The sequence below is a fragment of the Nuphar pumila genome, chromosome 1, assembly GCF_984573655.1.
Source record: "Nuphar pumila chromosome 1, dmNupPumi1.hap1.1, whole genome shotgun sequence".
Classification (NCBI taxonomy): domain Eukaryota; kingdom Viridiplantae; phylum Streptophyta; class Magnoliopsida; order Nymphaeales; family Nymphaeaceae; genus Nuphar; species Nuphar pumila.
In genome coordinates this window covers 59898599-59970687 of record NC_143249.1, presented here as the reverse complement: position 1 = coordinate 59970687, position 72089 = coordinate 59898599, and the positions used below count along the sequence as shown (strand labels likewise).

At 36.6% G+C, this 72089-nt stretch overlaps 2 protein-coding genes across 2 annotated transcripts; both read right to left on the bottom strand.

Moving 5' to 3' along the window:
• Window positions 1-50817: 50817 nt before the first annotated feature.
• On the bottom strand, window positions 50818-51312 carry LOC149848960 (uncharacterized). The gene has a single exon (XM_090006183.1). It carries the CDS (start codon window positions 51310-51312, stop codon window positions 50818-50820), a length of 495 nt encoding a protein of 164 aa, XP_089862309.1.
• Window positions 51313-53027: 1715 nt separating this feature from the next.
• Window positions 53028-53896, bottom strand: LOC149848959 (uncharacterized). Its single transcript, XM_090006161.1, has 2 exons — window positions 53605-53896; window positions 53028-53389 (listed from the first exon to the last, which is right to left on the bottom strand). Exons 1-2 carry the CDS (start codon window positions 53894-53896, stop codon window positions 53028-53030), a joined length of 654 nt encoding a protein of 217 aa, XP_089862287.1.
• Window positions 53897-72089: the final 18193 nt, after the last annotated feature.

Below are 72089 nucleotides of genomic sequence, written 5' to 3'. Positions count from 1 at the left end.
TCGTGTCTTTACCAGCCACAGTCATGGCTGCTGCAATATCCACAGTAATGTCTACAGCCGCCAGCATCCTACCTGTTGCACCTGCCCATAGCATTTGGGCACTCTTCAATGTAGAGTCTTTAGCATAATATTTACCCGTTGCTACAGCACCACATCTTCTCCACATCCCCTTATTGTCCCCTACATACCCAACACACTGTGTATTTTGCTGCATTCATAGTATATTTGTTGTATTCATATTTCAGTCTCTCTGTAGCATATACTCTTGTTTATTGATAATATGTATATCTGTGCTTTTATTATATATACAATACATGGCATACACTTCAACATTATATATATATATATATATATATATATATATATATATATATATATATATATATATATATATATATATATATATATATATATATATATATATATATATCAAAGTCTCAATACAAGCCAGAAAAATATTTCAATTTCTGCATAACTTCATTCAATACCATATCAATCTCAACCATACACACATCCATTTTTACTTTATCACTTACACCCACATCACAATTACTCTACCACATTATACTTTCCCAACATCCAGCATCAGCCCCTTACATCTCGTGCACAGCTGAAACACATTATCTACACTTACCACATGTCAACAATCTTCAACCACCTGTCATACTTCATACCTTCCAGTTGTACCACCCTCTTTTCCTTAACATCATACCTAGATAGTTGAGCATATCACCACTCACTACAACACTCACTAAGTGTGCATGCATTTTATATAGTCACTCCTCATTAGCTTGATACATTAATTCCAACATGTGTTTTGTCATTTATGCCACATTTTCATTAGTATAAAATATATACATAAACATTTCACTGGTCATATTCTAGGTTCAATGTGATATCTTGCAATATGCAGTTATTATCTTTTGCTAACCCTGTTTTACAGGAAGTATGTAGAAAATGTCATCTTCTTTCTCAGCTTAGAAATTGTAACCTCAATTTCAATCTCATAATTATAATAGTTAGATAATAAGGAGAAACTTTACCTTCCCAATACTAGATTAGAATGTATGAGCATATATATCTTCTGAAAATGCTTGTTTCATACTATTTTCTCTTTTATTTGCAAAATTTCACAAATGGAAACACGAATGGTATGTGCACCATTCTAATGAGAGGTAATTAATCCTAAGCAAATGACTCACATTAATGACCATAGTCAAAATGTGGGCAATGCTTAGAACTCTTATCTTTTATGGAATAACACTGGATCCACACTGGATCTCTTTCAAAAATCATCATATTTTCTGAATTTTTCTTCCTTTATTAGAGTTGAACTTAAAACTAACTCAAAGTATATATCAATGGCCATAGTCAGGATATATTGAGAGTTAATTTTATTCTAAACTCTATAAAGGCACCAAAATGTATTTTATTCTTCACTTGAATAGAAATATGATTACTATATAATACATTCAATGACCATAGTCAAGGATGCATTATATCTTTAATCTTATTTCAATTCATTTAAAGAATGAAATATACTTTTCAAAAATCCAAATTCAAATTCTTTTAATTCATTCATCATTCAGGATAGAACCACATCATATTTTCAAATTATTTCAAATTTTTCTTCAAAAATCAAGTGATTTTGAGACAATCCTCCAAATATCTTCTTCATTTCTCAAATTAATCTTCAATTCTTATTCATAAATTCAAATTCATCTTTCTATTCTCCATTCTATCTCATTTTAAAAACTCAGACTTTAATTTCAAAGTCCAATTTGACTTTGAAATTCTGAATTCACCTCTAAAATTCAATTTCCAAATTCAAATCAAATTTCGGAGTTCATTTCAACTTTGGAATTTCTAAAGATTCATCTCTTGACTTCAAAATTTAAAGTTTGAAAATCAAGTTTCATTCTCTATCCTTCTTTTCTAATTTCAAAAATCGACCTAGGGTCTCTCAGATCCAATTGCAGGTTTCATTTGGGTTTCCAAAATCCAATTCTATCTTCAAAATTCATTTGGATTTCTCAAATCTAATTCCAAGTTCCATGGGGATTTCCAAAATCCAATTCTATTTTCAAAATCTATTTGGATTTCTCAAATCCAATTCCATTTTCAAAAATCCATTCCAAAATCCAGCTTTCCAATCCAAATCCTATCTTGAGTTCCATTTCTTGACCAAATTCCATTCTTAAACCCAAATTCTAGTTCCAAATCTCATTTGAATTTCTTGAACCCATTCTTTTTCCAAAATTTCATTCTGATTTTAAACTTTAAAACCACGATTCGATTCCTATTTTCCAATTTCATCTTGATTTTCAATCTAAATCCGAACCCTACCTTTTCAGAGATCTCAAACTCCTTTTTTGAAATTCAAATTCAATTTCAGATTTCAAAGTCTAAATCCAATTTCAAAATTCATATTCAAATCTCAATTTCAAGTCTCATTCTTATTTTCAAGTTCTATTTAAATTCTTATCTTCAATCTTGAATCTTCCTTCTTCAAAAACAAGCCTAAAGTCATTTTCAAGTCTTTTGATCTCAGATATGATTCCAACTTTAGGATTTTGGGTTATCTTTCTCAAAGCTCAAGTTTATTCTAAACTTTGAGTTTATATTAAAAAATCCAACTTTTTTTAAATCAATTTTAACCCTCTGAATCATTTCTTCACTATATTATCAAGTTCATCTCCAAATCACTTGGAAAATCCCTGAATTTTAAACTATTTTCTCAAAAACATACATCTCTGCATTTGCATTGCACAAGTGTGATTCTTTGTGCATTTAGGACTTAGAATAAATTCTTAGACAATATTAAGGCAAAGCAAAAAAGTATAAATTTGATCCTTGGTTCGATTACCCCTGGTAAAGATGTCAGGAACGGTCAAACCTCGTACCGACGAGCGAGCCCCGTCTCTCCCTTTTTCCCGCAAATATTTCAAACAGAGGCGAGTAATCTTTTACAATCTTTTTAAATTAAGGTCAGATGAGACCTTCGCAAAAGAATTCCTCCTCTCTTCTTTTCTTTTCTCTTCTCTCATCTTTTCTGTCTTTTATTTTCCCCTTCAAAAAGGAGGAAATAGAGGTTGGAAAGAAAAAAGAGGAGGAAAAGAGAGAAGGAACATAAAAGGAACAATTTTGCTATGATCACAGAAGTTGGCTACCGAGATGGGACTTGTCTCCATCCGATCGAATTTATGCTTTTTTGCTTTGCTTTGACATTATCTAAGTCTTTATTCTACAAATGTCAGCTTCATTTCCATGCGAACCTTAGGAGCCTAGACTCTGTCCTAGTTGACATAATGCATATAGGATCTAAGTATGGTTTGGTAGGACCATATTGAGGAGATTATTCCATGTTCACATTAGACTTTGGTCTGAAATACAACTCTCATCAATTCTAGGGATTGAATGCAAACAGTGTATGCGAGTGTATGCTTCTATTCATTTAAATTCTATCTCTTTAGGACTTACATTAGAGACATCTGATTTCTTGCATGTTGAACATGTTTTGAAAACATCTCTACCTATATTGTCCTGGTCTTCACGTTGTTGGGCTGTCTCACTGAACCATAGTTTGGGAGAGAGCCTCACAACTGGACCACTTATTTGGGTTAGCTCCCCCCTACCACGTACCTAAGGGCCATAGTCCGAGGTATATCTGTAGGTGCTCAAGGATGTTGGGAAGCCATTACCTTAGAACCAGAGAAATATTTTATATGCCACGTACTTCGGGCTTTGGCTTGAGTATATCCGCATACCTTGATTGGAATCAGATGATCTGAACCATAGAGTTAGGATTAAGCTCCTACGAGCCATTTCAAAATATTGCATTTAGAGTCAGCTTCTAGGGAGTGCTATTTTGTGCATCATTGCTTATATAATTTGATTCTTTTGTAGATATTATCTTGAAAATTCTTATTTTTTTTAAAACCCTGGATGTTTATTTCATAAAAATCCTTTTATTTTCTCAAATTCAAGACTGTATATTTCCCATTTCTTTATTCTTTCATAAATTTCTTAAACCGTGGACATTCTTTTAAGTTTTTCTTCTATCTTTCAAAAAGTTCAGGCGTATTTTCTTCTTTTCTAAAAATTTTTTTTGATCTTGCCTGCAATTTTTCAAAATATTCAGGTCTTGTCATCCATCGTCAAATATGTCTTCAAAATTCTATTTTTTCATCCAAGATCTCTTTTATCAAGAGATCTCTTCTCAAATCTTTTAAAATCTCCTTCATCGTCTCCCTTTTTCCCAAAAATTTCCCCAAGGTCTGAACCCTTCCTTTATTCTACAGAAAACATCAGGCTTTCCATCATGGTTCAAACGAGAGCAGGAAAGAGAGCAACTCAGCAAGGCAATGACAGTGAAGTGGAGGATGTGAACTCGCCCAGATTATCTCGAAAACATGATTCAGATGAGGATGATGTTGATCCAGCAATGTACAAGATATTCCAAAACATGATGGCAAAAATGATGTCCAAACAAGCTGGGGCAGGTTCAAAGAAAACATCCTCTAAAAATAAGATCAAGAGAATACCAATGAAGAAACATGTCAGGATCAGTAAGAAGAAAGTTCAGCAGGACAACACTTCTGAGGATACAGAATCGGCAGAGGAGGACTCCGAAGAAGAGCAGTTTGTGTTCATCCCAAGACATCTGCAACAACCCAAGAAGATGGCAGAAGAGCCTGAATCAGTGAACAAGCCTAGAGATGGGGTCCCAGCAGAAGATTCAATTCAAGCACTGACTAAGATGGTCAAAGATCTGCAAATTCAAGATAAGAGAAAGAAAGTGTATGCCAGACAAGACTTCTACCTCGGTCTTGATGGGGACAGCAGCTTGGAAGACCTTCCCAAAAAATTCATTAAATTTGATGGATATGGCAACCCAAAGGCCCATCTTGCAATGTTTTTTGTAGAATGTGCCAGATTCAATGAAGACAACAGTGCTCTTTTCTTGTGCTTCCTGCGCAGTCTCGAGGGCGTAGCGGTTAAGTGGTACCCAGAACACGTCAACCCCGTTGAGCTGTGAGATTTTGACAAGGTTGTTAATTTGTTTGTGGAGCGATTCATGTTCAACACTGAGGCACTGCCAACCCTCAATCACTTATACAATCTGAAGCAAGAGAACAAAGAAAAGGCCATAGATTTCATTCGTAGATGGAGAGACACATGCAATAAAATGAGAACCCCCATCTCAGAGGAGCACGCGCTCTAGGTTATCTTGAACAACTTTTCTCAACCTCTTAGGAGCCTTATTTCCACCTTCCCATCAAAATCGTTCATCGAACTCATTGAACGGGATGAATGGCTCGAGATGGGAATGGATAACGGAGTCGATGATGGTATCACCCTGACAAGGGGCAGCCAAGATGCAAAGAAGAAAGCCCATTTCACTATTTTTGCTAGTTCCTCATCCGACAACAAGGGTAACATGAATGATCATGGCAACAATTTAGAAGGATTCAGAGGTCAAAAGGGAAAAATTTTCAATAATAATAAGCCTTCGCAATCCAATCCTCAGCAGCGGGAGAAAGATCAGGAAAAACCAAAATGCAAGGACTAGAGTCCTGACCGCGAGTTCACCCCTTTGGAACAGACACTCGAGGAGGTTCTGGAATATATGCTCACAAAGAATATGATTTGTCTGCCAAAAGTTGCCGATTCTCCAGTAATCTTGGGCAAATTCAAGGAACAGTTCTGCAAGTTTCATCGAGCAGTGGGACATGATACAGAGCACTGCTTCGTCCTCAAAAATATCATCCAGGACTGCATCGATAAAAAACTTTTGATACAGGACGAAGATGAAGAGCAGCCCGTCGTCCTGACCAAGCCTTTCCCAGATCATTCAAAAAACTGATGATGCTAGAGTCTTTCTGCTTTCCTCCATTTTCTTTATCAACCATCTTGTAAGGGCAAGTCAGCTCGAGTCTTTTGTGACCTTTTGGTCAAGATACTTGTAAATATTTCAATATTTGTTATCGACTTTGCTTATGAATGAAATGTCAATCTCCTTCATATCTTTGATGTTTAATTCTTATTTCTTTCGCCATATTGGGGCATCTTTTATTATTAAAATTACATTTATACTTCAAAATATTCTTTTGCCATCAAATTCCCATTCTTTTCAGGATGAAGGGCAATCCCGACATCATCCATGAGAGAAATGAAATTACTTATGAGGGTCTTTCAAAATCATGAAAACTTTCTGCAAAGTTTCTATCATAATCACCAAAAGTCCAATATTTTGGTTCAATCTCTTTCAAAATCAACCATCGTGTTGATCTTCCTTTTCAAAAAATGATTTCGAACCATTGTTTTCAAAAATTAACCCTCATGTTGATCTCTCTTCAAAATCAACCCTCGTGTTGATCCTTCTTCAAAGAACAGTTCTCGCGTTGATCAACCTCGCAGTTGATCCTCTTTCTAAAAATGATTTTCTCATAAACATTCTCATCTCACTTTAAAAGATCCCATATGCAGGCAGGATCAAACAAACTTTTTTCCTCTAGTTTTATCAATTTTTACTTCGTTAATCTTTATCAGTCTTATTAATTTTTATTCATTTTATTGATTTTTCATCGATTTTATTAAATTTTTTTGACAATTCTTATTTCAAACTACCCTTTCAGGTTAAGGGATAAACCTGATGCCTCTTTCCCATGAGATATTCCTTTTTTTCAATTTCCCACTCAGGTTAAGGGATAAACCTGAATTTTCCCTTTCAGGTTAAGGGATAAACCTGAACCTTGTCCTGCGAGCTCCTTCTTTCTTCAGGATAAGGGATAATCCTGAAGTATTCCATTGTCTTCCAAGTATCCTCAGTTTTCTCACTAATTTTTACCAAATCTTTGTCAATTCTTTATTAATTCTTATTCTTTATCAATTTCTATCAATTTTATTGATTCTTTATCAATTCTTTCGATTCTTTACCAACCTCTTATCAATTTTTGACAATTTTATTCCATTTCCCATTCAGGATAAGGGATAATCCTGAGACCCCTCATAGGAGCAATAATGATACCTATGAGAATTCTTTTGTAAAATAATTTTTTTCATCAATTTTCCTCGATTTTATAAATTTCTGTCAACTTTTATTCCTTTTAAAATTTTCTCAAAATTCTTATTCATTTCCCCATTCAGGATAAGGGGTTAATCCTGAAAATTGGACCACATACAACTAATTATGATGGTTCATTCAGCACACGAGTTGAACCCTCCCTTCTTAAATTGTGATCTTTATGTTGAACCCCTATAGAATCGATAGTTCGTAGGTTGAACCCCTGTCAAACCAATATGACTCATCGGTTGAATATCTTTGTGAACCAGAATTCCTTCTTAACTCAGTGGCTCTTTAGGTTGAACTCCTACTGATCCGCAGTCCTTAGGTTGAACCCCTTTAGGACCCTTTCCTTCTGCCGATCTTTAAGTTGAACCCCTACTGATCCACGATCTTTAGGTTGAACTCTTACTGATCCGCAATCCTTAGGTTGAACCCCTTTAGGACCATTCCTTCCATAGATCTTTAGGTTGAACCCCTATTGATCCGCGATCTTTAGGTTGAACTCATGCAGATCCGCAGTCCTTAGGTTGAACCCCTTTAGGACCATTCCTTCAGTCGATCTTTAGGTTGAACCCCTACTGATCCGCGATCTTTAGGTTGAACTCCTACTGATCCGCAGTCCTTAGGTTGAACCCCTTTAGGACCCTTCCTTCAGTCGATCTTTAGGTTGAAGCCCTATTGATCCGCGATCTTTAGGTTGAACTCCTACTGATCCACAGTCCTTAGGTTGAACCCCTTTAGAACCATTCCTTCCATCGATCTTTTGGTTGAACCCCTACTGATTCGCAATCTTTAGGTTGAACTCTCACGGATCCGCAGTCCTTAGGTTGAACCCCTTTAGGACCCTTTCCTTCAGTCGATCTTTAGGTTGAACCCCTACTGATCAGCGATCTTTAGGTTGAACCCCTCCGGATCCGCAATCCTTAGGTTGAATCCCTTTAGGACCCTTTCCTTCAGTTGATCTTTAGGTTGAACCCCTACTGATCAGCGATCTTTAGGTTGAACCCCTCCGGATCCTCAATCCTTAGGTTGAACCCCTTTAGGACCTTTTCCTTTAGTTGATCTTTAGGTTGAACCCCTACGGATCCGCAATCCTTAGGTTGAACCCCTTTAGGACCATTCCTTCAGTCGATCTTTAGGTTGAACTCCTATTGATTCGCAGTCCTCATTTTGAACCCCTTTCGGACCATTCAAATTCGATCTATAGGTTGAATTCTTACTAATCAAAGCCCTTAGGTTTAATTCCTTGTTGGACCAATTTTCCTTCAAAAAATCCATCTGTAGGTTGAATTCCTACTGATCTATATTCTTTTGAGGTTCTTAGGTTAAATTCCTATTGAAGCAATTCATTCTTCAAAAATCCAATCCATAGGTTGAATACCTACTGATCAATATTTTTTTGCCGTTCTCAGGTTGAATCCCTATTGAACCAAATTCATTCTTCAAAAATCCAATCTGTAGGTTGAATTCCTACTGATCCACATTCTTTTACAGTTCTTAGGTTGAATTCCTATTGAACCAAAATTCATTTCTTTTAAAAAAAAAATCAGTTTGTAGGTTGAATTCCTACCAATCAAATATTCTTTTGCAGTTCTCAGGTTGAATTCCTATTGAACCAAAATTCATTTTTCAAAATTCCAGTCAATAGGTTGAATTCCTACCAATCAAATATTCTTTTGCGGTTCTCAGGTTGAATCCCTATTGAACCAAAATTCAATTTTCAAAATTCTAGTCTGTAGGTTGAATTCCTACCAATCAAATATTCTTTTGCGGTTCTCAGGTTGAATTTCTATTTGAACCAACTTCATTTTTCAAAAATTCCCTCTGTAGGTTGAATTCCTACCGATCCATCTGTCTTCTGTGGTTCTTAGGTTGAATTCCTATTAAACCAAATTCATTCTTCAAAAATTCAGTCTGCAGGATAAATTCTTACTGGTCAAAAATTCTTTTGAAATTCTTAGATCAAATTCTTATTAAATTAACTTCATTTTTAGTTTGTAGGATGAATCCCTACGGATCCAATATTTTTTGCGGCTCTTAGGTTGAGTCCCTATTGAGCCAATGTTGTTTGATAAAACCAATGTTTTCATGATTATCTCTTCCAAAATTCAACTTAAGGTCTCATCAAAATTTATATTGAGTAGTTATTTCACAAAAGATTCTCAAAAACTTTGCCAATCTGCTAAAAATGTGTTGATTTCAATATTTTACTGCACAAAAGAATCACCTCAGATTACCTCTAGTATTCTTTCCAAAAAAGGTGAAGCTTTTTGCGAAAAAAAGTAAAATTCAAATCTTCTCCTTGTTGGTCAACCAAGAGAATGTAAGAGATATCCTTGGTATGATTAGCGAAAGAAATATTCAATGATGTTGAAAAGCCAGAAGCGAATCGATATTGATCATAGCTATGGCGCATGCTTAAAGATGGCTTTCTGGCAATCAGGTAGTGGAAATATCCTGAGCGATAAAAAGAATCCACTCAATCCATATCTCCTCATTCATTTAAAGTTGCAATCAAATATCTGCAAAAGCGATCTCTTAATTGTTGTCAAGTTGAAGACAAATATGCAAGCTAGACCCCCGGGGCCAAAGAAGATTCAGATTATCTTCTTGATGAAGGAGTTTGTGACGGATCCTTCGAGGGAACGTTCAGATCACCGTCAAGATGAAGGCGACTGCGCTGAACCTCCCGACAAACTCTAAAAGATATTTGATTACTGCTATCATCAAGAGACCTTTTGACCAAAGAGTCAATATCACCAGTATAATTCCTGAGACAAAGAAGGATCGAGGTATCTCCAAGATGAAAGAGCTTGTGACGTACCCTTCCCCGAAGAAAAAAAGAAAAGTCAGGACATCTCCAAAATGAAGGATGATGTAATAAACTTCCCCTGAAACCCAAGAAAACTCAATGTCTCAAAAAGAGTGCCAGAAAGATTATTATGGGAAAAGCCCCAGGATATCAAACTGCCGAAATTGTCAGAAATCGTCTTTTCTTATGTGAAATCCTTTTATCAATGTCTTTTTGTTACTTGCTTTTATGAAATTAAGAATATCTCTTCTCTATTCATAGCAAGGAGATGGATAACTTCCTTGAAGAAACTCGACAGCATAAAAATTTGAATCTGACTCTGGAATCCGGGAAGTTAACCTCATTTTGGAGGAAATACTCTAGGTAAAAAGAGGGAATATCTTTTGCACATATGTGCACACTTTCAAGCATTTGAATCAATTACAGTTTCATCTTATTGGCAAAATTTTCTGGTTATCCAATAATGAAATAAATGCTCAATATCTATTTTGATACAACCTAGCGTTGTTTATAGAGAATTGCTTCATTCTGGTGAGGTGTTTCTCTCAGTCCCATCATGGTTTTTCCCATCAAGGAATTCATGCTTTGTATATCTATTTAAATAAAAATTATACCTGAACCTCGTCTCACGAGGTCTTTTTCAAAAAATGTCCCATCGCGGTTTTTCAAATATCTTTGTCCCATTCAGGTTAAGGGCTAAACCTGTGTCTTTTCAAAAATTCTTATCTTTGTCTCAGCCATGAGACTCCTTCAAAATATCTTCTTTTTACCATTTTGGGATATTCATCCCAGAGTCCCATCACGATTTCCTCATTTTCTTCTGTCCAAATTATTTTCTTCTTGCGGATTTCGTTTTTCTTCTCAAAACCTTTTAGGATAAGGTGCCAAACCTGAGAATAATATTTCACAAAAAAACAAATTCTTCCACACCCAGTTCAAACTTTCTGACTGAGGCATTTTTTAGAAGAAAATTTGGCGTGTATTCTTTGCCACTAAGCTCGGCTTACAACCGGTTTAGCAGCAAAGAGGGGCATCTTTGAACACCCCAAATTTTCCCAAAAATCCAAGATTTTCCTTGTTGCCCTGGGTCCCTTCCTTTGAATAATCGAGTCAATTTTAAATCAAAATTTTCATTCATTTCTTGGATTCACTGGAATCTAGACTCAATTTTTATTTTTGACCCAGTTTCTGATCCAAATCGGATATCCGGATCCGATTCTGATCCCAGAATTTCTATTCTTCAAAAAATAAAAAAAATCAATTTGTGGTATTTTATCGGATGTTTTATCTGGATCCAATCTCAATTCAAGATCCAAACCCAAAATTTTCTAAAAATCTTGGATCCAGATCCATTTCAGGGGTCATTTTCTGAAATAAATCATGTAATTTTCAGAAAATTAATGTATTATAGATTGCTTTTAATCATGTCGTACATCTTACTTACGCGATTTAGGGTCTCGTATATATATAATGCATAACTATATGCGAAAACCTCATAATTAACACAAGCCATTTACCATCACTGAATCACATCATACATTGCATTTTCTCAAAAAAATCTCAGATCTTACATTCTACCCTCCTTAAAAAGGATTTCATCTGCGAAATCACAAAACACCAAACAACGACAAAATGGTCAGATCTCCTCTGACGGTGCATAATCGGCAACAACTAAGTCTCTAGTGGACTTTTTCAGACAAAATTTGGCAATATGCCTCAGTTGTCCACACTTGAAACATTTGCCATCATAGAGAGGGCAAACTCAAAAAGAATGATCTTCACTACATCGTTGACACACTTGTTGGGCATTCGGTCGCTGGGATTGCCTTTGTTGGCGATTCTGATGTCCTTTTTGACGCTTTTGCTTTCTAGTAGGTGGCGAGGACTCCTTCCTACTAGGATTCTTCTCACTTGCAATCGCAAAAACCTTGGTCTGTTGCTCGGCTTGGTCTTCTTCCAATAGAGTAGCTACCTCAATAGCCTCCTCGAGCAACTTTGGGCCGCTAGTGAACACCTTGGTTCTTAGAGTAGGCCTCAAACCACGAGTGAACCTCATTGCTCTATCCTTCTCTGCGACGTAAACATTTGAACAATATCGCTCCAAACAACGAAACTTAGTAATATAGGCAAACAGGGTCATCGTCCCCTGTTGCAGGTTCAGAAATTCTTGCATCTTCTTACTTCGTTCATGCTTAGGAAAATACGTCGAGTTAAAAACTTCGACAAATTCATCCCACGTAACATTCTTGTCTTTGAATTTAACCAAAGAGATCGTGTCCCACCACTTCTCAGCGTGGTCTTTCAAATGATAGGTATCAAAGTTCACCTTCAGTTCCTCTGGGATATTCAGAACACGAAAAATACGTTCTATCTCACATATCCACGATTCTGCAGCTTTAAGGTTTGTCTTGCCCACAAAAGCAAAAGGATCCAATTCCATGAAACGCTTATAAGTAACCATACTTATGTTTTGCCCACCTTGGGATACATGTTGAAGGTTCACACCCATCTGTTGCATTACAACCACTTGTTGTTGCACAACCTCTGCAAGGTTGCTCACAGTGCCCATAATATCGTCGCACCTGGTCTTCCAAGTCATCTATCATGACACAAAGACGTAATTATTAATCGATAGGTCTGGCAACTAAGCTCGATAAATAATGATCACAAGAATCATTCAAAAATCATCGGGCGTACTACACACAATTCAAGCAAAATACATCACAACTTAATCGTGCAGCAACACGACATATAAACATGTTCCTCGAACAACCTCAAGCGACACACACAAGGTCGCTATCACTAGAAAGTCACCATTCTAGATGAACAACGTTAGAGAATCACCACTCTAACAAAACAAAGAGCATTGTTACTCATATGACATCATTAGAGAATCACCATCCTAGCGGCATTGTTAGAGAATCACCACTCTAACGGCATTGTTGAAGAGTCACCACTTCAACAACGTCATTAGGGAATCACCACCCTAATGGCATCGTCAGAGAATCACCATCCTGATGGCATTACTGAAGAATCACCACCCCAGCAGCATCATTAGAGCATCACCACCCTAATGGCATCGTCAGAGAGTCACCACCCTGACGGCATTGTTAGAGAATCACCACTCTAACGGCATTACTGGAGAGTCATCACTCCAACTGCATTACTGAAGAATCACCACTTCAGTAGCATCATTAGGGAATCACCACCCTAATGGCATCGTTAGAGAGTCACCACTCTAACAGCATTACTGAAGAATCACTACCCTAGCAACTTCATTAGAGCATCACCACTCTAATGGCATCGTCAGAGAGTCACCACCCTGACGGCATCGTTAGAGAATCACCACTCTAATGGCATTGCTGGAGAGTCACCACTCCAACAACATTACTGAAGAATCACCACTTCTGTAGCATCATTAAGAAATCACCACCCTAATGGCATCGTTAGAGAGTCACCACTCTAACGGCATTACTGGAGAATCACCACCCTAGCAGCATCATTAGAGTATCACCACCCTAATGGCATCGTTAGAGAGTCACCACCATGATAGCATCATTAGAGAATCACCACTCCAACGGTGTCATTGGAGAATCACTAATCCAATAACCTTCATTAGAGAATCACCACTCTAATGGCATTGCTAGAGAATCACCACCCTAGTAGCATTATTGAAGAATCACCACTTCAGTAGCATCATTAGAGAATCACCACTCTAATGGCATTACTAAAGAATCACCACTTTAGTAGCATCATTAGGGAATCACCACCCTAATGGAAACGCTGGCACTACCAAGAATCACCACCTGAGCCAACACAACACTACAATCCTTCCGATTGTGGTTGGGAAACAAGAATTGCCATAGTGCTCTCTCAAAAGCGACAACAACCAGAAACCCGGTGTTATGCTATCCCCACTACGACCCTCTCAGGAGTTGAGTGCCATCATCGGCAACACAAAATCCACTTGTGTTATCGTCGCAAAATTTTTCCCGTCTTCCCTTCCCTGCGGAAGAGAGAGGAAAATGCTTTCGCGATTCAAACTTGACCGGATTTTGGAAATTGTTTTGAAATACTCGCCTCCATTTTGAAAATTGTGAAAAAATCCATATTATGGGGCTCGACCTGTCGGTACGAGGTTCGACCGTTCCTGCTGCCTTTAACAGGGGTAATCGAACCAATGACCAAAATTATGCTTGACTTAGTTAAATCATCAAAATCGTGTTCTATCCTAAATGCACAGAGAATTCAGGCATGTTCTATGAGATTTTGGAAAATGTAAGTTGGAAAAACATGATGTATGCTCAGAAAACATTTGGAGTTGGAAAATATTTCTCAGGAAAAGGATGGAAGTCAATTTCTCAAAAAATTCAGATGAAAGGGTTTTGAAATCACGAGAAAGTTCATGAAGGTGTGGGAAAATCATGAATAGATGAAAATCCTGAGAAAATGGGAAGAATTCTTGAGAAAAGGGTAAACATTTGAAGGGAAAATGCTTGTCAGGAAAAGCTTCAAGTTTTGAAAGCTTTCTTTGGAAAATGATTGAAATTCATTGTAAAATTCTTTGGAGATGGAAAGTCGAAACTCGGGAAACTGAAATCCTAAGGATCTTATCCCTGAAATACTGGAAAATCAATTTTGATCTTTGAGAAAGGTGAAAGACTTTTTTTGAAAATCTTGAGAAAATAACCCTTTTCATCGAAAACTGTGGAAAAACTTGACTTGGGAAAACCGATTTTGAAAAATTCTCAGAGTTTCTTGAGAATGAAATTTTCTTAAGAAAATCATGGGAAAACCAATGATTTCATGATGCAAATGATATGAGTGAATGAATGCACTTTGAAAGATTTTCTAAGAAATTTGTTGGAAAAATGTGTATTAAGTCAAAATAAATCCTTCACATATTCTGACTGTGGCCATGAACATGTTCAGAGTTTAATTGATTTAATGCACAATATTTTGCAAAATTGGAAATATGATGTGCATTTTAAGATAGCCTAAGAGTGTAGGCTCAATGTGACTGGTAGAAAGATGATGGATCTGGGTCTCGTCCATATTCCGACTAGGGCCGTAAATATGGACTCCACCGAGTTCAACAACTCCCTAAGAGTTGGTGGACGTGCCATTCGTATACATCCATAGTGCTTTTGAAATAAAATGAATGAATCACATAAACAGGATATTGCAGGAATTTAAACTATATGATATGCATCCTAGTCTAAGCAGAAAATTAAATCTCTTATTCTAAAATTTACATTATCACATCACTAAATAAATGAAAGAAAGGGAAATTGCAGACTTCAGTTCCTCCTTTTGAATGTCTTTGCCAAACTTGAAATGGGGTTAGCTCAAATATGTGGGCTTTTCCAAGATTTTCCAATAATATTCTGAAATTATTAGACTTAATTGGATATAAACCCTATTTCTATGCTTTCTTGATATTTGAAATGATGTAAATGCAAGAAATTCAGTAAGAAATAGTTTGAAATTCGAAATTGTGGTCAAAATGACCAAAATACCCCTAATATTGAAGTTACACCTTTAAAATCAGGGTTTTTTGAAGGAAATTTTGGTAAAATTGAGATTTTGAAATTCGAATTGAATCAAATGATGATGAAATGCAGTATGAGGCATGATGACATGCTGCTAAACACATTAGGACTGTAAAATCAGAATTTGACATTTTGCAATTCATCCAAAATAATGAATTTCGCTTGTTTTTCGCTTGGATCCAGGTCCCGCGGGGCCCTGTTTTGATGATACGGGTAAACCGAGCATCAAACGAATTCCAAATGCTGTCAAATTCGGTATGGAGCATCTACCTATTCTGATAAATAGCCTAGAATGCTAAAACTCATGAAATGACATGGTTTAGATACTAAAATTTAAAGAAAATCCTAAAATAGGCGAATTTCACCTATGGACCCGAACCAAATATGATACTTAATACGATAATACAAAAATTACACCATAGAAATATCTGAGATTTTGCAGACTGATAAATGACATAAAAATAAGAAATTTTGCCTTTTACAGCTCTGGGATTTGAACTACGGTGAGTTCGGTAACGAGAATTTGGTTCTGACGGAGGAAAAATCAACATAATCCGATGTAAAATTGCATAAAAAATAGCATATGACTGTAGCAATTTCTGATATTTAACTGAGGAACTAACAGCACACACAGAAACAACTTTCATTTTTATGTTTTTGGCATTTGATCAATAAGAACAGAGATAAAAATATGACTTTTCATGCCGAAATCAATAGAGCAGATAAATATCACAAAACAAGAGACTAAAAAGAAAAATCTGAAACAGATATCAAAATTGATGTAAAAATCATAAGCTTTCATATTAGAACAGAGAACATCCCGAACATGACATTCAAATTTTACAGATTCGGATTTGGAGCAATACCCAAGGAGAACCCATCGACTAAAGTCAATCCAAAGTCTCAGAGACCCAAATCAGGCTCTGACACGTGTCCCGAACTCTCCAATTTTTGTCAGACTTTGTCAGACATCAAAAAAATTCATAAAATTTTGATAACCTCAGATTAAATACTAGACATCATACCGAGTTCAGGAGATTTTTTGGATCAAAAATCGGATCTCATATGAAAGAGATCTTGATTTTACAAGTCGGAAGTAAATTTTCAAAACGTATCCCGGGTAACAAAACCCGACCTACCATTTTGAACTTTTACCACAGTAAACAAATTAAAATCATTACGAATTTTTGGCATATTGTTGGGGACACCTAAGGGCGCATACTATGATTTTATCAACATTTTTAACGAAAAATAAATGCATGAAATGATGTGTGGACTGACTGAAAAAAATAGAAAATTACAGAAATGAAGCAGAATTGAAATAAATACCGAGTTAAACCTAATTAACTTATAAAACATGCTAAATTAATGAAATAAAATATAAATTAACTTTAACTAAATGCATGAATGCTAGAAATCATCAAGGAAGCATAATTATATTTTTTGATATACATCGTTTTATGAGAATAGCTCGATCCATCATTTGGATGAGCCTTTTCTTCAAAACGAAAATGCAAATCAAGACAAAGGCATTATTTCGATAAAATCAATTAGAATAGAGACTCACCTTGTGTTCTTTTGCTGCTTTGACACCTCAGAGACGGGCGGCTACCTTGATGAGGGACTCCAGGGAGGGTGTAAATTCAAAGGGAAACAGAAAAAGGAAAAATTGGCATTCTAAATTGAAGTTCAGATCTCAAGCAGGAGCCTCCCTTTGGACTGGGCGTGGGGCCTTGTTTTTGTAGCAATTTTTGAGATTTTTGAATTTCAAACAGGCTCAATCTGAGCCCTCCATGTGGCGCCATCTCAGGATATGCCATTTTGATTTTTGAGAAAATAAAAATGAGAATTTTGTGGGTGAGACACCTCAGCAGGAGAATTTGGAATTTTTCAAAAAGCTTGCTTGATTTTCTCTGCAGGAGGCTCCCAAATGGCGCCACCTCAGAGGGTGTTTCTTGGGTTTGAAATTCAAAATTTGCCTTTTGCAGGGAGCCCTCATGTGGCGCCACCTCATGGTGGGCTACTTTTATTTTGAATAAAATAAAAATGAAAATTAAAGCCAAGTGGGGCTCTGGAATGGCGCCACCTCAAAAGGTGTTTGAGATTTTAATCTAGAAGCAATAGGAGCATGCCATGTGGCGCCACATCAGAGTGGCTTTTGACACGTGTCGAAAGAACAGGGCAGTGGGCTCAAAAGGTGCCACCTCAGAGGAGTTTGAAATTCGAATTTCTGCTTTTTCTGGGAGAGCAGAGGCTGACATGTGGCGCCAGCTCAGGGTGGCTCCACACTGCCATGTGGCAAGAGGACAGGAACAGAAGAAGCAGAATGCGCCACCTTAGAGAGGAGTTGTTTCTACTTTTTCTGATGCAGGGAGGTCTGGACATGTGGCAGTTCAGGATAGTTCTGCTTTTGACAAGTGTCAGCTGGCTGGAGGAGTCTTCTCAAATGGCGCCACCTCAGATGCTGTATTTGAAATTCAAATGAGGCTGGCTCTGGAAGAATAGAGGGTGGTCATGTGGCAGCACCTCTGGGAGATCCTGCAGTGACACGTGGCAGAGTGAAGAGAAGGAGGGACAAGTACACGTGGCGCCATCTTAGGCCAGATAGAAAAGGTAAGGTTCAGGATTTGCGCCACCTCAAGAAGGACTTGAATGTTTGAATTCTAGCTTTTCTTGAAGAGAGCAGAAAATGACATGTGTCATTTGCTTTTTCTGAGAAGAGCAGAGAATGACATGTGTCATTTGCTTTTTCTGAAGGAAGCTAGAAATGACATGTGTCACTTGCTTTTTCTGAGAAGAGCAGAGAATGTCACGTGTCCTCTACTTTTTTTGAATGAAGCTAGAAATGACATGTGTCACTTGCTTTTCTGAGAAAAGCAGAAGGTGACATGTGTCAGTCTGCTTTTCCTGAGGAAAGGAGTGAGTGACATGTGTCACTTGCAGAAAACATAATTCAAATGGTGTCACCTCAGGGGAGACAAGCTCTACTTTTCTGGACAGGGCAGCACATGACACTTGGCGTCCTCAGAGCGACATCAGAATGACACTTGGCAAAGGGGTGAAGGTGGTGGACACTGACACATGGCATGGAATGAAGAGGATGTCTAATGACATGTGGCGGCTTCTTAAGGTGTCCCCACACTGACACGTGTCAGAGGATGGAAGGAGAGAGAAAATGACATGTGGCGCCACCCCTCGGTGAACCCCACGCTGACACATGGCAGGGCAATGGGAGGAGAGAGAAAAAGACAAGTGGCGCCAATCCAGGGACAAGGCTCCTATATTTTTGGGTTTTTCAAAATTCAGGTTTTTCAAAAGAAAAGCTTATGTGACACCACCTTAATGTGGGTCCCACATTGCTTCTTTATTGAAATAAGGACAAGACAGTAAACCTCTTTTTGGAATTTTCATAAAATCTGGACTAATTGGCAAAACAGAAATTTTGAAAAGAGTTGGCCCCTGTGGCGTGATTTTGCAAAAGAATGATATTGGAAATTGCTGATAAAAGGGGAAGATCTAAGATAAAGTGGCTGAAATCCATATTGAAAGTTATCCAGATTGTTTTCCTGAGAAACTATTTTGAAATTTAGAGTCCTGGGGGTAAAATGGGAAGAATTGATAATTTTGAAGACCCAGGATTTTGAAATCAAGTTTGAAGTATTTAAAACTCGAATCTGGATTCATACTTTTGAAAATCAAGAATTTTGGATCTCAAAATGACATGCTGTGCAGTGTCGTGATATGAAATGTTCATACGATGCTATGCAATGCCATGTCTTATGAAATGCAATCCTGAACCAGGATTTGGAGATTCCTGTCTCTTGTTAAGAGTAGAATTTTGAACATCTGAGCTAAAATAAAGAAATTTTGAGAGTTGCAGATGAAATTTGTACTTTTGTAGGTTCCATGCTCAGAAAATGACCATTTTGCCCTTCGGCAATTTTAAAGGCTAGATGATGATGCTTGGTGGAAATGTCGGGAAAGTGAGTGAAAATTTGGGGTGTTTACAAATGCCTCTCTTTGCTACTAAGCCGGCTTGTTGCCGAGCTTAGTGGCAAGGAAAACACACCAAATTTGAGCAATATAAAAAAAATGCCCCAGTTAGAAGGATCTGACTGGGTATAAGAAAATTAGCCCTGATGAAGATGATAGATATGAAATAGAGAATGAAGAGAAATGATTCGCTCTGTGGCGATGGAGTTCAGGTTTTTGCCATTAACCTTGATGGGACAGAAATACCTCGTATGGAATAAAGCTCGGGTTTTAACCCTTGACCTGATTGGGGAATGAAATATCTCATAAAATGAGACTCAGGTTTGTACCCTTAACCTGATCGGGTGGAAAATGAAATACCTCTTTGATTGAGGCTCAGGTTTGTACCCTTAACCTGATCGGGCAGAAAATGAAATACATCTTTGATTGAGCATCAGGTTTGTACCCTTATTCTGATTGGGCAGAAAATGGAATACCTCATCAAAGGAGGCTCAGGTTTGTACTCTTATCCTGATCGGGCGGAAAATGGAATACCTCATCAAAGGAGGCTCAGGTTTGTACCCTTATCCTGATCGGGCGGAAAATGGTTGGAATCCTCGAAGGAAGAGACCATGATGGAGCCTTCGGATTTTGCACAATAAATCTAACAGGGGTTTTGCAAAAGGAAAGAAAATGGGGTCCCTAAAGCTTGAGAAGGGGTTGATCTTGGGCGTCTCATTGCTGAGACTAAAATCAGCTTTTGAAATTGCCTTTTGCGAGAAAATGATTGGTGGTTCGACCTCGAACCGAAATGGGACTGTCTATGGTGGGACAGTGGGGACACAGGGAAGTGTGCAAATCTGAGAGCTCACGCTCTCAAAGAAGGGAAAGAATCAAATCCTTAAGAGGGATTTAAAATTGGTGTCAGGATGTATCAAAAACGAACATCAAACTCTCACTTCATGTCAGGATAACTAGAAAGTATTGTCAAAATATTAAGAATTCTGTTGTTGATTCAAAGTATTTAAAATTGATGCACATTGTTGTAAAGATATTCCTTCTTTTCTACCTAAAGCATTACTTCCAAACAAGCTTCACTTCGTAGAATCAAGATTTTGGAATCCAAATTACTTGTGATTGACCTTCTTCAAGGAAGCTATCAATTTCCTTGATATGAACAGGAAAGAGAGAATTTAATATTATGAAAGCAATTGATGAAAGAGTATTGATAATAGCATTTCACAAGTTTAAAGAAGATTCTTGACAGATTTGGCAGTTTGATATCCTGGGAGCTTTTCTCATGATAATCTTTCTGCACTCTTTTGGCTCTCTTGGGTTTTGGATACATTCTTCTTCATTTTGGAGATGTTCTGACTTTTTTTTCTCTTTCTTTTTCCTCTCTTTCTCTTTTTTTTTTCGGGAAGGGTATGTCACAAACTCCTTCAACTTGGAGATGTTTTGATCCTTCTTTGCCTCAGGGGTCATGTTGATGATATTGTCTCATTGGCTGGGAGATCTTTGGATGATAGCTGAAATTAAATATCTTTCAGGGATTGTCGAGAGGTTCATCGCATATGTCTTCATCTCGACAGTGCTTTGGACTTTCCCTGGAAGGATCTATCACAAACTCCGTCATCTTAGAGATGATTCAAATCTTCTTTGGCCCGGAGGGTCTACTCGCTTAATTCGCCTTCATCTTGACGACAATCGAGAGATCCCTTTTGCGGATATTTAATTGCAGCTTAGGTGATTTTGAGGGGACAGGGTTTAGGTAAATGATCTCTTTTCTAGCACTCAGGATATTTCCACTGCCTCACTTTACAGGAATAATCTTTAGAGATGTGCCATAACTGCGATCAATATCAATCATCTATGGCTTTGCAATAACATTGAATCTTCTTTTCTGGCCATATTGAGGATTTATCCTTCATCCTTTTTGGTTGGCCAATAAAAAGAATTTGAATTTTGAATCTCTTTTCGCAAAAGCTTCACTCTTTTGGAAGTAATGCTGAAGGTAGGTCTCGAGTCGGAACTCGGATCAACAAAGGAAAATGAAGAGCTCGAATCAGAGCTCGAATAAAGTAGAGAGATCTCGAGTCGGAACCCAGATCAACAAAAGAGAATGAAGAGCTCAAGTCAAGGCTCGAGTAAGGTAAAGAGATCACGAGTCGGAACTCGGATCAACAAAAGAGAATGAAGAGCTCGAGTCAAGGCTCGAGTAAGGTAAAGAGATCACGAGTCGGAACTTAGATCAACAAAAGAGAATGAAGAGCTCGAATGAATAAAGAGATCACGAGTCGAAACCCGGATCAACAAAAGAAAATGAAGAGCTCGAATCTGAGCTCGAATGAATAAAGAGATCACGAGTCGGAACCCGGATCAACAAAAGAAAATGAAGAGCTCGGATCTGAGCTCAAATAAGGTAGAGAGATCACGAGTTGGAACTCGGATCAACAAAAGAAAATGAAGAGCTCGAATCAGAGCTCGAATAAGGTAAAGAGATCACGAGTCGGGACTCGGATCAATAAAGGAAAAATGAAGAGCTCGAATCAGGTAAAGAGATCACGAGTCGGAACTCGGATCAACAAAAGAGAATAAAGAGCTCGAATAAGATAAAGAGATCTCGAATTGAAACTCGGATCAACAAAGGAAAAATATGGACCAACTTGAAAGTTGGAGTTTGAAAGAAAAAGAAGCTTGGATCAGAATTCAGATCTTCAAAGGAGAACCCGGTTAGGGGATCAAAATTTTGCAAATTGTCAGTGCGGGAGCTGGATTTTTGAAAAGAGGATTCTATCTACAGAATTTTGAGAAAAATCAATAAAGATTGTAGACTAGAGTCAGAGATTGATGATTAAGATGAGAAATCATTAATAGTCTCAGGATTTATCCTTTATCCTGAATGGAAAGTGAATTGGGTGCATAATTAATGCAAATGAAATGCACATGCACATGAAAATGCAAATGAAGTGCACATGAATGGTGAGGGATTTTATTTGATCCTGCCTGCATACAGAATGTTTGAAAACAAATTTTCAAAATGATGCCCCAGTGTAATGGGGAAGAGAGGATAATATTAAAAAAAAACAGAACAACCAAAAGAAGAATGTCATAATTAAATGAGAAAAGTTGATGATTTTATTGATGCCTTAAAAGGGATGACAACTTAAAAAAGGAAAACAACTAAGACTATATCGTCCTGACAAAAATAAATATGACAAAATAGAGAAGGCATTGGCATTGGCGTTGTCATTCTTCCGAGTAATCTGGGAAAGGCTTGGTCAGGACTGCAACTCGTCCCTCTCTTTCTTCCGGCACCAAAAGATCTTTATCGATGTAGTCCTGTATAATATTTTTGAGAATGAAGCAACATTCAGTATCGTGCCTCATTGCCCGATGGAACTTGCAGAAACAATCTTTCCATTTCCCCATGGTGACGGGAGGATCCACAAGCCTTGAAAGTTTGATCATATTCTTCGCGAGCAGATATCCAAAAATTTCTTCGATTGGCTGACCTAAAGGAGTAAACTCACGATCATAACTCCAACCGTCATGCTTTATCTTCTTCGGATTGCTGGATTTCTGTTGAATGTTGACTTCTTTCTGGGAACTGGACTGAACTTGCTTGGTTAGGGCTACTGGATGTTTTTCTTCTCTGCCTTTAACAAAGAGGTTCTTATCAATACAGTCTTGCACAATGTTTTTGAGGACAAAACAATGATCAGTGTCATGCCCTACTGCCCGATGAAATTTGCAGAATTGGTTTAAAAATCTTCCCATGATGGTAGGAGGATTCGTGGCTTTTGGGAGCCTGACTAATCCCTTGATCAACATGTATTCAAGGACTTTGTCGAGTGGCTCATCTATAGGAGTGAAATCTCGATCCTTGCTCCAGTTTTCGCGCTTTGGTTTTTCTTTATTTTTTTGCTGAGGGCTAGATTGAAAAGGTCTGTCCTGGATTTTGGAATACTTTCCCTTCCGACCCTTAGGCTCTTCTAAATTGCTGCTTTGATTGCCTCTGTTTTTGTTGTTGCTGGGTTTAGAACTGGTTGCACCGTGGTCTCCAATGATGCACATAGGGATGGTGATAGATGTTTCTTCTTTAACAGGAACTTTTCTGAAATTGGCTTCAGCTTGCTCGGATAATATCTCAATCATCATTATTTTGAACAACCGATATATAGCGGGATCAATGTCCTCCTTGATGGTCTGAGCTCCCTCTTTGACAGACTTTATGGAATCCATTTCTCACTCACTGTCTGTAACTAATGTGCTGAAGTAGCGCGGTCTTTGATCTCGTCTGGATCACATAACCACGCCAATGCCCTCTGCAGAACCACATGGGATGTTTAGCATGATGGAAATTTTTTTTGAAAGCAACAGTCTTGAGAGAAAAACAAATGATGGGATCAGGCAATCTTGGAAGGAAATGACAAACAAAATTTTGGATAAAATTTGGAAGATATACCGAAAAAGAAGTTTTTGAAGACATGAGCAAAATTTGAAATTTCAAAAATTTGCAGGCAAGATCGGAATAAGGCTGGAAATCCGAGATCCAGTAGAACAGGAGAATGGAAACCACCTGGAGTTTTGAAAGAAATTGGACATTTGGGAAAATCTCCAGGGTTTAAGAAAATAAAGGAAAAAGATGAGAATATGGATATTTGAAAATATTTTTGGAAAAAAATATGAGAGGAATAGAAGTAACATACAGACAATCACATCCTGCACAAACATTTATGCACATTCAGCACTCCCTAAAAGGCTGACTCTAGATGAATTATTTTGGAAACAGTTGTAGGACCCTAATCCTAACTCTAGGTTCAGATCATCTTTGTCCAATCCAGTTATGCCGATATACCCGAACCGAAATCCGAGGTACGTGGCATATAATTTCAACTCTGGTTCTAAGGTAAGGTTTTCCAACATCCTTGAGCACCTACCGATATACTTCGGACTGTGGCCCACAGTACGTGGTAGGGGGTTGTTAACCCAAATAAATGGCCCAGTTGTGAGGCTCTGTCCCGAACTAGGGTTCTGGAAGAGAGCCTAGCAACGTGAAGACCGGGTAAAAGTAGGTAAGGGAGGTTTGAAAAAATGATCACATGCAAGAAATAGGGGGCTCTAAGTCCTAGAGAGATAGATTTTGAAAATCTTTTGAAGAAGCATACATTGTTTGCATTCAGATCCTAAATTGAGGAGAGTTGTATTTAGACCTAAGTCCATGTGAACATGAAAATATCTCCTCAATCTGGTCCTACCAAACCATGCCTAGTCTATACGCAATCAATGTCAGCTAGGTCAGAATCTAGGCTCCTAGGTTTGCATGATATCAAAAGTAAAAGAGCTGACATTTTGTGAACATAATTTCGATAATTGAACTAAGTAAAGCACAATTTTGACCAGACAAAGACAGGTCCCATCTCGGTCGCCAAACCTGTTATCGTCGCAAAATTTTTCCCGTCTTCCCTTCCCTACGGAAGAGAGAGGAAAATGCTTTCGCGATTCAAACTTGACCGAATTTTGGAAATTGTTTTGAAATACTTGCCTCCATTTTGAAAATTGCGAAAAAATCCATAGGATGGGGCTCGACCTGTCGGTACGAGGTTCGACCGTTCCTGCCGCCTTTAACAGGGGTAATCGAACCAATGACCAAAATTGTGCTTGACTTAGTTAAATCATCAAAATCATGTTCTATCCTAAATGCACAGAGAATTCAGGCATGTGCTATGAGATTTTGGAAAATGTAAGTTGGAAAAACATGATGTATGCTTAGAAAACATTTGGAGTTGGAAAATATTTCTCAGGAAAAGGATGGAAGTCAATTTCTCAAAAAATTCAGATGAAAGGGTTTTGAAATCACGAGAAAGTTCATGAAGGTGTGGGAAAATCATGAATGGATGAAAATCCTGAGAAAATGGGAAGAATTCTTGAGAAAAGGGTAAACATTTGAAGGGAAAATGCTTGTCAGGAAAAGCTTCAAGTTTTGAAAGCTTTCTTTGGAAAATGATTGAAATTCATTGTAAAATTCTTTGGAGATGGAAAGTCGAAACTCGGGAAACTGAAATCCTAAGGATCTTATCCCTGAAATACTGGAAAATCAATTTTGATCTTTGAGAAAGGTGAGAGACTTTTTTTGAAAATCTTGAGAAAATAACCATTTTCATGGAAAACTGTGGAAAAACTTGACTTGGGAAAACCGATTTTGAAAATTTCTCAGAGTTTCTTGAGAATGAAATTTTCTTAAGAAAATCATGGGAAAACCAATGATTTCATGATGCAAATGATATGAGTGAATGAATGCACTTTGAAAGATTTTCTAAGAAATTTGTTGGAAAAATGTGTATTAAGTCAAAATAAATCCTTCACATATTCTGACTGTGGCCATGAACATGTTCAGAGTTTAATTGATTTAATGCACAATATTTTGCAAAATTGGAAATATGATGTGCATTTTAAGATAGCCTAAGAGTGTAGGCTCAATGTGACTAGTAGAAAGATGATGGATCTGGGTCTCGTCCATATTCCGACTAGGGCCGTAAATATGGACTCCACCGAGTTCATCAACTCCCTAAGAGTTGGTGGACGTGCCATTCGTGTACATCCATAGTGCTTTTGAAATAAAATGCATGAATCACATAAACAGGATATTGCAGGAATTTAAATTATATGATATGCATCCTAGTCTAAGCAGAAAATTAAATCTCTTATTCCAAAATTTACATTATTACATCACTAAATAAATGAAAGAAAGGGAAATTGCAGACTTCAGTTCCTCCTTTTGAATGTCTTTGCCAAACTTGAAATGGGGTTAGCTCAAATATGTGGGTTTTTCCAAGATTTTTCAATAATATTCTAAAATTATTGGACTTAATTGGATATAAACCCTATTTCCATGCTTTCTTGATATTTGAAATGATGTAAATGCAAGAAATTCAGTAAGAAATAGTTTTAAATTCAAAATTGTGGTCAAAATGACTAAAATACCCCTAATATTGAAGTTACACCTTTAAAATCAGGGTTTTTTGAAGGAAATTTTGGTAAAATTGAGATTTTGAAATTCGAATTGAATCAAATGATGATGAAATGCAGTATGAGGCATGAAGACATGCTGCTAAACACATTAGGACTGTAAAATCAGAATTTGACATTTTGCAATTCATCCAAAATAAAGAATCTCGCTTGTTTTTCGCTTGGATCCGGGTCCCGCGGGGCCCTGTTTTGATGATACGGCTAAACCGATCATCAAACGAATTCCAAATGTTGTCAAATTTGGTATGGAGCATCTACCTATTCTGATAAATAGCCTAGAATGCTAAAACTCATGAAATGACATGGTTTAGATACTAAAATTTAAAGAAAATCCTAAAATAGGCGAATTTCACCTATGGACCCGAACCAAATATGATACTTAATGAGATAATACAAAAATTACACCATAGAAATATCTGAGATTTTTCAGACTGCTAAATGACATAAAAATAAGAAATTTTGTCTTTTACCGCCTCGGGATTTGAACTACGGTGAGTTCGGTAACAAGAATTTGGTTCTGACGGAGGCAAAATCAACATGATCCGATGTAAAATTGCATAGAAAATAGCATATGAAAATTGATCAACAGGAGACTAAAAAAGACAAATTCGAAAAAGACAAATCCGAAAAAGATATCAAAATTGATCTAAAAATCATAAGCTTTCATATTCAAACAGAGGACATCCCGAGCATGACATTCACTTTTTACAGATTTGGATTTGGAGCAATACCCAAGGAAAACCCATCGACTTAAGTCGATCCAAAGTCTCAGAGACCCAAATCAGGCTCTGACACGTGTCCCGAACTCTCTGATTTTTGTCAGACATCAAAAAAATTCATAAAATTCTGAGAAACTCAGATTCAATACTAGACATCACAAGTTCAGAACATTTTTTGGATCGAAAATCGGATCTCATATGAAAGATATCTCGATTTTACAAGTCGGAAGTAAATTTTCAAAACGTATCCCGGGTAACAAAACCCGACCTACCATTTTGAACTTTTACCACAGTAAACAAATTCAAATCTTTCCTAATTTTTGGCATATTGTTGGGGAAACCTAAGGGCGCATACTATGATTTTATCAGCATTTTTAACGAAAAATAAATGCATGAAATGACGTGTGGACTGACTGAAAAAATAGAAAATTACAGAAATGAAGCAGAATTGAAATAAACACTGAATTAAACCTAATTAACTTATAAAACATGCTAAATTAATGAAATAAAATATAAATTAACTTTAACTAAATGCATGAATGCTAGAAATCATCAAGGAAGCATAATTATATTTTTTTGATATACGTCGTTTTATGAGAATAGCTCGATCCATCATTTGGATGAGCCTTTTCTTCAAAACGAAAATGCAAATCAAGACAAAGGCATTATTTCGATAAAATCAATTAAAATAGAGACTCACTTTGTGTTCTTTTGCTGCTTTGACACCTCAGAGACGAGCGGCTACCTTGATGAGGGACTCCAGGGAGGGTGTGAATTCAGAGGGAAACAGAAAAAGGAAAAATTGGCATTCTAAATTGAAGTTCAAATCTCAAGCAGGAGCCTCCCTTTGAACTGGGCGTGGGGCCTTGTTTTTGTAGCAATTTCTAAGATTTTTGAATTTCAAACAGGCTCAATCTGAGCCCTCCATGTGGCGCCATCTCAGGGTATGCCATTTTGATTTTTGAGAAAATAAAAATGAGAATTTTGTGGGTGAGACACCTCAGCAGGAGAATTTGGAATTTTTCAAAAAGCTTGCTTGATTTTCTCTGCAGGAGGCTCCCAAATGGCACCACCTCAGAGGGTGTTTCTTGGGTTTGAAATTCAAAATTTGCCTTTTGCAGGGAGCCCTCATGTGGCGCCACCTCATGGTGGGCTACTTTTATTTTGAATAAAATAAAAATGAAAATTGAAGCCAAGTGGGGCTCTAGAATGGCGCCACCTCAAAAGGTGTTTGAGATTTGAATCTAGAAGAAGTAGGAGCATACCATGTGGCGCCACATCTAAGTGGCTTTTGACACATGTTGGAAGAACAGGGCAGTGGGCTCAGAAGGTGCCACCTCAAAGGAGTTTGAAATTCGAATTTCTGCTTTTTCTGGGTTGAGCAGAGGCTGACATGTGGCGCCACCTCAGGGTGGCTCCACACTGCCATGTGGCAAGAGGACAGGAACAAAAGGAGCATAATGTGCCACCTCAGAGGGGAACTGTTTCTACTTTTTCTGATGCAGGGAGGTCTGGACATGTGGCAGTTCAGGATGGTTCTGCTTTTGACAAGTGTCAGCTGGCTGGAGGAGTCTTCTCAAATGGAGCCACCTCAGAGCTGTATTTGAAATTCAAATAAGGTTGGCTCTGGAAGAATAGAGGGTGGTCATGTGGCAGCACCTCTGGGAGATCCTGCAGTGACACGTGGCGGAGTGAAGAGAAGGAGGGACAAGTACACGTGGCGCCATCTTAGGCCAGATAGAAAAGGTAAGGTTCAGTATTTGCGCCACCTTAGGAAGGACTTGAATGTTTGAATTCTAGCTTTTCTTGAAGAGAGCAGAGAATGACATGTGTCATTTGCTTTTTCTGAGAAGAGCAGAGAATGACATGTGTCATTTGCTTTTTCTGAAGGAAGCTATAAATGACATGTGTCACTTGCTTTTTCTGAGAAGAGCAGAGAATGACACGTGTCCTCTACTTTTTCTGAAGGAAGCTAGAAATGACATGTGTCACTTGCTTTTCTGAGAAAAGCAGAAGGTGACATGTGTCAGTCTTCTTTTCCTGAGGAAAGGAGAGAGTGACATGTGTCACTTGCAGGAGACATAATTCAAATGGTGCCACCTCAGGGGAGACAAGCTCTACTTTTCTGGACAGGGCAGCACATGACACTTGGGGTCCTCAGAGCGACATCAGAATGACACTTGGCAAAGGGGTGAAGGTGGTGGGCACTGACACGTGGCATGGAATGAAGAGGATGTCTAATGACATGTGGCGGCGTCTTAAGGTGTCCCCACACTGACATGTGTCGGAGGATGGAAGGAGAGAGAAAATGACATGTGGCGCCACCCCTCGATGAACCCTACGCTGACACATGGCAGGGCAATGGGAGGAGAGAGAAAAAGACAAGTGGCGCCAATCCAGGGACAAGGCTCCTATATTTTTGGGTTTTTCAAAATTCAGGTTTTTCAAAAGAAAAGCTTATGTGACACCACCTAAATGTGGGTCCCACATTGCTTCTTTTTTGAAATAAGGACAAGACAGTAAACCTCTTTTTGGAATTTTCATATAATCTGGACTAATTGGCAAAACAGAAATTTTGAAAAGAGTTTGCCCTTGTGGGGTGATTTTGCAAAAGAATGATATTGGAAATTGCTGATAAAGGGGGAAGATCTAAGATAAAGTGGCTGAAATCCATATTGAAAGTTATCCAGATTGTTTTCCTGAGAAACTATTTTGAAATTTAGAGTCCTGGGGGTAAAATGGGAAGAATTGATAATTTTGAAGACCCAGGGTTTTGAAATCAAGTTTGAAGTATTTAAAACTCGAATCTGGGTTCATACTTTTGAAAATCAGGAATTCTGGATCTCTAAATGACATGCTGTGCAGTGCCGTGATATGAAATATTCATGTGATGCTATGCAATGCCATGCCTTATGAAATGCAATCCTGAACCAGGATTTGGAGATTCCCGTCTCTTGTTAAGAGTAGAATTTTGAACATCTGAGCTAAAATAAAGAAATTTTGAGAGTTGCAGATGAAATTTGGACTTTTGTAGGTTTCATGCTCAGAAAATGACCATTTTGCCCTTCGGCGATTTCAAAGGCTAGATGATGATGCTTGGTGGAAATGTCGGGGAAGTGAGTGAAAATTTGGGGTGTTTACAACTTGCTAAGCGCATAACATCATTTACGTTCTCATCACTAAGAACAATGGGGATCAACAGCATCCTCCAACGGAATACACAGAGGCTCAACTGGCACAGACAAGGCTTTAGCCTTCTATCCAAAAGGTCACATCTAGAAAGATACCCTTCGTCAAAGACGGGGTTACAAACTTCTCCAACAAAGTTGGAAAAGGGAAAACACTAACTTAAAGCCTCGTCTGACGACTCTCATCGAAGCCACATCGTCTTCTACACAATTAGGATAAAAGTTTTGATCGTCGCTACAATTCATCCATCGTGTCCACCAACACAATGTGGAACGAGAAAGATGAACTACACAAGTAGTTCTCTAGGTCTCGGTCAAGAACTTCAACTCTCGCAAGAGTTGACACGAGCTAGCTTGGAAAACTATATCCACAAGCATAAATGAACCCCTTGGTTCCGACATTCGATAGCTTAAGCCAAAAATACAAGGCCTAAACACGAAATTGTGTCCCGCATCGGACGACACCCGAAAAGCACACAAATTTATCTAAACATGCAAGAGAAGTAACTAAGCAACAAAAACATAATTCTACTAAGTTAAGCATACTTACAGTGCGATGGTCGATGCGTGCAGAGACTTGAACCACACTTCTAAAACACAGCTCTGATACCAAAACTATGATGCCCCAGAATCTCAGCTTAAAAAATCCTTTAGATTTTCAGGGTAAAATTTTTTTTTTGAAATGCATTGCGTAAAGCAAAAAAACTTAAGGAAAAAACAAGTGGAAAACTTTGGGTGGGTTACAGAGAACAACAAGATGAAACATTTTATTAATCATATTTTACAAGATGATATAACATTTTCCTTTTTACGAAAACCAACTGTCAAGATCTTCAACATTCTAGAAGTGTGGGTTCAGTCATCTGCCGCATATCAAGCTCCATCGCACCACGAGAAGTAAAACACATGTATCCCCATAAAACGGGGTCAGTACTCTTTTGAGCTGGTGAGAAATCATCCACGACAATCCATTTGCGCAAATCATAATATTTATAACACGATATGCATCTAATAACATAATTAACTGAAGCAACAACACAATAGAATATATCATGACAGAACAGATAAAATATCACAACAAATGCATATGTACAAGTGGGCATATATGTGAATCGTGGTGAGACAGTTAACATAATTGAAGTGATTAAATAAGTGTAATTGCAACAAGTAAAAAGGCAGTAAAAGAACAATGCTAAGTAATAAACGACAACGTCATGCACCAACTGGGCAGGTACATCAATCATTTAAGCAAGTGAGAAAGGAAGGTGCAACTCTTGCATCATGATCAAAATAAGCAGTGCAATTGTGATCAGGCGACTAACATGATTAACATTAGCATTCAACAATGAATATTTCATTAATTATTTAACCAAAGGAAGACCTTTTCAGAATTATATCGCATGAGATATTCATAAGAAAGAAAGTACGGGTAACTGCACATTTCTAACATAAGTGATCTCAACTCACAAGGTGGGTCTATTGCCCACACTAACTTGCCATGGAGTTTTTAGCATTCCATAAAGTCTCACTGACAAATACGCCCTTACAAGGTGCCTCGAGTCCCCTTTATACTTACGGGACAGATCAAGTGCCAAAGGTCAATCATGTTATCAATGCCAACGTACACGAAACATAATCAAATATTCATTAAAGGCTAGGATACTTGAATTATCAACATGATTCATGCAATTATACTAAGTTTGGTGACATGATGTGCAAGTATAAGTACTCATTCATGTTATAACATTTATGTCACATTGTTTTCATGTAGTATGTAAGCGTACATAAATCAGAGCAATACGAGTAGGATATTGTATGTTGGCTAATCCCAATTCGACCATATTAAATGATAAACAAGCTTAATTAAAAAATTTCCTCTTGTGTTTCCTTCTCTTTTCCTTTCTAACCTCTATTTCCCCCTTTTGAAAGAAAAAAATAAAAGACAGAAAAAAGAGAGAAGAGAAAAGAAAGAGAATAAGAGAGAGAGGACCTCTTTTGTGAAGGTCTCACTTGACCTCAATTTTAAAAATATTTAGAAAAATTACTCGCCTCCATTTTGAAAAATTTGCGGAAAAAAATAGAGAGACAGGATTCGCTCGTCAGTACGAGGTTCGACCGTTCCTGGTGCCTTTACCAGGGGTAATCGAACCAAGGATCGAATTTATGCCTTTTTGCTTTGCTAAAATATTATCTAAGAATTTATTCTAAGTCTATGGATGCATAGAGAATCATGCTTGTGCAATGCCAATGCAGAAATGTATGCTTTTTTTGAGAAAATGATTTGGAAATTTCTAAGTGTTTCTGAGATGAACTTGATAATGGAGTAAAAAAAATGGTTTTTGAAAGTTTGAATCTAACTTAGAACTTTGAAATAGATCTTGGAAAGATATTTAAAGTTCTAAGTCTTGAAATAATCAGAGTTGGAAAAATAAAGCTTTGAATTGAATGGAATGAAGAGAAAGAGGAATTTTGAAGCTGAGATAGAAAAAGAAAATGAAGTTTCAAAGTCAAAAAATAGACTTTGAATTCGAATTTTGGAGTCTGGATTTCTAAGTAAGGATAAAATTTTGAAATTGAATTGAATTTCAGATTTAAAGTTCGAAATCAGGATGAAATTTTGGATTTAAGAAATCCAAAATGAAAACTTGAAAATAGAATTGGATTTCAGAAGTCCAGATGGGATCTGAAAATGAAATTGAATTTGAACTTAGCTTTGAGGAACAGATTTGAAATTAGCTTTTAAAATGAGAATTGTAAATGGAAATGGTTTGTAAATCTGGAATAGAATTTGATCTGAAATCTGGATTGGATTTTTGATTTGAAATCTGATATCTAGGATGGAACTGAATCCGGAATCTGGAATCCTAAATGGACTTTGGATCCGAAGTCTCGAATCCAAAATGAAGTTGAGTTCTAGAATCCTAAATCGAGTTGGATCCGAAGTCTGGGAACAAAATAGAGTTGAATCTGGAATCCTAAATGGAATTTGGATCCGAAATCTGGAATCCAAAATGAAATTGATTCCAAAATCTGGAATGGAATTGGATCCGAAGTTCAGAATCCAAGAGTTGGATTTAAAAATCTAAATCCAAGGTGGAATTGGGTTCTAAATCTAGATTTGGATTTTGAAAGTCCAAATGGGACTTTTGAAGAAGGATCTGGGTTTTGAAAACCCAGATTGAAAAAAACTTAGGAAAAATCGAATTTTGAGATTCAGGGTCAATCTCAAAACTTTGATTTTGAATTTTGAGAATCAAGACGCAATAAAAAAATAAAGGATATACTTGATTTAAAGCTTGAATTTTGAAATCAGAAGATGAATCAGGAATTTCAAAGTTTAATTGAACTTTGAAATTTGATCTGAGATGTTAAATTGAATTTGAAAATGAATTTGGAATTCCAAAGTTAAATTGATCTTTAAAATTTGATTTGAATTGGAAATGGAATTTTGAATATAAAAATGAATTTGAAATTTCAAAGTCAAATTGGACTTTGAAATTGAATTTTTAAAATAAAATAGAATTGGAGAATAGAAAGAAGAATTTAAATTTATAAGAATTGAAGATTGATTTAAGAAGTGAAGAAGATAGTTGAAGATATATTTCAGAATCACTTGAATTTAAAAAAAAATGAAGAAATTCGAAAATATGATGTAATTCTATCTTAAATGATGAATGAATTTAAAGAATTTGAAACTGTATTTTGAAAAGCATATTTCATTCTTTAAAAGAATTGAAATAAAATTGAAGATATAATACATTCCTGACTATGGTCATTGAATGTATTATATAATAATCTATATTTAAATTCATATGAAGAATAAAACCTATTTTGGTGCCTTTATATAGTTTAAAATGAAATTAACTCTCAATATATCCTGACTATGGCCATTGATATATATATATATATATATATATATATATATATATATATATATATATATATATATCGTGTTAATTTTAAACTAAACTCTGATAAAGGAGGAAAATATTTAGAAAAAATATGATGATTTTTTAAAAAGATCTAGCATGGATCCAGTGTTATTTCATAAAAGGCAAAAATCCTAAGTTTTGTTTACATCCTGACTATGGCCATTGATGTAAATCGTCAACTTAGGATTTGTTCGCCTTTTATAAAATGGTGCACGTGCCATTCGTGTTCCCATTTGTGAAATTTTGCAATAAAAGAGGAAGTAATGTGAAAATGAGCAAATTCTGAAATATATACATGCTCATAAATTCTAATTTAGTGCAAGAAATATAAATTTTCATTATAATATACCTATTACCTCATTTACATTGAAAAAAAAATCCTTGAGATAAGAGAGAAAAACAATAATTTCCATGTATTCCTGCAAAATAAATCAAGTTAGAACCAAAAGATAGATATAGAAAGAATTTTTTCAAAGCATTGTATTGAATGCAATAGGAACTGACTGAAGGCCTGCACCAATCGTAGCTTCTGCCACTACACCACCCATTTTGCCAATGTAGTCATCAACCATTATAGGAAAAGTGACTTTATGTGTTGATGCTTTCTTTGAATTTACGCATATCATAACTCGCCTCTCAGCCCATCTGGTAAGAGGACTAGTAGAAAAGGATTTTGCAGCAACCGTATTGAACAGTTGGACCAAACAGCTGCAACTGCTAATTTCATGTTTTTGGAGACTACTAATTGCAGTAGCAGTGCAATGGCTCAGACATCTCATGAGGACAATTTCATAGTGGAAAAATGAAAGATATGAAAATTGACAGTACCAAATAAAAGAATATGAAGATCAAAAGTACAGATAAAACTACAATCCACATGACAGATAACTAATGCAGAAGCAAAGGACCATGGGTTTTGCATAATCTGTATAGGATACTGATGATGTAGATGACATCTAACAAACATGGCACATCACTATGGAATGCGGTGGTATTTGCGGATTTATGCAAAGGAAAAAAAGAAAAAAGAATGTAAATGAATCACTAGTGCAATATCAATGAGAGGTTTGAGAACACATTGCAGGAATGTAACTATGAAGGAGATGAGAAAGTACAAATATTGCAGGAATGTATCTGGGGGGGGGAATATAAATGTCGATTTTACGCAATCATCTAATAGCTAAAATTTACTATATACTCCCACCCAATGAATTGGAAATAAGCAAGATGCCTTACCTCATTACTCTGTGATGACCTGTCAATGTATTTGATCATGAAAACCATCGTTATCAAACGCCATCGATGGTGTAGCAGAAGGATCAGATAACATGGCCATGGTATATTCATGAGCTGGACCTTTCCCATTTGACTGGTGTTGCTAGGGCTGAAATGAAAGCCTCTCAAGGAGCAAGCATGGGGGAAAAGAGTATAAGACTCAGGCGTGTATAAACCAAACCGTGAAGACCCTTCAAAATTCTCGATGGTTTTCATGGGTCCGATTAGAGCATTTTGCAGCAAGGGTCTGCAATGCCCCATGGACAAGGAATCTATGGTCCAACAGGTGCTCCGAACCATAAAACTCCGGCAACTCGGGTTGTGATGCATCTATATGGTGACATATCCTAGCCACCGAATGCCTGGATGATAAGATCTCAAAAGCATTTATCAACTTATATGATTTGTAACACACCCAGGCAAGTGGGGAACTCAATGCCGTCATCACGATAGCGATGCTTCATTACCCTTGGGTACCGATGACCAGAGACTACACCGCATCAGAGGTGAGTAACTCATCAAAGGTCCCAATGATCGGGGACGATGCAGTAGCGAAGATAGGTAAGACCAAGCACGATAACGGATATTAGAGTCTCTGTGTCGTTCATCCTATTCAGCCAAGCACGGCTAGACTCTGATATATCGATGTTACCTTCTACCAAAACGATGAACTAGGAATGGAGAAAACATGGATGAAGATGCCTTAGAAGGAAAACACATGATATAAATGTTCACGACTGTAATGATAGCACAATGTAACAAAACGAAATGGAGAAGGGGATAACCATTCGTTTGAGAAATCACCAGGACCATCGGTAAATGCTATGACTAAAATGGAGCAAAGAAACCATAAGAATAGAAAATGATGAAACAGAAAATGAATTATATCGATACATAGGCTACTCACAAACTACGCAAAATACATAGAGAATTGAGGGAAAACTCGGCAGTGCAAATAAGAAATCGCATGTAAAAAAAATGAAAGTAGGAGAATAGTTACTCCAACCATGTGGAAATCAACAAGATACGGTAGTAAATCGTGAGGAAAGGAAAGATAATGTCAGAACCCATATGTTCCAGTTGATTTTGCATATGCGCATGTCAATCTTGCCATAAGCAAATTGACCCTACACGGTGCTCTAATGCACAAAAATAAGGGAAAACAGGAAAAATAAAGAAAACGAAGAAGGGGAAGGATACTTTCTGCAATCCTGTGTTGTGGGGTTGTTCCTTCTTCAAGCAATCAACAGAAAAACCAGAAGATGAGAGGAAGAAGAAGAATCAGGAAGAAGAAGGAAGGCCAGGGGAGGGTGAAACGCGGTCTGTTGTGGGGCTCTCTTCAGAATCGAAATGAAGAAGAAGGCAATGCTGAGGTGAAAAATGGATGGAGGAATCGGGGGCCTTCAGCCTGCTTATATAAGGGAAGGAGAAGAATCGAGAGGCAAAAGCAATTGGCGATCGACGGGTTGAGGGAGGCGATGGATGATCGAAGGAAGATGATCGATTGATCGATCGAGAGAGAGAGAGAGCGATGGAGAGAGAAAGAGAGAGAGAGGGAGAGGGAGAAGGCAGGTGGGGGTTCTGTTGGGGATGAAGGGTGGATGGGCGATGAGGACGGTTGAGAGAGAGTGTAACGAACGGGAGAGAGAGAGAGAGCTTCGCACATGGGAAGCCGATGCGGGGAGGCGATGGAGGGTCGTTGGGACTTTTCCGAAATTTCAGAAAGGGGTCCCTTCTAAAAAGATTTCTCAAAAGATGGTCCTCACTATGAAAAGACTTTTAAACCTAATTTTTTTCGCATTTTCTCCAACTTTTATATTTTTTCGGTGTTTTTTGAAATAAATTTCTAAAATCTAAGGAAAAACAAAGGATTTTAACCTAATTTTATAAAAACTTGAAAATATTTACAAAAGAGAGGCTTTCTAAGAATTCAGGTTGGATCTTTTAAAATTTCTTTTTGGATTCGGGTTTTGAGAAAATATTCGATTTTTTGACCTTGAATCAAAAAATATACGAACGACGGATCCAAACGGACACCGGATGAATGATCTGAGCCTTTCAGAAATTAATTTTGATATTTTTGTAAATTTTGGCTTAAAACTTGGATAACGAGAATTAGACTTAGGTTTTGAATTGTATCCGGATTTGAAATTGAGTCAGATATATAAAATGGATTTGGATTCCAGTAAATCCGAGGAATAAAGTGGAATTTTAGCTCAAAAATCGACTTAATTATTTAGAAAATGGGGCCATGGGCAAAATTGGAATATTTATCAAATTTTGAAAATTTTGGGGTGTTCATAGTTGCAGAAAGATTAATGTTTTTGAGATGTTTAGACGAAGATTCAACCTTGACCTTAAACACAAAAGTTGTAGAGTTATCTCTTAGCTTTTCACATAATCAAACCAATCGAATTTTCATTAAGGGAGTCAGGAAAAATGCCAAAAATACGAGATACTGTCCAGGGCATTCTAAACTGAACAGGGACTAACAAAAATCCAAATATTTTATATTTTGATATAGGATTTGAAAGACCTTACAGACCGAATCAGGAAACATCCTCAACTACAAAGTTGGCAGACTCTGTCTTGGCTTTCGAAAATGTCCAAAAACAAAGAAATCTGACCTGTATCCAAGGCGATACAGTTGGTTTATCAGAGGTATCTCTGACAACTCTAGATTCGGGAAAGAATCAATGCATGCAAAAACCATATTTTTTGCAGAGGTTTTAGAAGATTCTATAGACTGAATCAGGCCAAACTATTAACTACAAAGTTAGAGGTCTGAGTCTGAGCCTTTCATAATGTCCAAGAACACCAAAATCAAACTTGTATCCAGAGCGATATAGTTGATTTATCCGAGGTGTCTTTGACAACTCTAGATTCGGGAAAGAATCAATGCATGTAAAAACTATATTTTTTATAGAGATTTTAGAAGACCATATGACCAAATCAGGCCAAACCTTTAACTATAAAGTTAGAGGTCTGAGTCTGATCTTTTGAGAATGTCTAAGAACACCAAAATCAAACTTGTATTAAGTGGGATACAGTCAATTTATCGGAGGTGTCTCTGATAACTCTAGATTCGGGAAAGAATCAATGAATACAAAAATCATATTTTTGATAGAGATTTTAGAAGATCCTATGCACCAAATCAGTCTAAACCTTTAACTATGAAGTTAGAGGTCCGAGTCTGATCTTTCCAGAATGTCCAAGAACACCAAAATCAAACTTGTATCTAGAGTGATACAGTTGATTTATCAGAGGTGTTGGCAACTCTAGATTCGGGAAAAAGTAATGTATGCAAAAAGGATATTTTTGATGGAGCTTTTAGATAACTTAGCATTTCGAATCTGAAAAGGTCCTCAACTACAAAGTTGGAGGACTAGGTTTGGGCTTTCTAGAATGTCTAAGAACACTAAAATCTGACTAGTATCTAGGGAGATATGATTGAATCTTCAAAAGTATTTTTGACAACTCTAGATTCGGGAAACTCGTTTTGACAAAATACATATATATATATATATTTTTTGAAACATAAGTGTGTGTGTGTTCATATGATGCATCTCACATAAGTGCTATGAACTAAATGTAAGGAATAACATACAAATTTAATCCACCGAATCCACATGTAACTCAACACACATGCATTGTGGAACTCGGTTTCATGAAGGAAGAAGATACAATCACATATATTTCTTTGAAACAAAAACAAAGGATTTACAAATGGAAGATGAAAGAAAACTCACCCTCGATGCTACCGGAATAGTGGAGGGATCTTCTCTTGCTTGGGCTTATAGGATGGAGTCCCACATAGTACCTAACCCTACACACTAGCAAGGTGGAGAGAATGAAGGTCGGTTATGGTGGGAGTCCCATGATTTTGGGAGAGAGAGAGAGAGGAGGGAGAGACAAAGAAGAGGAGAGAATGACTTTCTCTCTCTTCTCAAAGGTTTAATATGCTAGGGTTTTATGTGGATGGCTGAGATTAAAAGTTAGAAATAAATGGCTAGGATGTATGTCACACCCTTCTAGGTGATGGCATACTTGTAATATTTTAGTTCTACTTTTTCAGCACCAATAGGCTTATTTCGTTTGAATTTCTCTGGAAACCTTTCAAAAATGACACCTCTCAGTTGGTCAACCCTTGACCAGCTGGTCCACCAAGGCCAAACACGTCCCACTAGAGGGTCAACCAAGGGCTTAGGTTGTCCCCTCCCTTGTCGGACCTACGGCCAACCTAAATAATAAATATTATTAAAATTTATTTATACACTCAATTTCAACCAAATTTTTAAGACAAATTCTTGTTTAAATTCTCAATTGCAGCTAAATTTTCAAAGCATATTTTTATATTTTCATCACTTATAAAAATTGCTCCCGTTAAGACCCATATTCTATCGATATACGCTTTCCAGTAATTCACATGAAATAACAAGGTTTTTTCCTCGTTTGGGCCTCAAATTCAAGTATTGACTAATCATATATATATATTATGAATTTAATTTAAGGTTCTCGAAAATTAATCTATTATAAATTATTTTCAATCATGTCGTACATCTTACTTACGCGATTTAGGGTCTCGTATATCCATATATATATATATATATATATATATATATATATATATATATATATATGTATAATGTATAACTATATGCGAAAACCTCATAATTAATACAAGCCATTTACCATCACTGAATCACATCATACATTGCATTTTCTGAGAAAAATCTCGGGTCTTACAGTAAACACCCCAAATTTTCACCCTCATTCACAAACACCTACCTCCTGCTACTAGGACCTACTCTATGCAGCCTTCAGGGAACCAGCTGGTCGATATCTGAACCAGGGTTGTTCATAGCCCAAATTTTACAATAAATTTTCAATACTTCATCCTACCATCAAGGTTTAATCCTCATTTTGGCTCAATCTCAATTATCAGTTCTCATCCTCACATGAGAATTTTCAATCCTTTGTGTCTGCCAGGGGTTAGGGATTCCAAGTCCCTCATCCAAGGTTTACATTTCATGTGTCATTGCATATCATTGTATGCATTTGGCATGACATTTCATTGCATTGCATGTCATTGCATCTCATTGTTGAGATCCAGCACTCCTGTTTTCAAAATATTTTAATCCAGATTCGATTTTAAAACTTTTCTTTCAAGATCAATTTCACAAACCTGGGTTTTTGCATCGATATTTTCCAATTGTTAACCCCCAAGATCTTATTTTCTTCAAAAAAATAATCTGGATTTATTTTAAAGCCAATTTTTAACTAATTTCAATCCTCGGATGAGACCCAGCTAGGTTGTGTCACTTTTGGATGCTTGCATTTATCAAAGTCTTCAAAAATTTCAGAGTCCTAGTTGGATCAGGACTCTGTCTTTTCATCTTTTTAAACCATTTTTAAAACTCTATTTTGATTTTAAACCAGATGTGGTCTTATTCCCTATCTATTTTTGTCATTTTGGCCAAAATCTCAGAGTCCTAGTTGGATCAGGACTCTTTTTCTAGAGTCTCAGTCGGATCAGGACTCTGCCTTTTACTACAATTTTTACCTATTTTTGAGAAAACCTTTCAAAGTCTTTCATTTGAGCCAAAATTCTAGAGTTCTAGTTGGATTAGGACTCTTCTTTAGAGTTTTAGTCGGATTAAGACTCTATCTTTCATTTTCATTTTTACTTGTTTTCAACCAAATCTTTTGAAATCTTTCAAAAGAAGTAAAAAACTCAGCGTTTTAGTTGAACCAGGACTCTATTCAAAGAGTCCTAATTGGATAAGAACTTTGAACCTGATTTCAATTGTGAGAGAATCTTTCCAAAATCTCCTCATTTATCTCTTTAAAAACCAAAACTTTTACACTTTTATCACAGAATTTCAAAATTATGGGACTCTATCCCAGAGTCCCAATCAAATTAGGACTCTATCCTAAATTCATTTTCTCACTTCATTTTCACTGGTTTTAAAAAGTTCTTTTTAAAAATCTCATCATTTGCTTTTTAGAAAACCAAAAATTTCCAGAGTTCTAGTCGAATTAAGACTCTTTCTCAGAGTCCTAGTCAGATCAGGACTCTGAACTGGACTTCAATTTCCACCTTATTTCACATATTTTTCAAAATCTTCTAGTTTGTTTTCTCAGAAAATTTTAAGAGTCCTAGTCAAATTAGGACTCTGTCACTAGAGTCCCAGTTGGATCAGAACTCTGTTCTGATTTCACTGCTTGTAACCATTTTTACTAGTTTTCGCAGATTCTTTCATCTGTTTTTCAGAAAAGACCCAAAATCTAGAGTTTCAGTCCGATCAGGACTCTGTCTCAGAGTCCTAATCTAATCTGGACTCCATTTTGAATCTTGTTTCTATCTCCATTTCCATTTTGTCCATTTGTTTTTCAAAAATTAGTCTATTTTGCAGAGTTTCAGTTGATTCAAGACTCTATTTCAGAGTTTCGGTTGAGTTAGGACTCTAACCCTGACTGCATTTTCCGACTTATCTTTAGCAGTTCTGATAAAATCTTTCAAAAACTTCTTCATTTGTCTTTCAAAAATTTAAAATCTCAGAGTCCTAGTTGATTCAGGACTCTGGTCTAGAGTTCCAGTCCACTTAGGACTCTGTTTTCAAAACCTTTGAATTTCATCTGTTGATTTTAACTCCTTTCCAAAGCCATTTTCAGTATTTATTTTGATTTCTTCAAAACTTTGATGTGAGGCCCACTCAGTTGGTGCCATATTTGGAGGAGTTATGATCCAGTCAGGACTCTGTGTTATTTTAAAAACTTTCAGTTCTCATTCTAATCTCAAATCTTTTTTGAAAAAACTCTCATTTTCAAGTTTTAAAATCGCTTTTGAAAAAATCAAATGGGGCCCACTCTGGTGTGCCATATTTGATAAAATCAGGATTAGACTAGGGTTAGTCAGTGTCCTAGTTAGGTTAGGGGTTTAGAAGAGTCCTAATTGATTTCAAAAATCTATTTTATTTTAGTTTTTAACTAGTGGTTTTTAATGGTTTTAAATTTAAGTTTTAAAAAACTCAATGTGGGCCCACACTAGGTGGAACCACATTTGGAGGTCTTTTAGGTCAATTAGGAGTTTCATTAGATATTAATTAGGTTACTTAGGGTTAGGAGTAGTGTAATCATTGCAAAAATTTTCCTTTTTCCTCTTTCTCTTTCCTTTCTGCCCTTTTTCCTTTTTTGAAGGGGAAAAATAAAAGAAAGAAGAGAAAAGAGAAAGAAAGAAAAGAAACTTTTTTGCAAGGTCTCACTTGACCTTTATTTGAAAATATTTTGAAATTACTCGCCTTTATTTTTGAAAATTTGCGAAAAAAGATGGGGAGACGGGATTCGCTCGTCGGTACAAGGTTCAACTGTTCCTGGCGCCTTTACCAGGGGTAATTGAACCAAGGATCGAATTTATGCCTTTTGCTTTGCCTAAATAATGTCTAAGAAATTATTCTAAATCAAAAAATGCACAAAGAATCATGCTTGTGTAATGCGAATGCAAAGATGTATGCTTTTGAGAAGAATAATTCAAAAATTTTGGGATTTTCCAAGTGATTACGAAATAAGTTTGAAAACATTTCGAAGAAATGGTTTTTACAAAGTTGAAATCAATTTGGAAGAGTTAAGCTTTGAATCTAAGCTTAAGACTTGAAATAGTTTTGGGAGAAGAGACTTTGAAGTTCTAAGTTTTGGAATAATCATAGATTGGAAAATGGGTTAGGATTTGAATTGAAGGAGAAAGATTGGGTTTAGAGTCTGATAAATTAAGAGAAAATATTGATTTTGAAATTTCAGACTTGGAGTCTGAATGATATCTGATTCTGGAGTTCCAAAATCGACTTTTGATTTTGAAATAGAGATTAGATCTTTGAATTTGATATTTTGAACTCAGACTTTGGATTTTTGAAATTTGAATTGGAAATTTAATTTGAGACTTTGAATTGATTTCGAATTGAATTCTGATTTAGAAATGGGAAATAGATTTGGAGTTGAAAATCAAGATGGGATTAAATTCTAAAATTGGAATCGGATTTGAGAAATCCAGATGGAATTTAAAAATAGAATTGAATTTGAGAACTCCAGATGGAATTTGAAGATGGAATTGGATTTGAGAAATCGTAGATGGAATTTGAAAATAGATTAGGACTTGAGAATCCAGATGGAATTTAAAATGGAATTGGATTTGAGAAATTCAGATGGAATTTGAAAAATGGAGAATGGAGAATAAAACTTGAATTTTGAAATTAGGAGATGAATCTGGGATTTCAAAGTAGAATTTGAACTTTGAAATTTGATTTGGGATATTGAATTGATTTTGGAATTGAATCTTTGAACTTGGAAATGAATTTGGAATTTCAAAGTTGAATTGAACTTTGAAATTTGATTTGAGTTGGAAATTGAAATTTGAATTTAGAGATGAATTTGAAATTTCAAAGTTGAATTGGACTTTGAAATTGAAATATTTGAAGTTTGAATTTTGAAATAAAATAGAATTGAGAATAGGAAGATGAATTTGAATTTATAAATAAGAATTAAAGATTGATTTGAGAAATGAAAAAAAAACATTCGAAGATTTATCTCAAAATCACTTGGATTTTTTAAGATAATTTGAAATAATTTGAAAAATGATAATGCAATTCTATCCTAAATGATGAATGAGTTAAAAGAATTTCGAAAATTGGATTTGAAAAGCATATTTTATTCTTTAGGAGAATTAAAATAAGATTGAAGACATAATACATTCATGACTATGGTCACAAATGTATTATAAAATAATATGTACTTAAATTCAGATAAAGAATAAAATACATTTTGGTGCCTTTATAGGGTTTGAAGTGAAATTAACTTTCAATATATCCTGACTATGGCCATGAATATATATTTTTAGTTAATTTACAGGTCAAATCCTAATAAAGGAAGAAATTTTTTAGAAAATATGATGATTTTTTAGAAAAAGACCTAGTGTGGATCCAATGTTATTCCATAAAAGATAAAAAATCGTAAGTATTGTTCACATTTTGACTATGGCCATAAATGCAAATCATTTACTTAGGATTAATTATCTTTTATTAGAATGGTACACGTGCCATTCATGTTTCACCATCGTGGATTTTCAAAAATAAAAGAGAATAATATAAAACAGGTAATTTATGAAAGATGAACGCTCATACATTCTATTCTAATGCTAGAAAGAGAAAAATCTTATTGACATCTAGCTATTACAATATTGGGATTGAAATTAAAATTACAAAATCCCTAATCTAGGGTGAAAAGAAGTAGCACTTTCTATATATTTTCTGCAAAAATCAGGGTTAGCACAAAGCAAGATTGCAAAATATAGAGGATATTGGGGGATATGAAGCAAAATCTAAATGCCATGTTTATATTAAACGGGAAATGCATATAGAAATGCATTCATCTAAATGAAAATGTGATGCCTGACTTTTATGATGAAATGCACATTTACTAAAAGAGATACATGAATATCCGTATGAGAGAGGAATGCAATACTTTAAGCAAAATATGAATTTGTAGGCATTTGCCTAAGGTGTTATGCCTTATGCAAGTGAAAGATGCTCATGTAAGCATAACACACATATGTTCAAAAGGGGCATACTACCATGTGAATGTTTCAGCAAGTGTGTGATGGGATTGTGAGAAGTGATGAGGGTGGCATAGGGGTTACATGTGCAGAATATGGGAAAATGCATAGTAGAAGTGCAGTAGGGTGTAACAATATGGTTGTAGTGTGGCTACAGTGGGTGCCACTATTCAGGTTAGTGGTGAAGTAATGTGTGTAGTAGGTGGTGGTCTAATGTTGTGAAGTAGTGATAGAGGATTGAAATAGGGTGATGGGGTGTGTATTTGTGAAAGCAAGGTGCAACTAAGGTTGGCATGCTAATGTAGCAGGGAAGAGGATGAAGTATGGTGAGATGGTACAGGAAGTTGCTGTGAAAAGTGCGAAGGCAAGTGGGAAGATATGGCGACATAGATGTTATGGGTAGGGGCCAGATCCAATGCTGATAAAAATAAAAAAAATAAAAAAATAAAGTAAAAGGTAAAAATAAATGATGCGATATGGGGTGACAAATGAAAGGAAGACAAAGGCAAAATGTGATATATAAAAAAAAGAAAATGGGGTTGAATTGCTGAATCAAAGAATGAAAACGGTGTTGCTGTAACCTAAAATTCACTGAATGAAGATGGGATCAGCCTCCTTCAGCCGAGTCCTGCTGGTGCACCACTGTCCCGAATCAACCTGACTTCCGATCTCAGGAAACCGAGGGCATGGTGTTATTTAAAATGCGCAAATATACAGGAAATCAATAAGATGCAGTAATAGTGTGATGGACACCCAATAAATCGGATGAAACTAAACAACAACATAGCGGATGCCTATCAGAATTTATAGATATGAATGAGGATGGGATGAAGTAAAAACTGAATACACAAAAGAAAATGTGTTGGAATAGGGAATTGTAATGGAGCAGAATGCAATCTAAGGTAACTGAAACGCAATAAACGAACAACATCCGATATTGTTAAAGTTAGAAATCAAATGCCAAGAGGTAATAAAAAGGGAAAAACAGGAACTCATTACATATGGCAATCAAAAGTGAATTGAAAAAAAAATTAGAACGAAAACAAGGAAGTGAAATGCAAACGAGACATCAAAGCTCAAAGCGAAGCGGGAAAGGCATACAGATGGTGCTGAAACATAAGATGGGTATTTCAAAAGGCATGAAAATCAAAGAAAAATCAGAAGAAAAATAAAAAAGATGTAGGGATGAGACCATCTCCCTTTTCTGTAGCAATAGGTGGGTCAATCCCACCAAGAGGAGTGAGACTAATACCTACCTGTAACTGCAGGGGTGGTCAATCTCCTTCGGATTACTTGGGAAGAATCAGAGGAAACTAGAAGAATAAGAAGAAGAAGAATAGAAGGGTGGAGGGGTGAAGAGGCGATGGATGAGAGGAGGCTTGCGGCTTCTGTTTTATAACAGAAGGCCGTTAAGCCTTTTTCAAAATTGATCCTTGTAATTTTTAAAATTTTTCAAAATAGGGGCTCATTTACAAGATTTCTTCAAAAGGGGTTTAAACTAATATTTTTTTTTGAAATTTTTTTATGTTTATGAAAGAAATTCTAAAAATATAAGGAAAATCCTGAGGATTTTTAAAAGATGGGATCCAGACGAAGCTTTTGAAATATTTTTATAAAATATTTGTTTTGTAATTGTAAGTTTTTCTTAAATGAGGTTTTTGGTAAATACAGGGTTAGTTTTAAAATTTGGGCTTTAAAACGGGTCTGGATCTGAGGTTTTTTGTAAATATTCAAGTTTGGACCTCGAATTGGGATGAATTCAGATAAAATATCTGAGAAAATATGAAGAATTGATTTTTTGAAGAATAAAAGATCCGGGATCAGAATTGGATCCGGATATCCGATTTGGATCTGAAATTGGGTCAGATGTAAAATTTGAATCCGGATTCCAATGAATCCGAGAAATAAATAGAATTTTGATTAGAAATTAACCCGATTTATTTAGAGGATGGGGCCAAGGGCAAAAAGGGAATTTTTTGATTTTTTGGAAAATTTGAGGTGTTTACAGGTAGTTTAGAAATCATCCATAAAAATGCCCCCCCCCCCCTAAGAAGTCCAATTAAGAAAGAGTTTGGATTTTTCAAAACTCTCTATCTAAACCTAATTAACTTCTATAAATAGAGACCCATAGGGGGGTCGACCCCTATTCTTCCCCTTGATATTTTATTGGAGCTTCTCTCTCCTCCCAGCTGCTCCCCCATTGCTGCAACACCCAAGGTATAATCCTCTTCTATTTTTTTTATTTTTTTTAGTTTTTTCTTCATTTTATTTCATGTTTTCACCATTGTCGCCCCTCCTTCATTGGATTCGACCATGGTTTTCATTCAAAAACCTCAAAATCGGTTCAAGAATATGATCTAACTCTATTTCATTGTGTTTTCCAAGATTCTAATCCATTAGAATCGTTAAGAACTCTATTTTTTATGTATTTAACAAATAAAAGATGAGATTTGCCTGTTAAATGGTAAATCCATCTTTTCAAAGGGTAAATCAAATATAACCATGGATTCCATAGATTTTTTTTATTTTCTTATCCTATTAGTGTTTATCTCACATGTTTAAGCATCTATTTCAATTTCGTTATGCATTTTTACATTTTTTTTCATTAACTTGCATGTTTAAATTAGAGCTTTTAGTGTTTTATTAGATATTCATGTATTTTGATCTCGTAGCTGTAAATGTTATATTATTTTATGTATAAATCTTCATTAGAAAATTTTGTTTTTTTTATAGTTGGTTCATGGATTTGTCAGTAGCTCCCTGTAAAAAAATCAAATGGTTTTGGGTTTGAGAACCCTGTCTAAAAAATAAAAAGTCAAACTGTGATTCCTGACCCTTGAAATCATTATTGAGATTCATGTGTAACTTGAAGATGCGATATTTCTGTCATCCGAGATTCGATTTACTATCCGTAAACTGCAGTAGCTTTGTATTGGTGTCTATTATTTATTATATTTGTCTTATATGTTTTTGTTTCTATCTGCTATTTTTCCTCTGTTAGAAGGTAGAATCGATTTCTCATAACTCGTTATATCTCGTTTAAACCCTAAGTCGACTTGTGTCAATCGTATCTCCCTAACCAGAGATTCGATTGAAGATCTGTAAAAAGTAAAATCTTTATCTGTATGACTGCTATTCATGGATAAAATTTTAGAATTGTTGGATGAGATTTGTTATTTTTCTCTGTACCCGAAATTGGAAGTACCTATTTTTACATATTTTATATTCATTAAAATCAAGCATATATTGCCAGAACAATATCTCCCTAACTAGAGATCATTTTTCCAATTGGTAAAAAGGGAAATCTATGTTTTTATGTCTAGTATCTCTTTGTAAAATTTTATAAATTTCTATGGTGATTTTTTTCCTGATTTGGGTCTGACACTGTGACAGGTATGTGCCCACGGGTAAAAATTGCATATTTTTGAGTTATTATGCAATTTTCATATTAAAATCATGTCAAAAATAAATATTTTTTATTTTATCTCAATTTTAGGGTTATGATAATTGTTCATGCTGATTTTGATTAATTTTTGAATTCATTTGATAGGTTATTTGATGAAAATATGAAAACAGGATGCCAGCGGAGTCCCGATCCAAGCAAAAAATCATGATTTTATGTTCTTTTTAATTTTTTTCCATAAAATTTCATATTTTTAGGGTTTGTTCATGTTTAGAATAATTCTAGGACACCTCATATTCGATTTGACTTTGATTTGTGTCTTTTTGAACCCTAAATTCAAAATTTTACCAAAATATTTTCTAAAAACCCTAATTTCAAGGTCATAGTCTTGTTTTCAGGGGTATTTTTGTCAATTTTTCCCAAATTTTGAATTTTAAAGTTATTTATTTTTATTATTTATTCAATTTTATATCTTATTTTATTATGTAAAACATGGAAAAAGGCTTATATATAGATAAATCCAATAATTTCCAGATATTACTGGATAAATCCAAAAAAGCCAACATATCTTCACTAACAAGTTTTCTAGTTTTGTAGGGACATTCAAGGCTATATTTCTTCCTTTATTTAAATTTAATTAGTGATGTAAACTGTAAATAAATTTGGAATAAGAATTTAAATTCCTGCTTAGATTAGGGTTTGCATGTGCATATAGTTTAATTTTATAATAATGTCAATGTGTGATGATTCATGTATATTCAAACTCACCATGGTCTACACGAATGGCATGTGCACTAGCTTCTAGGGAGTTGGTAAACTCGATTGAGTTTGTATTTGTAGCCATAGTCAGAATACGAACGAAATCCACATTTGCCATCTTCTTTTAAGCCACAATCAGCCTACACTCTTAGGCTATATTAAAAAACTATTGCATATTTCAAAATTTTCTAAATATTTTCTCTTTTTAGAATCAAATGAGATATATTCAATCCATATTTGTGGCCATAGTTAGGGATATGAGGCAAATTTATTTCATCTAAGTTCTATAAGGCACAAAAATACTTTTATCAATGATTTCTCAAAGCTTCTTCAAAAAATATCTTTGACAAATTGCATTCATGCATCATCTAGGTTTAGATTGCATCATGAAAGTATTTCATAGGGCCACACGCCCCCTTTTTTTGATTTATTTCTCAACTTTATTTCAGAAAATCAAATTTCCTCAAATTTGCCATGATTTCCCTCAAAATCGATTTTCTAAAAAACCCTTGGTTTTTTCAAGGATGTTTCACGTATTTCTCAAGATCAAATCATGACTTTCCAAGTTACAACATCTTCAATTTCAAAGTTTAATTTCAGAGAAATCAATTTCTAGGTCATTTTGAGTTTTATCAGAAATTGATTTCTTCAAAACTTCAAGATTTCTTCATAAATCAATCTTCTTTTCTTCAAAATATTCTCTCAACAAGGCTCACGATTTTCAAAGTATTATCTTTTCCAAGAATTTCCTAAATATTTCAAATCTTTAAGGCAAACATCATGTTTTCAAACTTGCATTTTCAGAAATTTATAGCCCATGCCTGATTCTTTGTGCATTTAGGAAATAGAACATTGATTTAGATAGTTGAACAAAGCAAAAGTACATGATTGATTCATGGTTCAATTGCCCCTGGTAAAGGCGTCAGGAACGGTTGAACCTCGTACCGATAGGCGAGTCTCATTCTTTGGAATTATCCTACATTTTAAAATGGAGGCGAGTTATTTTCAAAATCTTTTTCAAAGGTCAGTTTGACTTGCAAAAGTAAAATTTTGCAATGATAACACACATATTTTAAGCATATTAATTAATCATTTTTAATTAATTCTATTAGGGTTAAAAATCCAAATCTTCTCAAAATATATCTTAAATTTCTGAAAATTCAAGACATGTGGTATTTCATTCATTTTTTTCCATTTTTGGTTTTTCAACTAACCCTATGAATCTATTCAGTGCATATCTAGCTAAAAGATTTTATAATTTAAAATCTATCCCAAAATATAAAAAAATGAAAATTCTAGAAAAAGCCTCAAAAAATTGCCGATGTTATATCCAACTCCCTAAAAAAAATCATCCTAGAAATTTGGTTAGGGTTACTTACCGAACAAATATGGATATTTAACTATCATATCCACCTCAGGCTCCTAAGTACACTCTTCAAGCCCATGGTGTTGCCATCGTACTTTCATAAGTGAGATCATCTTGTGTCGTAGCACTTGCTCTCATCGATCAACTATCTCTATTGGACGCTCCTCAAAAGTGAGATCTCTCTGCACCTCGACCTCATTGTACTGGATGACATGTGCAGGGTCTGACACATACTTTCTCAACATCGACACGTGAAAAATGTCATGGATGTTTGAGAACTGAAGTAAAAGTGCCAACTGATAAGCTGCTCCATCTATCCTTTTGAGGACGAGGAAAGGTCCTACATACCTCAGAGTCAACTTCCCTTTCGTGTCGAACCGAAACACGCTCCTTGTTGGTGATACTCTAACAAATACATGGTCGCCAACTTCAAATGAAACCTCTTGTCTCTTTGGTTTTGCATAGCTCTTCTGACAGCTTTGCGCAGTCAGAAGTATCTTATGAATCAGTTGTACCTGATCCATATAGTGCTGCAGCACTATGGGTGATTCAATAGCTCGATCACTAACCTCACTCCAACAAACAGGGGACCTACATGGTCGCCCGTATAATGCCTTGTACAAAGCCATTGCGATACTCGAATGATAATTGTTATTGTAGGCAAACTCAGCTAACTTTAGGTGCTAAATCCAGTCACTTTTCTACTCTAGCGCACAAGACTGTAGCATATCCTCCAGTGTCTCGATAGTCTGCTCTGACAGTTCGTCCGTTTATGGATGAAACGCCATACTAAACTTAAGTTTTGTTCCTAAATCTCTTTGAAGTTGCCCCCAAAACTTTGACGTAAATCTAGGATCCCTGTCAGAGATGATAGAAACAGGTACTCTGTGTAACCTGACAATCTCATCGACGTACAGATCGGCTAAACCTTCCAATGCCTGATTCGCCCTGGTCGGTAAGAAGTGTGCCGACTTTGTAAGGTGATCCACAATCACCTAAATAGTATCATACTGCTAGTGCATCTTAGGTAGGCCTACCACAAAATCCATGGTAATATCTTCCTACTTCCACTTTGGAATCTCAATCATTTGTATCATGTCGGTCGATCTCTGATGCTCCATCTTGACTTGCTGGCAAACCAAGCATCTTAAAATGTACTCAGCGACGTCCCTCTTTATTCCAGGCCACCAATAATTCCTTAGTAGATCTTTTTACATCTTGGTGCTCCCTGGATGTATAGTGAATCTAGCGTGATGCGCTTCATCTAAAAGCTCTTTCCTCAACTGAGGATCCTCTGGCTATACCCAATGCTTCCATCTTCCTCTAAGTGCAATGCTGACTGATCCTGCTCGCACGCTATAATCATCTTTGTAAACCCAGGATTGTCCTTCTGTTGGGAAATGATCCGGTCCATGAGATCCATCCTTACTACTGTACTAGCAATTTGAATGCATCCTGATTCCATGTCAAATGGTCTCCAAGCAATCAGGTCTTCGAGCAATCTTCACTTGTTGCTGATAAAACTTGCAAGGCTTCCAGCCTTTCTACTCAAAGCATCAGCCACTACATTGGCTTTTCCTAGGTAGTATGAAATGGAGAAGTCATAATCTTTCAGAAACTCTAACCACCGCCTCTACCTCATGTTCAGATGCTTTTGAGTGAAGATGTATTTGAGGCTTTTATGATCTTAGAAAATCTGAAATTGCTTCCTATATAGATAATGTCTCCACACCTTAAGTGCAGAAACAATAGTAGCAAGTTCCAAATCATGAGTAGGGTAATTTCGCTCATTCACCTTCAGTTGACGTGATGTATAGGCAATCACTTTATCGTGTTGCATCAATACGCATCTTAAACCAATATCGAATGCATCAGTATAAACCACAAAGCCTTCTTGTCTCGAAGGCAATGTGAATACGAAGGTTGTAGTGAGCCTCTCCTTAAGCTCTTGGAAGCTCTCTTCACATTGTTGAGCCTAGACAAACTTGATTCCTTTGCGAAATAGCTTTGTTATTGGTGAAGTAATCTTTGAGAAATTCTGAATAAACCTTTGGTAGTATCCTGCAAGATCGAGGAAACTATGTATGTCTGATACGCTCTTAAGCTGTTTCCAGTCCAAGACCGCTTTCACCTTAGCAGGGTCCACTGACAACCCATCTTTGGAGATCACGTGACCCAAGAACATGACTTGCTTCAGCAAGAAGTCACACTTTGAGAACTTAGCATACAATTGATGTTGTCGAAGTGTCTCAAGGGCAATCCTCAAATGCTTTTTGTGATCTTCCTCACTCTTTGAGTAAATCAGGATGTCCTCTATAAACATGATCAACAGGATCATCTTGTGTCATAGCACTTGCTCTTGTCGATCAACTATCTCTATTGGACGCTCCTCAAAAGTGAGATCTCTCTGCACCTCAACCTCATTGTACTGGATGACATATGCAGAGTCTAGCACATACTTTCTCAACATCGACATGTGAAAAACGTCATGGATGTTCAAGAACTGAAGTGAAAGTGCCAACCTATAAGTGCCTCCATTTATCTTCTCGAGGATGAGGAAAGGTCCTACATACCTCAGACTCAACTTACCTTTCTTGTTGAACTGAAACACTCTCTTTGTCGGTGATACTCTAATAAATTCATGGTTGCCAATTTCAAATGAAACCTCTCGTCTCTTCTGGACCGCATGGCTCTTCTGACGGCTCTCTGCAGTCAGAAGTCTCTTATGAATTAGTTGTACCTAATTCGTATAGTGCTGCATCACCATAGGTGATTCGACAGCTTAATCACCAACCTCACTCCAACAAACAGGGGACCTACATGGTCGCCATACAATGCTTCTTACAGATCCATATCGATACTCGAATGATAACTGATATTATAGGCAAACTCGACTAAATTTAGGTGCTTACTCTAGTCACTTTTCCACTCTAGCGCACTAGATCGTAGCATATCCTCTAGTGTCTGGATAGTCTGCTCTGACTGTTCGTCTGTTTGTGGATGAAATGCCATACTAATTTTAAGCTTTGTTCTCAAAGCTTTTTGAAGTTGCCCCCAAAACTCTGAAGTGAATCTAGGATCCCTGTCAGAGATGATCGAAACAGGTACTCTGTGTAACCTAACGATCTCATCAATGCACAGATCGGCTAAACCTTTAAATGTCTGATTTACCCTGGTCAGTAAGAAGTGTGTCAACTTCGTAAGATGATCCATAATCACCCAAATGGTATCTTACTGTTGGCGTGTCTTGGGTAGACCTACCACAAAATCCATGGTAATATGTTCTCACTTTCACTGTAGAATCTCAATCATCTGTATCATGTCGCCTGGTCTCTGATGCTCTATCTTGACTTGCTGACAAACCAAGCATCTTGAAACATACTCAGCGACGTCCCTCTTTATGTTGGGCCACCAATAATTCCTTTGCAGGTCTTTATACATCTTGGTGTTCCCTAGATGTATAGGGAATCTAGTGTGATGTGCCTCGTCTAAAAGCTCTTTCCTCAACTAAGGATTCTCTGGCACCCAAAGCCTTTGGCTAGACCAGATGCTTCCATCTTCCTCTAAGTGTAATATTGATTGATCCTACTCGCACGCTACAATTATCTTTGTAAACCCGAGGTCATCCTTCTGCTGGGCAATGATCCGGTCCATGAGATATGTCCTTACTACTGTACTAGCAATCTGAATGCGTTCTGATTCCATGTCAAATGGTCTCCAAGCAATCAGGTCTTCGAGCAATCTCCACTCGTTGCTAATAAAACTTGCAAGGCTTCCAACCTTTCTACTCAAAGCATCAGCCACTACATTGGCTTTGCCTGGGTGGCATGAAATGGAGAAGTCATAATCTTTCAGAAATTCTAATCATTGCCTCTGTCTCTTGTTCAAATCCTTCTGAGAGAATATGTATTTAAGAACTTTATAATCTGAGAAGACCTCAAATTGCTCCCCATATAGATAATACCTCCACACCTTAAGTGCAAAAACAATGGTAGCAAGTTCCAAATCATGAGTGGGGTAATTTCGCTCATGCACCTTCAGCTGACGTGATGCATAAGCGATCACTTTGCCATGTTGTATCAACATGCATCCTAAACCAGTACCAAATGCATCACTATAAACCACAAAGCCTCCTTGTCCCGAAGGCAATGTGAGTATGGGGGTTGTAGTGAGCCTTTTCTTAAGCTCTTGGAAACTCTCTTCACATTATTGAGTCCAGACAAACTTGATTCCTTTGCGAAATAGCTTTGTCATGGGTGAAGCAATATTCGAGAAATCCTGAATAAACCTTCAGTAGTATCCTGCAAGACCGAGGAAACTACGTATGTCTGATACGCTGTTAGGTTGTTTCCTGTTCAAGACCGCTTCCACCTTAGCAGGGTCCACTGACACCCCCATCTTTGGAGATCACGTGACCCAAGAACATGACTTGCTTCAGCAAGAACTCACACTTCAAGAACTTATCATACAATTGATGTTGTCGAAGTGTCTCAACGGCAATCCTCAAATGCTTTTTATGATCTTCCTTGCTCTTTGAGTAGATTAGGATGTCGTCTATAAACATGATCACAAAGAGGTCCAAGTAGGGTCGAAAGATCTGATTCATCATATCCATAAATGTTGCTGAAGGATTGGTTAGCCCAAAAGGCATCACCAGGAACTCATAATGGCCGTACCGTATCCTAAATATTGTCTTCTACACATCTGACTCATTGATCTTTAATTGATGATATCTCGATCGAAGATCTATTTTGGAGAAAACCTTAGCATCGCAAAGTTGATCGAACAAGTCATTGATCCAAAGAAGGGGATACTTATTCTTGACTGTCACTTGATTCAGCATACAGTAGTCGATGCATATACGCATTGACCCATCCTTTTTCTTGACGAACAAAACTGGAGCTCCCCAAGGTGAAACGTTGGGCCATATAAAGCCCTTGTCCATCAACTCTTGCAGTTGTTTCTTCAACTCTTCCAACTCTACTGGGACCATCCAGTAGGGTGCTCTGGATATCAGGGTCATTCTAGGCACCAACTCGATCATAAAATCTACTTCGTTGTTAGGCGATATGCCTAGCAAGTCGTCTAGGAAGACATCTGTGTATTTTCAAACTACATCCAAGTCCTTCATTAGGGTAGTGCTAGGGTCAATCAGGGACACACTGGCTAAAAAGGCCTCACATCCCTTTTCCATACATCGGTGCACCTTCATGGCCGAAATAAGTCATCCTTTGCTCTCCTTCTTGCAGGCCTTATACTCAAGTACAGGCTGATCGGGGCGGGTAAATTGGATGCGACGATCACAACAAATCATACAGGGATAGTGCTCGTACATCCAATCTATGCCAAGTATGATATCATAGCCCACCATATCCAATAGGATAAGGTTGGCAAGGAGGTTCTGCTCTAGAAATTATGACCTCTACCTCTAGCCATCTTTGCTGGTGGCTTTCTATTGGCATCAGTTGTAGATGGTGGATATATTTTTTTTTAAATACTTTAGCAAATAACAGCAAAAAAACTCAATGGGTCTAAAACTTGACATGCTACTTCATATGAACTCTTGCAATCATACCATTACAAAATTTTAACAAATAATTATTCATGCATAAAATAAATCGAATGTCTACACATGTCCAAACTTTATTATATTATCCTTGAATTGAAATATAAAATCAGAGTCTAAAAATTTTGCAAAGACAAAGGAAAGGTAGGATCGGACCCCATCGCGACCTTCTGCCTTTGCATATAGGCAGCTACTCATCACCTAAAAAATATTAAATCAAATTGGGTCAGACACACATGTCTCAGTAGAGTGAAATATACTAAACTTGTAAAATAGAATGCAAAACATGAATTTCATCAGATTTTCATAATTTAACATTTAAAATTAAATGAACTACTTACACAACTCGCATGCATATTCAATTACTAAATTAAATAACTGAGAATCTATTCATTCATTCAGAGAAATTCAAATGCATGAGCAGTTAATATGCATGACTTACCATATGCAAAAGCAATTGAATGTATGTCTAAATTCTTATCTTAAATTACATTTTCTTTCTTAAATGATGCATGTAATGCCTAACTAATACACATACATCTTTAAGTTATCACTTCTTAACCCTACTGATACAACAAAGGCATGACTCCCAGATCAGGACCATGGCTCAAACGATATTTTACATATAGGGGTGGCTTTAGTTTGGCTAGGCCCTTTCACCAAGACGGGACGAGGGGCGATAGTACAAGAGAGTTTTCCAACACCTTTTAACCCGATGTATCAGTTTTTCTTTATGAGTATCTTGCCCTCTGCGTTGCAGTCTAATGTTGAGGTTTCCCCATAAAATCGTGGGAGGGAAGGAGCAACCTTCCTTGCTCGAGACTTGCTTACCCCACGAAGCTTTGTATCACTTGACACTCTCCTAGAAAGTATTTTAAAATTTGAATATCACATATTTACTTGATTTAACTTGTATTTTTGGTGCATCTAAATTCTTGGCCACTTTATGACCAATGAATTCTTTCTTATAAAGCATTGAAATTTTTATTAAATCATGCTTTTAACATACTTGGGCATATGCGAATATGAAAATCGTATTTGTTTCATGCTTAGATTAACACATATGCATGTACATGGTCAATGCAATAAAGAACACAAATTTGACCATCCATACTATTGAAACATCAATATCATCATAGCATGTTCAAATTTGTAGTTACATCTAATACTTGAAACTTAACAATGAAAACTTTGCATATTGGACCCTTTGGTTCATCAATTTACACTTAGCTCCCTTTAAGCAACATAATCGATTATTACACTTTACATTCATGCTATAAGAAGGGTACACCATACACTGTATAAATCAGACATGAATATGTAAATACCTTATAGATTCAAATCATATGTGAAAATTCATGAAACATAATTAACTGCGCATGAATCAGGGTTGGACCCTTAGACCAACCCCAAATTTCAAAACTCTCAACTCTATTTGACTGTTATAGAATTCACAGAAAATTTCTCATTCAATGAACAGAGTTGTTATCTTCACAGAACGTATGAAATTGTGTCAACTGTTTTTAGGCACAAACCATTCATAAAAATTCTTTCCTATAAGAAAGTTATGAACGTTTTACTATAGAGATATTAGACTGAGTTCCAACTATTGCCGAATCAGATTCAGACCATGAATAGAGCTCAAATTTTCACAGTGGATAGGAAAGTGTGTTAGATTTCTAACACAATAAACCTCTCATCAAAACTCCTCCAGACGAGAGAGTTATGAGTAATTTACTCACCGGATGTCTGACCAAAAAACTGTAATTTTGGGTCTATGCATTCGGGTGGGTCCAAACCGGGTCACCCGAATCCGTACACCCATAGTTTTTTTGATAAAATTTAATTAAAAACCACAACAAAGCTACAAATCTATGTTTGATCTAATATCCCTGAGACAAATCCTAGTTTTTCTCAACCTTTTGGCCAGAAAAACTGATTTGTGTCTCACATGCATTATTTCCTCAAAAATTAATTCAGAAAAATACATAATTAAAGGAATAAATCATAGAATTTACGTGCAAATAAAATTCAAAAAAAATCTACAAAAATTATAGAATACTCCTATGCATATATTCCACCAACTATAAAATAAAATCACATGTGTTCATACACGAAATTCATGATATTCACTAATTTACCAAAATCATTTCTTAAAAACCCGATTTGAATAAAATTGCAATATCCCAAGATTTTAACCATGGAAATTCATAAAATTTTTACAGAACATCTACAACAACATATACTACCAACCCAATTTGATACTTTCATGAAAATCATAGCATATTTCATAAAATTTCAAAATTTATAGATTTCTTTTTTTAGAAACCCGTTTTTGAGTAAATCATGTTTTCAAAGAGGGTTTTCCTCTAGAGGAAAACCCATATATTTCCATGGTTTGATAACCCTAGGCCAAACCGACGTGTAAGGCTTTTTTTAGGGTCTATGGATATGAAAAACCCATAGAATTTGTACCACAAATTCTGTTTTACAAGTACAATATAGATCACCTACCTTTTCGTCAAAAAATCGCCCCTACATATGTCAATAGGTCTTTTTGCATGCCCCATTTGATCCATGCCGACTATAAGCTTGGTAATGGCCTTCCAAGCCTCCTTGAACCACGTGAAAATTCCTCTTGCAACCCAAGAGAGATGAAAAACAATCCTCTACTTGTGTAGGGAAAGGAAAGAGAGAAGAAGGATTGGGAGAGAGAAAAGGCTTAGAGAGAAACTTGAAAAAAATCAAAAGAGGGCAAAATAAGGGGGGCATGAGCCTCTCCTCTAGCTTTATAGGACCTTGAGTTAGGTCAAGGGCTGGGTTGATTCCTGACCCTTGATCTGATTCTAAAAGAAAATTTCCAAATCTCAATGCCTTCTTACCTTTTTCTTCTTTTACTTTTTTCTTATTTCTTTTTTTTTATATATATATACTTAGCATAGCCTAGGATATACTTTATACCTTATATTGTATAATATATGTATTATATTAGAATTAAGAAGGAAGGGTTGGTTGACCTCCGTATGGAAGCCCAACCCTTTTCAAAATCAAAATTTTAGCAACTTGCTTGCTTGGCAAGCAAGCTGACTAATTCAACTATGATATATATATATTTCCATCTCTTTCCTTAAGCTTTGGTTTTTTTTTCTTACTTTATTCATGGGTCTGGCCCTTGCTGGATCTCTTCTAGATTTTTCTCTAAAAGGGAATCACCCTCTTAAAGAGCCTTATTTTAGAATTTTTGGAAAGTTTGATTTTTCAAGCCTTTTTCTTGGTTTATAGTAACTTTTATTTTAACTTAAATTTCAAGTTTATTTTTGGTTTTTAACATTTTAGAACTTTAAATAGGATGCCACATAGGATGGGAGGGCCCACCTATGGACTCCTACCAATTTATGGATTTCAGTTAATTTTTTAAATCCATTCCATGAAATTCAAGGCAAATTCATTCTAAATTAGTTTAAAATGCTTTCTAAATTCAATTGGAATACATGTTAAATACTAAGGCACGTGATTTAATTAAATTCATGCCATATTAAAATTTTATAATATATCACCTACATTTTAAGCATCTTAATTAATCATTTTTCATTAATTCTATTAGGGTTAAAAATCCAAATCTTCTCAAAATATATCTTAAATTTTTGGAAATTTGAGACACGTGGTATTTTATTCATTTTTTTTCCATTTTTGCTTTTTCAATTAACCTTGTGAATCTATTTAGTGCATATCTAGCTAAAATATTTTATAATTTAAAATCTATCATAAAATATGAAAATTCAAAAATTCTAGAAAAAGCCACAAAAAATCATTGATGTTACATCCAACCCCGCAAAAAAAAATTATCCTCGAAATTTGGTGAGGGTTACTTATCGAACAAATGTGGATATTTAACTCTCATATCCACCTCGAGCTCCCAAGTACACTCTTTGAACCCATGGTGTTGCCATCGTACTTTCACAAGCGGGATCATCTTGTGTCATAGCACTTGCTCTCGTCGATCAACTATCTCTATTGGACGCTCCTCAAAAGTGAGATCTCTCTGCACCTCAACCTTATCATACTCGATGACATGTGCAGGGTCTAGCATATACATTCTCAACATCAACACGTGAAAAACGTCGTGGATGTTCAAAAACTGAAGCGAAAGTGTCAACTTATAAGTGCCTCTACCTATCCTCTCGAGGATGAGGAAAGGTCCTACATACCTCAGACTCAACTTCCCTTTCTTGTCGAACCTAAACACGCTCTTTATCGGTGATACTCTGACAAATACATGGTTGTCAATTTCAAATGAAACCTCGTCTCTTCAGGTCTGCATAGCCCTTCTGACGGCTTTGCGCGGTCAAAAGTCTCTTACGAATCAGTTGTACCTAATTTGTATAGTGTGATAGCACTATGGGTGATTCGACACCTTGATCACCAGCCTTACTCCAACAAACAAGGGACCTACATGGTCGCCCATATAATGTCTTGTACAAAGCCATGCGATACTCGAATAATAACTATTATTGTAGGCAAACTCGGCTAACTTTAGGTGCTTACTCTAGTCACCTTTCCAGTCTAGCGCACAAGACCGTAGCATATCCTCTAGTGTCTAGATAGTCTGCTCCGACTGTCTGTCTGTTTGTGGATGAAACACCATACTAATTTTAAGCTTTGTTCCGAAAGCTTTTTGAAGTTGCCCCCAAAACTTTGACGTGAATCTAGGATCCCTGTCAGAGATGATCGAAACAGGTACTCTGTGTAACCTGACGATCTCGTCAACGCACAGATCGGCTAAACCTTTAAATGTCTGATTCACCCTGGTCAGTAAGAAGTGTGTCGACTTCGTAAGACGATCCATAATCACCCAAATGGTATCTTACTGTTGACGTGTCTTGGGTAGACCTACCACAAAATCCATGGTAATATGTTCCCACTTCCACTGTAGAATTTCAATCATCTGTATCATGTCGCCCGGTCTCAGATGATCTATCTTGACTTGCTGACAAACCAAATATCTTGAAACATACTCAGCGACGTCCCTCTTTATGTCGGGCCACCAATAATTCCTTTGCAGGTCTTTATACATCTTGGTGTTCCCTGGATGTATAGTGAATCCAGTGTGATGCACCTTGTCTAAAAGTTCTTTCCTCAACTAAGGATCCTCTGGCACCCAAAGCCTCTGGCTATACCAGATGCTTTCATCTTCCTCTAAGTGCAACGTTGACTGATCCTACTTGCACGCTACAATCATCTTTATAAATCGGAGGTTGTCCTTCTGCTGGCAATGATCCGATCTATGAGATTCGTCCTTACTAATGTACTAGCAATCTGAATGTGTCCTGATTCCATGTCAAATGGTCTCCAAGCAATCAGGTCTTCGAGCAATCTCCACTCGCTGCTAATAAAACTCGCAAGGCTTCCAGCCTTTCTACTCACAGCATCAACCACTACATTGGCTTTTCCTGGGTGGTATGAAATGGAGACGTCATAATCTTTCAGAAACTCTAACCACCTCCTCTGCCTCATGTTCATATCCTTCTGAGAAAATATGTATTTAAGGCTTTTATGACCTAAGAAGACCTCAAATTTCTCCTCATATAGATAATGCCTCCACACCTTAAGTGCAAAACAATGGCAGCAAGTTCTAAATCATGAGTGGGGTAATTTCACTCATTCACTTTCAGCTGACGTGATGCATAGGCGATCACTTTGCCATGTTGCATCAACACGCATCCTAAACCAGTACCAGATGCATCACTATAAACCACAAAGCCTCTTTGTCCCGAAGGCAATGTGAGTACAGGGGTTGTAGTGAGCCTCTCCTTAGGCTCTTGGAAGCTCTCTTTGCATTGTTGAGCCTAGACAAACTTGATTCCTTTGCAAAGTAGCTTTGTCATGGGTGAAGTAATCTTCGAGAAATCCTAAATAAACCTTCGGTAGTATCCTTTAAGACTGAGGAAACTATGCATGTCTGATATACTCTTAGGTTGTTTCTAGTCCAAGACCGCTTCCACCTTAGTAGAGTTCACTAACACTCCATCTTTGGAGATCACGTGACCCAAGAACATGACTTGCTTTAGCAAGAACGCACACTTTGAGAACTTAGCATACAATTGATGTTGTCGAAGTGTCTCAAGGGCAATCCTCAAATGCTTTTTGTGATCTTCCTTGCTCTTTGAGTAAATCAGGATGTCATCTATAAACATAATCACAACGAGGTCTAGGTAGGGCTGAAAGATCTGATTCGTCAGATCCATAAATGTTGTTGGAGCATTGGTTAGCCTAAAGGGCATCACCAAAAACTCATAATGGTTGTACTATATCCTAAATGATGTCTTCTACACATCTAACTACTTGATCTTTAGTTGATGATATCCCAATCGAAGATTTATTTTGGAGAAGACCATAGCATCTCGAAGTTGATCAAACAAGTCATCGATCCGGGGAAGGGGATACTTATTCTTGACCGTCACTTGATTCAGCATATGGTAGTCGATGCATAAATGCATTTACCCATCCTTCTTCTTGACGAACAAGACTGGAGTTTCCCAAGGTGAAACACTGGGTCGTATAAAGCCCTTGTCCATCAACTCTTGCAGTTGTTTCTTCAACTCTTCCAACTCTTCTGGGGCCATCCGGTAGGGTGCTATGGATATCGGGGTTATTCTAGGCACCAACTCGATCATAAAATCCACTTCTCTATTAGGCGGTATGCCTGGCAAGTCGTCTAGGGAGACATCTGTGTATCCCCGAACTACACCCAAGTCCACCATTGGGGTAGTGCTGGGGTCAATAATTGACACACTAACCAAAAAAGCCTCACATCCCTTTTCTATACATCGGTGAGCCTTCATGGCTGAAATAAGTCATAATTTGCTCTCCTTCTTGCAGGCCTTGTACTCAAGTACAGGTTGATCGGGGCGGGTCAATTGGATGCGATGATCATGACAATTCATACAAGCATAGTGCTCGTACATCCAATCTATGCCAAGTATGACATCATAGCTCACCATATCCAACTGGAGAAGGTTGGCAGGGATGTTCTGCCCTAAAAATTATGACTTCTACCTTTGACCATCTTCGCTGGTTGAGGGGCCTTATTCCCACTGCCCTTCAACTTGTCGAAGCACCTAGGCTGAGTCTTCTTAGAAGACTCCCAATTGTCCTGCAACACAAAAATGTCATCACTATCTATTGGATTCCTTTCGAAAAATATAAGACATGGTTTCTCTGGTTTCCCACCGAAAATATCATGGCCATCTCAGTGGCCTGATTGAGATTTTGAGGATGACTAGTCAGCACCTATGTCCTCAACCCATCGTGCAACCCGTGCACGTATTTCTTGGCTCAGAACTTCTTCAGGTGTCAGAACTAAGTAGTATACTCTGCCACCTTCATCGAGCCCTAGTGAAGATCTAGGAACTCCTGCATCATGTGACCACGAGCGTGCTATGAAAAGTAGGTGTCCAAGAATACCATCGAATAGTCCTCCCAAGTGAGGGCGCGTCTCTCGTCAAGGGTGTAGTGCACCTCACGAGTTGTCTCCCACCAACTATTGGCATCACCTTGGAGCCGATAGGTAGCAAAGGAAACTCGTCTCCCAGTAGGAAATTTAGTGGCAGGATCATCCTTCCCAGTGAAGGTAGGAGGACTTAACTCCATGAAGCATTTATAAGACCCTCGATGGATCGTGGCAGCAGGTGGTGCTGCAGGTGTGACTGGCTGATGGTCAGCGCCATTGCCATTACCCCCATTGCCAGCAAGGTTCTGGCAAGTGGTGGTCAAGATCGCGAGGACTTTCAGTATGAAGTCCCTCTATGCAGTCCAACTAGGGGGTTATCAGCCATCCATCTACAAACATATACATGGATACAAATTACTTCTAAGTTTAGCATAAATCAAAACTTCTTATTCTTGTGACCCTATTAGATCTACGTTCTGATATTCTAACAATTATCAAAAGAAACAATTATAGGAATACAAATTTCACTTCAAATCATCAAAACTAGTAAAAATTGAAACATACTTACAACGATAGTGGTCGGCTAGACGAGCTTTGAGTCATTCTTACCTTGTGCTCTGATACCAAGTTGTAACACCCCAATTTTTATAACCCAAAAAATGGTGATTTTTTTTTTTGAAATACTTTAGTAAATAACAGTGAAAAAACTCAACGGGTCTAAAACTTGGCATGCTACTTCACATAAACTATTGCAATCATACCACTGTGGAATTTTAACAAATAATTAATCATGCATAAAATAAATCAAATGTCAACACATGTCCAAACTTTATTCATTATCCTTGAATTGAATTTAATTAAAATATAAAATCAGAGTCCAAAAATTCTGCAAAGACAAAGAAAAGGTAGGCACAGTTGTGATCATTGCAAAATTTTTCCTTTGGTTTTCCTGTTTTCCTTCACTTTTCCTTTCTAGCCTCTTTTTCCCTTTTGAAGGGGAATAAAAAGATAGAAAAGAAGAGAAAGGAACTCTTTTGCAAAGGTCTCACTTGACCTTAATTTTGAAAATGCTTTGAAATTACTTGCCTCTGTTTTGAAAATTTATGGGAAAATGGAGAGACGAGATTCGCTCATCGGTACGAGGTTCGACCATTCCTGACGCTTTTACCAGAGGTAATCAAACCAAGGATCAAACTTATGCCTTTTGCTTTGCCTAAATATTGTCTAAGAATGTGTTATAAGTCTAAGAATGCACAAAGAATCATGCTTGTGTAAATCCAAAGATGTATGCTCTTTTGAGAAGAATAATTCAGAATTTTTGGGGATTTTTCAAGTGATTTTGAAATAAATTTGAAGATACCTGAAGAAATATTTTAAAGGATTGAGATTGATCTGAAAAGTTTAGACTTTGAATCTAACTTAGAACTTTGAGCAATGAATCTGGAAGAAGAGACTCTAAAATTCTAAGTCTCGAAATAATCAGAGTTTGGAAAATAAGACTTTGGATAAAGAGAAAGGGAGAATTGGAATTCAGAATTTCGAAGTAAGAATGAGATTTCTAAGTTTAAAATGGACTTTGAATTTGAATTTGATTTTCAAAAATCGATTTTGAAAAGGGGTCATTGATATTGAGTTTTTAAATTCAGAGTCTGAAACAGGAACTGAATTTGGAAGTTAAATTTAGACTTGGAAAAAGGTGAATTTTGAAAATAGAGTTGGAGCTGGAATTCAGATTTGAAATCTGGAATCCTAGATGGAATCGGATTTGAAATCTGGAATCCTATATGGAATTGGATCCAAAATCTGGAATCCTAGATGAAATTGGATCTGAAATATGGAATCCTAAATGGAATTGGTTTTGAAATCTGGAGTCCTAGCTGGGATTGGATTCGAAATACTAAATGGAATTGGTTTTGAAATCTGGAATCCTAGATTGGATTGGATCCGAAATCTGGAATCCAAGATGGAATTGGGTTTTAAATCTAGAATCCAATATGGAATTGGATTTGAAAATCCAAGAAATTTTTTTAAGATGGATCTGGATTAAGGAAATCCAGATTGAATTTGAAAGTGGGCTTGAATTTTAGGAAAAATTGAATTTTGAGATTCAGAATCAATCTCAAAACCTTGAAAATGAATTGAATTGAGAATCAAGACCCAATCTTTAGATAGAACTTTGGAGATTTGGAATAAAACTTGATTTTAAACTTGAATTTTGAAATAGTTGATGAATCTGGAAATTCCAAAGTTTAAATTGAACTTTGAAATTCAATCTGGAATATTGAATTGAATTTAAAATCGAAGCCTGAAAATGGAAACGAGCTTTGAATTTTCAAAGTTGAATTTGAACTTTGAAATTGGATTTGAATTAGAAATTTGATTTTGAATATAGAAGTGAATTCGAAATTTCAAAGTCAAATAGGACTTTGAAATTGAAGTTTGAATTTTGAAATGAGTTAAAATGAATTTGAAAAGAATTGGAGATTGATTTGAGAAATGAAGAAGATATTTGAAGAATCATCTCAAAATCACTTGGATTTTGAAGAAAATTTGAAATAATTTGAAAACATGATGTAATTCTATCCTAAATGATGAATGACTTAAAGAATTTTGAAAATTGGATATTGAAAAGCATATTTCATTCTTTAAATGAATTGAAATAAGATTGAAGATATAATATATTTTTTACTATGGTCATAAAAAGTATTACATAATAATCATATTTAAGTTCAAATGAAGAATAAAATACATTTGTGTGCCTTTATAGAGTTTTAAATGAAATTAACTATCGATAAATCCTGACTATGGCCATTGATATATATTTTGAGTTAATTTTAAGTTAAACTCTAATAAAAGAAAAAAAAATTTGGAAAAATATGATGATTTTTTAAAAGAGATCCAGTGTAGATCCAATGTTGTTCCATAAAAGATGAAAATCCTAAGTTTTGTTCACACCTTGACTATGGCCATTGATGCAAATCGTCAACTTAGGATTTAATCACCTTTTATTAGAATGGTGCACGTGCCATTCATGTTCCCATTTATGAAATTATAAAAGAAAAGAGAAGATGATGTGAAACAAACAATATTTGCATGCTCATACATTCTAATCTAAACTAGAAAGTAAAATTTTTCATTAATATCTAGTTATTACAACCTTTAGACTGAATTTGAAATTGAATTTAACATTCCTAAGTTAAAATGACATTTTCAACTTACTTCCTGCAAAACAAAGTTAGTACAAGGCAAAGATGAAGAACATAGAAGATAATGAAAAAAAAATAATATTAAAGGGGTTGGGTTATACATATCTGTGTGAACAGGATGTATATATAAGAGGCATACATGATGACATGGTCAATAGTAAAAAGGCATAAAAGACTATTACATTATGACATTCAGCTTAAAATTAAGGCATCACAAAAGGAATTCATGGAATCAGTATAAGTGATGCATGACTATTATAAAGGACTGACCCAAATGATCATTAATTACATCTTTGCCTAAGCTTGAATCTCTTAAGAATAAACTGTCGAACTTACCCCTTTTCGAACCTATTGACCAAACGTCCTTTCCATCTCATGTTATCAATACTAACTTCTAAGGTCAACAACTCTTTTCAAAGCATGGATCAATATCAGCTAGTTCAGCAAATTTGTATCATGAAATTGATCGGATGAATTTAATGCATCTATATGTTTAATACAGAAACAAAACTCCAATAGAAACGGATGCTATGTAAATAGGAAGTAGGCTAAAAATGAAATAAGTATAATGCCTAATGCAATGAGTGGGATGAATGTTGAGAGTGTAATAGTGTTACAAGGAATGGGTATATATTGAAATCAGAGGGGATGTAAATGAATGTAGGTGTTGTGCATGTCACAGGTGTCCTTTCATTCTTCTGTATGGGCTAAAAAGAGAACATTAACTGAACCACAACTACCTTGAAATGACCCTGGTGTGAACTAAATAAAAACATGAGGAAGAGACACAAGCAGAGGAAGATAAACAAAACCTATCGATGAATCTATTTCTTAAAAAAAATGACAGATGGATGGGAGACTGGTTTTCTTTTCCTGGCACAAGATAATTAACTGAGAATGGTACCATCTACAAAACCATGAAAGGACCAGCTCCTTGCCCGCACTTGCACCTTGGTTCTGGAGGAATTTTGAAGGAGGAAGGAGGGATCTTCTTCCATAGAGGGAGAGCACCAGAGGGGAGAGGGATCGAGAAGAAGAGATTCGGGTGGAGAGACAGAAGACAGACCCAATTCGTGGCTGACGCTTTGGAAGTGAAAACTCTCGTGCTTCCGCTGAAATTCGTGATCTTGCTGCAGGGGCCGGCTTCCTTCAATCGGGTTGAATGAGAAACCGAATGAAGTGAGCAGGAAAAGGGGGAGCGATGCGTGGATGATAGACGTTGGCGTGATCGGGTGGCTCGTGGATGTAATGGATGATCTCCCCTCTTCTCGATGCTTGTTTATATAGAAAGAGAAGAACCATCGAGAAGGGGGAGAAGGTGGTTAGGGATCGACGAGCGAGGAAGAGGAAGATGATCGGAGGGTGGATGAAGCCTTCTCCTGTGGTCTCTCCTCTGCAATGGAAAGTCGTTAGGCTATTTGCGGTTTTGGCCCCTCCAAGTTTGAAAATTTTCAAAACAGTGTCATTTTCACATTTTTTTTGTTAAAATGTGATTTTCAACAAAAACAAGTTTCCAAAGGGGGCTTAAAAGCCATTTTTTTTCTCTTCTTTTTGTATTTTCTTTTCTGTTTCAATTTTTTTGTTGTTTTTGAATAAAAGAAGCTTTAAAACTATGGAATTTTAAACTAATTTTGTAAAATTTTAAAAATATTTACAAAAGAAAGGTTTTTTGAGAATTCAAGGTTATTATTTGGAAATTTCTTCAAAAAATGGGTTTTGATCTGGATTTTTAAAATATTCGAGTTTTGAACCTCGAATCGAGAAATACAGAGCAGTGGATCCAAATGGATATCGGATGGACTGTCTGAGCCTTTCAGAAATTATTTTTGGTATTTTTGTAAATTTAATTTAAAAATTGGGTAACGAAGCTGATATTTGAATTTTGACACTGGATCCGGATCCAAAATCGAGTTAGATATAGAAAATGGATTCCAATTCCAGTAAATTTGAGAAATAACTGGAATTTAAATTGAAATTGACTCAATTACTCAGAACATGGAGGCCAGGGGCAAAAGGAGAATATTTACAAAATTTTAAAAATTTTGAGGTGTTCATAGATGCCCCTCTTTGCTACTAAGCGAGTTGAAAGCCGAGCTTAGTGGCAAAGAAAACACTCCAAATTTTGAAAAATGCCCGAGTCAGCAGATCTGAACTGGGTGTGGAAGAAGTTATTTTGAAAACATCATTCTCAGGCTTAACACCTTATTCTGAATGGCTTTGGGGAAACAAAATCCTCGAAAATGATATGACTGGATAACAAAAATGAGGAAATCGTGACAGGACTTTGGGGGCAAAGATCCTGAAATGATGAAGATAGGAATTTTAATCATGTCTCATAGGTGCGACGAGATAAACTTTTTGGAACGACTCAGGTTTAGCTTTTTACCTAGATGGGACGATGATATATAAAGATGAATTTCAGGTTCTACCCTTACCTGAATGGGAAAGGAATACATGAAGACCTTGATGGAATATTTTTTAGAAAAATGCCTCGTGAGATGAAGCTCAGGTATGGATGGATGTGAAGAGCATGGATTCTACAACGGGAAAAACCATGATGGGACTAAGAGAACTACCTCATCGAAATGAGGAACCTTGTCAGAACGAGGCTCAAGTTTAACCCAAACCTGAAAGGGACGATACCTCGAGGAGCGAGGTTTAGGCTTAGCCCTTAACCTGAAAGGGACGACCATATAGAATCCTCGAATGAAGAAACCATGATGGGACCTTTAGAGTTTTGGACGAACAAATCTGAAAGGGGTCTGCAAAAGGACGAAAATGGGGGTCCCTAAAGCTTGAAAAGGGGTTGATATTGGGTGTCTCATTGCTGAGACTGAAATAGCTTTTAAAATAGGTGACCTTTTGCGATTAAGGTTTTAGCCCTTATCCTGAGCGGGACGATACATAGAGGAGTGAGGTTCATGTTTAACCCTTATCCTGAAAGGGACGATACCTCAAGGAGCGAGGTTCAGGTTTAACCCTTAACTTGAAGGGGTCGATCATACGAAATCCTCGAACGAAGAAACCATGATGGGACCTTCAGAGTTTGGATGAACAAATCCGAGAGGGGTTTGTGAAAGGAGGAAAATGGGGCTCCCTAAAGCTTGGAAAAGGGATGTTCTTGGGTGCCTGGTTGCTGAGACTAAATCAGCTTTTAAAATTGATGACCTTTCGTAGAAAATTTAGGTTTGACCCTTAACTTGAGCGGGTAATACCTCGAGGAGCAAGGTAACAGGCTTAATCCTTAGCCTGAATGGATACAGAATCCTCGAAGAGCGAGGAAACTGTGATGGGACCTCTAGACTTTGCACAACAAGTCCAAGAGGGGTTTGCAAAAGGATGAAAATGGGAGTCCCTAAAGCTTGAAAAAGGGGTTGATATTGGGCGTCCCATTGCTGAGACTGAAATAGCTTTTAAAATAGATGACCTCTTGCAGAAAGTTCAAGTTTAACCCGTATCCTGAGCGGGAACTGTCTATGGAGAGACAGTGGGGAACACAGGGAAGTTTGCAGATCTGAGAGCCTAAACTCAGATCAAAACAGAAGGGAAGGACTTTACAGTCCTAATGAGGGACGACGCCAGGATATGTCAAAATGAACATCAAGTTCTTGCTTCATGTTGGGATAACTAGAAAATATTGCCAATAAGATGCCAAAAATTTTAGTTGATTAAAAAATGATTGAGTTGTGCACGTTTAGTGCGAAAAATATCATCTCTTTCTACCTAGAGTATTACCTCCAATTGGGCTAACTCTGTAGAATCAAGAATCATATTCAAATTTGTTGTAGTTGAGTTTTTTCAAGAAAGATATCAATTTTTTTGATATGAAAAGAGAGGAAATATTCTTAGTTTCATAAAAGCAATTAAGTGAAAAGATATTGATAGAAGAATTTCATATAAATAAAGAAGATTCCTGACAGTGTTGGCAGTTTGATATCTTGGGGCCTTTCCCATGATGATATTTTTGCACTCTTTTTGAGTCATTGAGCTTTCTTGGGTTTCGGGGAGAAGCTTATCACATCATCCTTCATTTTGGAGATGTCCTGACTTTTCTTTTTTCTGGGAAGGGTACGTCACAAACTTCTTTATCTTGGAGATGCTCTGATCCTTCTTTTTTCTTCAGAATTATACTGACGATATTGTTTCTTGGGTTGTGAATCTTTTGATGATAGCAGAAATCAAATATCCTTTAGGGTTTGTCGAGAGGTTCATCGCATTCGCCTTCATCTTGACGGTGATCTGAACTTTCCCTGAAAGGTCTCTCACAAACTCTTTCATCTCATAGATGATCCAAATCTTCTTTGGCCCCGGGGGTCTAACTCGCATATTCATCTTCAACTTGACGACAATTGAGAGATCCCTTTTGCAGATATTTGATTATAGCTTAAATGATTGAGGAGATATGGATTGGGTAGATTCTTTTATTGCCCAGGATATTTTCACTGCCTTACTGCCAGAAGAATGGTCTTTAAGAATGTGTCATAGCTATGATCAATATCAATTCACTTATGGCTTTTTAACATCATTGAATTTTCCTTCGCCGGTCATATCGAAGATTTTTCTACATCCTTTTGGTTGACCAACAGAAAAAGCTCAAATTCTCTTCTTTCTTCACAAAATTCTTATCCTTTTGGAAATAATACTGAAGGTAGTTTGAGGTAATTCTTTGTGCAATAAAAACTTTGAGATCAACAATGATTTTTGGTAGCAAATTGACAAAATATTCTGAAAATCTTTGATGAAAGGAATCGCTTGATGTTGAATCGACACATCTATGATAAAATTCTTCTCTCTTTTTCTCCAAAAAGATAGACTCAGGCTTGGCCCTTACCTGAATGAAAAATAGGAAATACTCCTTTCTTCCCTAAAGAGGAGGTGTTTGCAAGATTGAACTTTCGAAGAGAAATTAAGTTTTTATCAAAACTCCCCATCTCTAGACTTCTCTTATGGAAAGGCAGTCGAAAATGAGGTTTAAAAAGTATCACAGAGGAGCGAGTCCATCACACTCTCCCTAGAAGAGGGTCCTCTGTGAAGGGGGTGGCAAAAATGAGAAAATTGGGGGTCACAAAAAGAAACAGGCTTCTGTTAAAGCTCTCCCTAAAAAAAGGTTCCATTGTGTAAAAATCGGGTTATTGTTTTGCAAATAGTTCACGAAAAAAATGAGTCCCTTCAAACTCTCCCTGT

Coding starts and splice junctions, on each gene's coding strand:
- LOC149848960 (XM_090006183.1), bottom strand. CDS start 51,312: ATGGCTTTGTACAAGGCATTATACGGGCGACCATGTAGGTCCCCTGTT.
- LOC149848959 (XM_090006161.1), bottom strand. CDS start 53,896: ATGGATCATCTTACGAAGTTGACACACTTCTTACTGACCAGGGTAAAT. Junction 53,390..53,604: donor TAGTGCGCTAGAGTGGAAAA/GTGACTAGAGTA, acceptor TTCTGACTGCAG/AGAGCCGTCAGAAGAGCCAT.